Here is a 72,089-nt window from a genome sequence, read left to right as displayed (position 1 = left end):
GCTGACAAAGCCCTATGGCATCTGCTGCCTCCTTCCCACCACCCATGCTCCCCGCCTCCATCTATTCCAGCCACACTGGCCTCCTTGCTGTCCTTTCAATAGGCCAGGAAAACTCCTGCCTCAGGGCCTTTGTACTGGCTGTTCCCTCTGCCTGGAAGGCTCTTCTCTCAGATAGCAGCACGGTTGCTCCCTCCCCATCTTCACATCTTTCCCCAAATGTCACCTTCTCAGTGAGCCTTCCTAACCACCCAATTCAGATCTGTACACCCCACTCTCGTCCCAGATATCCACCCCACACTCCTGATCCCTCTTACCAGATTCATTTTTCTTTTATCTGGGATAAAAGACTCATCATTTTTTAATACCCTACCCAGCCCACTTACTCAGCATGGGCCTTAATCTGTAATTGGCAGGCCGAGAGACTAAGCTCTCCTAGCTCACGTGTGCTGCGATAATGTGCAAAGTGCCTTTTGTGCCTTTTTCCCTCTTCCAAGACACTTTTTTTGGCAAAGAAATCAGCACATTGTGTATTTAGCCTCACATTTGTCTGTGTATTTATTACAACCGGACATGTAAAGGTACATCATACAGGTCATTGTATATGATTTAGGTCTCTACAATTCTGTTTGAGCCATTGTTGAATACATTTTCTAAATGGCCCTAATATAAAGACATACTTTATTTCACTAAAATTTATATTCATATGTTTTTTGAATGGCTAGTATATGCACACGGCTCAATAGCCCAACGACAGAAAAGGACACAGTGAAAAATGTCATTTGTCTCCCTGTCTTCCAGTTATTCAGTGCTCCTCCCCAGTGACTTCTGTATCCTTAGAGAGATATTTTATCCCTACCAAAGAACAGAATCCCCTTTTTCACCCAAATGGTAGCATACTATACACACCATTCTGTTCCTTGCTTTCCTTCTCAGTATGTCTAGGAGATCATGCCAAATCAGCACATAAAGATCTCCCTAGCCTTTTGCTAGTGGCATATTATTCCATAGTGTGCATGCATCAGCATTTAGTTAGCTATATCGGTGTATGTCTGGATGTCTGCATTGTTTCCAATCTCTTGCCGTCATAAACAATGCTTGTATATGAGTCATTTTGCACATATGCAACTCTATCTGTAGAATCCATTCCTAGAAGTCTGTCATCTTGTGCATTTACAACATTGCCACATACCTTATTTTTGGATATGAGGACACAAGATTATAAAGATGTCATCCTCCATAAATTAATGTAAGATTTCAATGCGATCCCAGCCAAAATCCCTTTGGCACCAAGTTTTGGAATTTTAAGTCAGCTCATGACGCACCTTTGCTCAATATGCTCCGCTGGCTCCCCACCTTGCTCAGAGAAACAGCCCAAATCTTTTCATCTGCCTACAAGGCCCTCCTGGATCACTCCCTGTTACTTCTCTGACCTCATCTCCTTCTCTCTCACATTCACTTTGCTCTAGGTGTACTGGCCTCCTACCTCACAGCCTTTGCACAGGTTGCTCCTGCTTGTCTGTGCGGTTCGTTCCCTCACCTCAACCGCCATGTTCTCAATGAGGCCTGCCCGGACCACCTGCTTTTGCACTTCCCCTGCTTCCTATTTTCCTTCCCTAGTTTGTCTTTCTCCACCTCACTTGCCACCCTCTGACACTGTAGGTATTTGGCTGATGTACTTTGTTTGCGTGTGTGTCTCTCTCTCAGCTAGAATGTAAGCCCCATGTGGGCAGAGATTTTCCCTGTTCTGTTCACTGCCGCATCCCTAGTGCTTAGACCACTGCCTGGTGCTTAGCACGTGCTCAGTTAACATTTATTGACTGAAATAAACATGTGAGAATGGCTAGGACAACTCTGGGAGGTTATTAGCTTTACCAAATAGTAAAATATTTTATAAAGCAAAAATAATTAAAACATTTTGGTTTCTGGATGAAGAATAGATTAAGCAGAAGAACAGAACAGAGAGTTCAGATAGACCCAAATCCGTATGAGAATTTAAAATATGATGAAAATCACATATGAAATCAGAACAAGAAAGGATGGATTATTCAATAAATGGTTTTGGAATACCTGTCTAGTCACTTGGAGAAAATAAGATGAAGTCTCTATGTCTCCTCTGACACCAGACGGACCCAAGACATACATGTAAAAAATAAATCACAAAAAAGTCCAACACTAAAATTTGGGGGAATTAATTTGTAATCGTGGGGACAGCCTTTCTATGCAGGACACAACACTAAGAAGATACGTAGGAAATGATTAATACATTTCACTAAAAATATAAAAGCTCCTGCAGGGAAAACTACCATAAACAGTTAAAAGACAATACATACTTGTGAGAACTTTTCAAGATAGATGACTTATGACTAATTTCCTGAAGTTACAAAAAGCTCTTATAAATCAATAAGAAAAAGATAAAGAACTTAACAGAAAAATAAGACAGGACATGAATAAGTAGTTCTCAGAACAAGAAATCCCAATGGCCAATAAATAGTGACAAAATGCTTACTTTCATTAATAATTTTTAAAATGCAAATTAAAATATCAAGAAAATACATTTTTTTCAATATCAGATTGGCAAAGATCCAACAATTTAATAGCTCCTCCTGGCAAGAAGAGAAACAGGCACTCCCACCCACGGTTGGGGGGGGGCAATTTGGAGCGATCTCTTTGCAGAGCACATTGGCAATATCAGTGAAAATTAAAGCTGGACATGCTCTCTGATCCAGCAATTCCACATCTAGGCATTTGTACTTTAGAGACAAGTGAAAAAAGATGTACACTCAAAGATATACATTGCAGCACTGTTTGCTTTAAAAAATAAAAACCTAATTGTCCAGTAATAAGGAAACACTGGTTAAATAAACCATTTTGCGTCCATACCAAGGACTACTCTTTAGCCATTTAATAAATGACCTGGGATCTTATATGTGATTATGTGATACAAGATATAGTAAATGCAAACAACATGTATAGTGTATTTCCACTTGTCATAGAATGGATATCCATATATATTATTGTATATGTATAAAAAATTTTCTGGAAAGATCCATAATGTACCTCTGGGTAGTGGGACTTGAGTCTGTGTGGGGGGAGGGAAAACTTTGCCTCTCATTTTATAGCCCCTTTCTGGTCCTCATTTCTTACAATGTGCATGTGTTACATGTATTATAACAATACAAAAACAGGTTAAATTACACTCTAAAAATTGTTCTACTTGTAGAGCACTGAGGTTCAGCTATGGAAGGTAGTTTACTCCTCATTGATATTCTTCGTTAGCACTAACAAAAAGACCTTTGCAGAGGCTGGAAGCTGGAATCAAAAGAGAATCTGCGAAATAAAGACCTGACTTAAGTTCGTGAGGTCAGATGAGGATATCTTCATCTCCCAACCCAACGAAAGTAACATTCCCACTTTCCAATCAAAAGACAGGGCTGATTAGCACCAAGCATACTGTAGACCGACAGAGCTAGGTTTGTGTCTCAATCTACTACTACAGGGTGACCTAGGAAAAGTTATTTAATCCTTCTCCATCAGTTATTAAGCTGTATATAAGGCAAATCCTAAATAACAGTGGCTTAGAAGAGATAGAGGTACTTTTTTCTCTCACAAAAGGTAATTCCAGGGTTGTACACTCCAGGGCTGGTATGGTGGCTCCATGATCATCAGGCCCTTGTACTTTCTTGCTCCATCTTTCTAGCAAGTGGCTTCCATCTCAAGGTTACCTCATGATTTAAGGTGATATCTGGAGCTCCTGCCATCATGCCTGAATGCCAAATACCAGGAAGGTGTAAGGAAGAAAGGACAAAAAGGGTAACTCTTGATTGATTTAGCTTTCTTTAAGCAGTCTCACAAGAAGTCCCACACAACACTTCTGCTTAGCTGCTATTGGCCAAAACTTGGTCACGTGATCACACCCAGCTGCAAGGAAGACTGGGAAATGTGGTCTTTTACCTGATCACATTTTTACCCTGAATAAATCTAGTATTCTGTTACTCAGCAAGAAGGGGAGAAACAGATATTAGGTGACAATTTGCAGCCTTTTTCCACCTTCCAAGCTTAGTTTCATCTTCAAAAGAGGACTAATAACAGGCTCTTCAGGGTTGATGTCAGGCTTAAAAGAAATAATGGATGTAATGCATAGCACATAGTAGGTGCTTTATTAATACTTGGTTCCTTTCTCTCCCCTTTCCTTATTGACTTTCCCAGTCATTGTTTCATCTGAGAAAGCAAGAAAGAGGAAGGAAATATTGGTTATATCATTTTTCCAACCTGAGTCTTGAGTTTTCACTTACATTTGGCATAGTTGATTGATTCTAGTTAAAGAAAAAGTTTGCCTGCAACCCCCTTTGCATGAATATTGTTTAACTTTTTTTTTTTTTTTTTAAGATTTAAAGATTACTTGGGCAGATCTTAAGTGTTAAGAAATCTATGCAGCATGACAGTGTCTGAATTAGATGGGTCGTGTTGGGTGTGTGGGGAATTGTATGAAAATTCTCAGAGGTAAGGCAGTATGAAAAAGTGTTAAGAACATGAGCCGTGGAGTCAGGATTCTGGTTTCGACTCTTACCTCACTCCATACTAGCTCTGTCACTCTGGGGAACTTACCAATCTAAAATGGGATAAAAATAGGACCTGCCTCATAGAGTTGCTGTAAGGATGAAATGATACAATACAGGCAAATTGTTTAGTCCAATGCCTGGCACACAGTAGGTGCTCAATAGATGTAGGTGTTGTTTGTTTTATGGAGGGGGGAGGCACTTGTTCTCCCCTCCTCATATTTCCAGAAGGGGAGAGAATTTCCTTTCCATTTTCAAAGGATGTGGTAGGCAGAATTCTAAGATTTCCACCTCCTGGTGTACATGCCTTATATAATCCCCCCCCCATCAAGTTCAGGTAGAACTTGTGAATGTGATAGAATATCTCTTCTGTGATTAGGTTGCATTATATGGCAAAGGTAAGGGAATTTTGCAGATGTAATTAAGGTCCCTAATCAGTTGACTTTGAGTTCATCAAAAAGGAGATTATCCTGGGAGGGCCTGACCTAATCAAACGAGCCCTTTAAAAGAAGAATTCTCTTTCTGGCCTTAAAGAAGAAATCTGCGATATTGTGGAGACGGCCATGTGGCAGGGAGTGGTGGGCAACCTCTAGGAGGTGAAAATGGTCCCTGGCTCACAGACAGCAAGAAAACTCAGACTTCAGTTCCACAGCTGCAAGGAACTGAATTCTGCCAACTAGTGAGCTTGGAAGAGGACTCCAAGCCTGACATGAGAATGCAGCCCAGCCAACGCCTTGATTTCAGCCTCTTGAGACCCTGAATGAAGAACCCAGTTACACTGTGCCTGGAGTGCTGACCCATGGAAACTGTGAGATCATAAATTTGTATTGTTTTAAGCTGCTAAGTTAGTTTGTGGTAATTTGTTACATGGCTCTAGAGAACTAATATGGGGGATGATTTAGCTTGATTCTTCTAGATCAGGGGTCAGCAAACTACGGCCTATCCCACATCCCAAATCCAGCCCACTGCCCAATTTGGTACATAAAAGGTTTTCTTGGCACATAGCCCTGGCCATTTGTTCATCATATTGTCTATGTACCTGTGTCTGCTTTTGCGCTGCAATGCTAGAGTTGAGTAGTTGCAATGCCTAAAATATTTACTATCTGGTTCTTTATAGAAAAAGGTTTGCTGACCCTTGCTCTAGAAGAAGACCTTAAGATAAATATTTGAGAACAAGTAGTTTACTTGGGTGGTGATCCCTGGAAACACTAGGGAGTGGGGAGGTGAGACAGGTCAGGAAGGCAGCCCATAAAGAGTGTGTTATTGGACTGGCTATCATTGTGGGTGACTGGGGCTTAACCCCACCAGAAAGCTCTGAGAAGCAGCATAGAACACGCATCTCAGAGTTATCTATGTGATAGGCAAGGGAGCTGGGGTATTATTTATCAACCCCCGTAAGTCATTGGGTGCAGACTGCTGCTTCCGTGGCTTGCACAGGAAGTGCCATTTACCCCAGGAAGTGGAAGGAGCCATAGACAAGGGAACAATAATGCCTTTTCTTTTCAGAAACTTGATTCTTGTATGCCTTTGCTTTTCACTTCATGCATGGTTATAATGAGAGTCTCTGCTACTTGTGTTGTTTCTATTTGGTAACTACTTCTATTTCTACTGTACTTCTTAAAAAAAGCTTGAAACATCTCATGAAATGGTCCTAACAGAAAATAAAGAGAAAAATGACTACATGTAGGGAAATAGAAAAGTCAGACAAAGCAAGTTATTATAAATGTGATAAAGGTGGGCAGAGGATGTGCATCGGCAATGGGAGGAAGTTGCCATGGCTGTCCTCCATCTAGAATAGTCGAGATCCTGACTGTCCTGACGTGGGGCTTTCTCACAGTATGGCTGGTGGCTGCATGTATCAGAAAGTATTAGGTGCAGCTGTAGGTAACAAAGACTAAATTATAGTAGCTCAAGAAGGTAGAAATTGACTTCTTTCATGTACAAGTCAGGACAGGGCAGTCCAGAGCTGTGGTGGCTGTTGTGCTTCATGAAGTCCTCAAGGACCCAGACTCCTTTCATCTCACTGCTCCCCAATCCCCAGGGTGTGACCTTCCATCTGTGGTCTAAGATGAAGGTCAGGACCCCAGCCACCACAGAATTCTGGGCAGCAAGCGAAGGAAGAGATGAAGAAAACTGCACAATGGCACGTGCCAGCTGTATTTTATAGGAGGTGACTGGCAGTAGCCATGGACCTTTTTTTTGTTCACACCTCTTCAGCCAGAACATAGTCACATGGCCACACCTAACTGTAAGGGAGGCTAGGACATGTAGTCTTTCTATGTGTCCAGCTAAAAATCAGGGTTTCTGTTACTATGGAAGAAGGAACATTGGATATAGGGGGACAACTGGCAGTCTCTGCCACAATGGGCCGGAAATTGATCACTGGGATGTGTCCTCCATGTGTTGTTCCTGTTGGGGAAGAGGGAGAATCCCCCTCCGCCCTTTCACTTAAGGTTCTTATGGCTGGCCAAATAATTAAAAGACAGGTTAGCAGGAGAAAATAATACCAAGTTTAATAACATGTATACATGGGAGAAACCAGGACACTGCGTTTCTCAACAAAATGGCAGAGATTCTCATCTTAAATACTATCTTCAGCTATAGACAAAGGAGGATATTGGGGGTGGGGGAGTCAGTTATGGGAGACTACCAGAAAAGCACAGTAAACAAGAGTAAGGTTATTATGCAGATTTAAGGCCTCACCTTCCACATTGATAAGTTTTTAGAGAAGAGGTCATCCCCCCTCTTCCCAGTACAGAGAGGGAGATACCTTTACAAATGGAGATTTCCCTTATAAATGTAAATGTTTGTCTGACAACCCTTTGGAGGGCCACCTAGAGAATGTGGCCTGGGAAAGACAGAATTTTTGATAAGATGGGCTTGTTGGTGCCTTTCCTATTGTAACATCTATTTTACATTATATTACAGCCATCATATGATAGTGGCTCCTTCCTGAAACAGTCTTCTATGTTAAATTTTTAAGGCAGTTTGGGGGAGGTCCAATGTCCGTCAGAGAAAATAATCAAGGTAAAGAGACATATTTCAGGGTGGCCAATATCATCTCCCACATTCCCAAATGCTGGTCCTTAGAACCAATGCCAACCCACAACAAAGTATTCACTGGGCTCTATTGAAATGTAAACAAATTTGTGCAATGTGGTTTTTTCAATAGTTTTATTTAAGGGACTGTCTATGGGAACTTCTGTGGCACTCCCTAAGACACTTTCTGCTTCTGCCACCCTCAGACACATGGGAATACCCTGTTATGCCCATGCCTGGCTGCCTGAGACCCCTTTGCCAGAGACCATGGGGTCATATTTTCTCTAGGGTCTTGCTCCCGTCATGGGGTTCTACCCAGGAGGCAAGATACAAACCTCCTCTAGGATTCCTGTGTGGGGTCTGTATTAATTAGAAGGTTTTTGGCTGCAAGTCAAGTGGCTTAAAAGTATGGATTGAATCATCTCTTATGACAAGAAGGTTGGAAGTAGACAGGCTAATTCTCTACCATTCTCTTGGTTTCCCTCTCTTAGTCATAAAATACTTGCTGTGGCATGAAGTATCACATTCTTTCATGACCACATCCAAAGCAGGAGGGAGAGGTCTTTTGCTTGCTCTCAAGGAGGAAAAATCTTTCCAGAATCTTCTTCTTAACAACTCATTGGGCAGCACTAGGTCACATGGCACTCCCTAAACCACCTACTGGCAAAGGGCAGGATTACCATGGCTGGTTTAGAACAATCATGATTCATTCCCTGGAGCTCAGCATATTGTCATCCAATATCTGAACAGTATCAGGGTTCAGGATAACCAGTAGTATCTGCCACAGCTTCTTTCTGTCCTTTCCTGTCCCAGGCTCTTCTGGGGGAGAGGGTATAGGACCCAAAATATATCTTTGCACATATAACTAACTGCCCCTCTGACAAGTGTCTCCCCCAGGGCATCATTATCTGGTGGGGAGGAGTGGCTGAGAGAGGGTGACAAAGCATTTTTTAAATTTATCTCATATTCTCCAATATCTGTGGTATTTGTGCATAGGGGTTCCATTTATCGCTCCTGATTGTGAGGCTTTTGGAACTCAAAAGGCCAAAGGTGACTCTTATTTTCTCTGTTTCTGGATCTCATCCCTTCCCTGAATCAATGAATAACTGAGTGCTCATCTCTATCCCCAGGTAGACTGCAGCTCCTTGAGGGCAGAAGCTTGGTCTTGTATCCCCAGCACCCGACACTCAGTGAGCGCTCAAGCAATACAGCCTGGAAGGATAAAGGACCTCTCCCAGGGGCAGGAGAGGGAGCTGTCAAATCAGTCAACAAATTCCAACATTAACCTTTGCATCACAAGTCAAGAGAGATGGCATTTCAGGTCCCCAAAAGTTTCTGACTTTCCTGAAAGGGAATATTTAGATCAGGAAAATAAGGCACACTAGCTTAAGCTGAGATAACTAGAATATTATTTGAGTCACTACAGGATTAATAAGCTATGTCTGTTTCACAGAAAGGGCATGGAAAGAAAGTGTAAAAGTTGAAAAGTGTTCAAGATGGAAGAGATTGTCTCCAACACTATGATGCCCAACAGAAAAATGGTGGAACTGGGTTACAGAACCCCCTGAATTCGTGAAAATTGTTACACCCTGAGTAAGAGCAGCTTGAGACTTCAAGCTTACCTACAAACAGCAAAGCTCTTAACACAGAGGATTGGGAGGCTATTGTCTATATTTGGTAGAAACTTAGAAAAAGTGCTGAGATGTTCAAAGATTAGAGTTGCAGAGATTTAGTGTAAAATTTCCTTCTCACTGTAGATAAGACCTTCTTTGTATTTCTTAGCATTTTTTAACAGCTTTATTGAGATATAATTCACATGCCATACAATTCACCCATCTAAAATGTACCATTTAATGGTTTTTAGTATATTCGGAGTTGTGCAACCATCACCACAATCAATTTTTGAGCATTTTCATCACGCTGAATAGAAATCCCATACTCATTAACCTTCCCTTTCCACCTCAATCTCTTCAGCCCCTGGCAACCACCAGTCTACTCTCTGTCTCTATGGATTTGTGTATTCTGGACATTTCATATAGATAGTATCATACAATATTCAGATACTGTATGCAGCCATGAATTTCATCATCCTCATAAGTAGTATTGCTACAGTTAAACAGACTAGAGAGACCCATATTTGTCATTAAATGGGCATAATCACATAACCAGGCCGTTGTCCAGTCATATATAAAAAAACAGATGGGAAAGCCGTTAATTCCCTTAGTAGAATATCTGAGCTATTTGAAAATTCATACTAATATGGTAAGACCATATTTTTGACTTGTAGTATTATTAATGTTTTTTTTAAAATTGTTGTTCCCGGTATTTCTTTCATCCTTTGACCCTTCTGTCAACTTACAGATTCAAGCCCTGCCATTCTGTCTGTGCTTATTACCAAGGGAAGGGTTGAAATGCAGAGAGTAGAGCAATGAAGAACCTCTTCCTGGCTTTTAAATTTCAAAAGCCTAGCCCATCGGCCAGATTTGTGCAGAGTTGTTAGGTGGGCCCTGCTGGGCGGCACTGCTGAGGTCCAGTGTGTGCTGGCATGGGGCTGCGTCCATCAGGAGGGCAGGGCACTTTGGTCTTATCTGCATAAAGATGCCATAAGGGCCAGCAGCAGCCTTCCCCTTAGCTGAGAATGGAAAGGGTTATGGTTTAGGCAATAGATTAAGGAGAATACTTGAGTCACTCACGCTTCCCACAGACCCCACACATAGATATCAGAGGCCCTCACAGAGGTGAGACCATATCCTTTCCCCCCTTAAAAACACCTGCTTGCTTCTTGATGCATATGGCACAAATCTACAGTCATTTCCTCCAATGCTGACTGCAAACCAGTACTGTCCAACAGAACTTTGTGTGACGATGGAAGTGTTCCATTCTGTGCCATCCACGTGGCTGCTGGGCACCTGAAATGTGACTAGTGTGACTGAGGAACTGCATTTTTAATTTTAAGTAATTTAAATGTAAATGCCACACGTGGCTAGCGGCTACCATATTGGACAGTGTAGACATTGAAGAAATTCCTATCAGACAACATTGTTCCTCCAGAAACCAGCCCTGAGACAGGTGTGGAATTTATTTGGAAGGGTAAGGGAGTGGGAAAGTGAGACAGGAGAGGAAGGCAGCCAGAAAGGAGCGTGTCAGCACTGTGGGCACCTGGAGCTGAGTGAGGCCGGGGACCCTGGGAGCCGGTGTAGAGCACACACGGATGATCTCAGCATTATCCTGCCCAAGAGGTCAAGGACTTGGTGTATTTCCCACCAATTCCCATCAGTCGTTGATTGAGGGTTGCTCCCAGGGGGTGTTAATTCTCAAGCACCTCCACCTGCTCAGAGCGTGGGCTGAGAAGGCTCTGTGGCCAGAGGGAGCCTTCAGGCCAAGTCACAGAGGGCAGTGGTTGGGGTTGGCAGGGTCTGAGTGCTTGGGGCACTGACAGTGCCCACCCCCTCCCACTCCTGATCCCCAGTCTGCTCTCCAGAAACAACCACAACGTTTCACGCCTATCCTTAGAGACATTTTTGCATATATATAAATATAAATACAGGTAAATACGTAAATATATATTTATTTGTTGTTCTTCTATTTACAAATGGGATCATTCCATACATAACTCTTCCACACCCTGCTTTTTGCACTTCATAGGCTATCCTGGAGATATTTCGTTGTAGTCTTTTCTTTAATTTCCTTTGCTTGGCTGTCTTTATCATGAAAAAGTTCAGACTTCAAGAGAAAAAGAGCTGCAATGGTTTGGCTGAAACAATGCAAAGAGATTTGTGTTTAGCTTATGGATTTAAAAGGCAAGCTGTTTGTTGAGACTGCAGAGTTTGGTTCAAGGCATTTCAGGATGGCGTGATTTTCCTGTTAAAAACAAATGGGAATTTGCTTGGTGATAAACTCAGGCAGTGTGTGGGCTGATTCGACAATAGAGTATGCAATCAATGGATTAACCTCCTAGGATGACTGCAGAGGCAGAAGGCAGCTGTCTCCAAGGTAGGGCATCCACAGCCTGCCCTGCACAGAGGCATCGGGAGCTCCGCCAAGGGGAGTCCAGGCCCCAGCTCTGCCATTGACTTGCTGTGTCATTGTTGGAACCTCTTGACCTCTCAGGGCCTGTGTTTTCTTGTCTATTAGGTGAGAATGGTAATGGTTATACTACTTCCTCTCAATGGGTTTGATGCATGGACCACCAGGGGTTGCAAACCCAAATGCCTCCAGGGGCTACGCAGGCAAGTACATGAGTCACGTGAGGTTGTTGTAAGTAATAGGGAGTAGTGGGGACTATAGCTAAGAGGGGAATAAATCACAAACATACCCCATATCCCAGGTTTAAACATTTAAACAAATACTATCCTGGCCAAACAAAGCATTTCTGTGGGCTACTTGCAACCCTTTGGCAAGAGTGCAGTGTGAGGTATGATTTCACGTAGAGGAGATGGCACTGCTGTGACTGTTTACTAAGCCTTATTCCTATTGACTCTTTCACAAACCGCACCTCCCACTTCAGTGGTCCCTCTCTGCACCAGTCAGGAGAAGGTAGGTTGGGCTGTGGGAACAACTCTAAAATGTCAGTGGCTTTAAATAGCAAAGGTTTCTTTCTAGCTTATACTACCGGGTTCCTTGTGGGACTACACTACCATGTGGGTAGCTGGATGCTGCCTTCCACATCCTCACACATGCAGCCTGATGGGGCTCACCATTCAGGGCTTCACATCATCCAAACGCTGACATTGCTGGGCCCTGGGAAAAACAAGGAAAAATTGTGCACCGGCTCTTAAAGTCTTCTGCTCGCATTTCATTGGCCAAAGCAAGTCACGTGGCTTGGATACCCTCAAGTGCAGTCCTACACTGTCTGGAAGGAGGACTGGAAATATCTGTGCACAGCACTGATGAGGCACACACTCCTTCAGACATCCACGTGCATTCCTTTCTTCTATTTCTACACTGCATTGGACGTGGACATTCTGCATCTGGCTTAGCTCTTCATCTCACAGTTTTGTAAGCATGAAGGTTGACACTCACTGAACCTCCAGGCTGTTTCTTCCTCCTTGTTTCCATGACACACAATGCCTGAGCTCTTTACAGCCAGAGCAGTGGCATAGTGGTGGATTGTCCCTTTTCCAGCTTCTGCTGGAACCAAGGGTCCTTAGTTTGGGGTCCATTCTCTGGCTGTTTTTTCTTAAGACCTTATTATTTTTAGAGCAGTTTTAGGTTTACAATAAAATTGAGAGGAAGGTACAGAGATTTCCCATATAGCCCCTGCCCCACACATGCAGAGCTTCGCTGATTATCAATATCACTCCCCAGAATGGTACATTTTTTATCAAGGATGAACCTACATTGACACATCATAATCACCCAAAGTCCAGAGTTTACTTTAGGGCTCACTCTTGGTGGTGTACAATCTATGGGTTTGGAAAAATTTATAATGACATATATCCACCATTATAATATCATACAGAATGTTTTCACTGTCCTAAAAATCCTCTGTGCCTCTATTCATCTACCTCTCACCCCCAGCAATCACTGATCTTTCTATTGTCGCCATAGTTTTGCCTTTTCCAGAGTGTCGTATAGTTGGAATCACACAGTATGTGGCTTTTCAGATTGGCTTCTTTCACCTAGTAATGTGCATTTAAGGTTTCTCCATGTGTTTTCATGCCTTGATAATTCATTTCACTTTAGTGCTAAATAATATTCCATTGTCTGGATGTACCACAGTTTATCCATTCACCTACTGAGGGACATCTTGGCTGCTTCCAAGTTTTGGCAATCATGAATAAAGCTGCTGTAAACATCTATGTGCAGGTTTTTATGTGGACATAAGTTTTAAACTCCTTTGGGTAAATACTAAGGAGCACAATTGCTGGATTGTATGGTATGGTAGGTTTAGTTTTATAAGAAACTGCCAAACTGTGTTCCAAAGTGGTTGTACCATTTTGCATTCCCACCAGCAATGAATGAGAGTTCCTGTTGCTCCACATCCTCTCCAGCATTTGGTGGTGTTGCTGTTCTGGGTTTTGGCCACTCTCTAATATATGTGTAGTGGCATCACATAATTGTTTTAATTTGTATTTCCCTGATGACATATGATGTGGAGTATCTTTCCATATGCTTATTTGCCGTCTGTATATATTCTTTGTTGAGGATTTTTGCATCTATGTTCATGAGAGATATTGGTCTGTAGTTTTCTTTTCTTGTAATATTTTTGTCTGGTTTTGGTATTAGGGTAATGCCAGTCTTATGGAATGAGTTAGGAAGTATTCCCTCTGCTTCTATCCTCTGAAAGAGATTGTAAAGACTTGGTATAATTTCTTCCTTAAATGTTTGGTAGAATTCACTGGTGATCCCATCTGGACCTGATGCTTTCTGTTTTGAAAGGTTATTAATTATTGATTCAATTTCTTTAACAGATATAGGCCTGTTCAGATCATCTATTTCTTCTTGTGTGGGTTTTGACGGATTGTGTCTTTCAAAGAATTGGTCAATTTCATCTTGGTTATCAAATTTATGGTCATAGAGTTGTTTGTAGTATTCCTTTACTATCCGTTTAGTTTATATAGAATCTGTAGGGATGTCCTCTCTTTCATTTCTGATATTATCAATTTGTCTCTCTCTCTTTTTTTCTTATTGTTCTTTGTTCCTATTTTTATCTTCCACTCTTTTTCTGCCTTTTGTGGTTTTAACTGAGCATTTTATATGATTCCATTTTTCTCTCCTTTCTTAGCATACCAGTTATACTTCTTTTTTTACTTCTTTTAGTGGTTGCCCTAGAGTTTGCAATATACATTTACAACTAATCCAAGTCCATTTTCAAATAACATTATATCACTTCACAGGTAGTGTAAGTACCTTACAATAATCCTAATTCCTCCCACCAGTCCCCTGTGTCATTGCTGTTATTCATTTCTCCTATATATAAGCATACATAAGCATATATATGTATATATACATACACATAAGATGTATACACAAGCATACATAATTGAATATAATGTTGCTATTATTACTTTGAATAAACTATCTGTTAGATCAATTAAGAATAAGAAAAATAAAAAGTAAAAGTAAAATAATCTTACACCATACACAAAATCAACTCAAAATGGATTAAAGATTTGGATGTAAGACCTGAAACCATAAAACTCCTAGAAGAAAACACAGAGGGTAAGCTCCTTGACATTGGTCTTAGAGATGATATTTTGGATTTGAAACCAAAAGCACAGGCAACGAAAGCAAAAATCAACAAGTGGGACTATGTCAAACTAAAAAGCTCTGCACAGCAAAAGAAACAATCAACAAAATGAAAAGTCAACCTATGGAATGAGAGAAAATGTTTGCAAACCATCTATGTGATAAGGGGTTAATATCCAAAATACATAAGGAACCCATACAACTCAATAGCAAAAAAAGTAATAATAATCTGATTAAAAAGTGGGTAGAGGACTTGAATAGTCATTTTTCCAAAGAAGACATACAAATGGCCAACAGGTACATGAAAAGATGCTCAACATCACTAATCATCAGGGAAATGCAAATCAAAACACAGAGATGTCACCTTGCTATTATCAAAAAGACAAGAGATGACAAGTGTTGGTAAGGATGTGGAGAAAAGGGAACACTTGTGCACTGTTGGTGGGAATGTAAATTGGAGCAGCCACCATAGAAAACAGTATGGAGGTTTCTCAAAGAATTAAAAATAGAACCACCATATGATCCTGCAGTCCCACTTCTGGGTATTTATCTGAAGAAAATGAAATCATTATTTCAAAAAGATATCTGCATCCCCATGTTCATTGCAGCATTATTTACAATAGCCAAGACATGGAAACAACCTAAGTGTCCGTTGAAGGATGAATGGATAAAGAAAATGTGGTGTGTATACACACACACACACACACACACACACACACACACACACAATGGAATATTATTCAGCCATAAAAAAGAAGGAAATCTTGCCCATTTGTGACAACATGGATGGATCTTAAGGGCTTTATGTTAAATGAAATAAGCCAGACAGAGAAAGATAAATACTGTATGATCTCACTTACATGTGGAATCTAAAAAAACCCAAAACCAAACTCATAGATACAGAGAACAGATTGGTGGTTGCCAGAGACAAGGGGTGGGGGGTGGGGAAAACGGGTGAAGATGGTCAAAAGATATAAACTTCCAGTCATCAGATAAATAAGTCCTGGGGATATAATATACAGCATGGTGACTATAGTTAATAATAATATATTGTATATTTGAAAGATCTAAGAGAATAGATCTTAAAAGTTCTCATCACAAGAAAAAAAATTTGTAACTGTGTGTGGTGATGGATGTTAACTAGACATTGTGGTAATCACTTCACAACATATATATATATATATAAAATCATTATGTTGTACATCTAAAACTAATATGGTGTTATATGTCAATTATGTCTCAATAAAAATTTTTTAAAAAATTTAAAAAAGTAAAAAGAAAAATTAAAGTAAGACTTGTGTTGGAATTTAGCTTCCAAAAGAGGTAGCTGGATAGGTTAACAAGACCTACTGTTAAATGATGGGTTTTGTTTTCTACTTTATAATTAGCCAAAGTTTTCAAACGATCACATTTCAGAATTGTTTTTTAGCCTATGATTGGGCCTCATCCACTTTGACCTAAATGTCTTACATGTTACTTGTTAATACAGCAACTGTATCATAACCCCCATCCATTTTTGTGGGATGCACTGTGGCATTTCCCAAAGAACCTTACCTGTAACTTTGCAAAAAAATGTACTCAGATATTCTCAATTTTTACTTACGGCAGAGCAACTCTGTAAGTCCTCCTTGGACTTATATATACAGATATCTGAAAGCAAGAGTGGGAATGTAAAGCATAACCTTATTCTCTTTCCTACAGAGATCCTATTTGATTTAAAATCTATTTTTACACTAGTTAGAACCCTGCTTTTTTGGCCAAGTACTTGTCTTGCATGTCTGACCTTGCAGAAGCTGGGGTGGATCGCAGCATACTAATGAAGAGAATTAGAAGTCGTTTACAAAGCTTGCTCACTCCTCATTTCTCCACAATCACCTCCATCGAGCAGCCCTACTACCAGCTGGGAGAACTGAGATTTTTGATTCAGGTGGGATAAACGCTCTGAAAGGCTGGGCCCAGAGGAATGACCCAATAGGCAAATGTTCCCAAACTACTTGAAGGTTTAAAAAAATGTTCCGGAACAAAAATCTTATCAAGATATGTAAAGAAGGGGCTGGCCCAGTGGCGTAGTGGTTAAGTTCGTATGCTCTGCTTCAGCAGCATCAGGTTCACAGGTTCGGATCCTGCATGTGGACCTATGTACCGCTTATCAAGCCATGCTGTGGTGGCGTCCCACATATAAAGTAGAGGAAGATGGGCACGGTTGTTAGCCCAGGGCCAATCTTCCTCACCAAAAAGAGGAGGATTGCAACAGATGTTAGCTTGGGGCTAATCTTCCTCACCAAAAACAAAACAAAACAAAAAAAAGATATGTAAAGAAAATGTTTTTTTTTTTAAAAAATGGCCAAAGAGTCTTGTTTGAATTTGACAAAATTACATAAGATAGAAGCTGTTTGTGTTTTCTTCAGGATGGAAATGAACCACTTAACATATCCATACTACCTTGAACAATGAAATTGCATTAAAATAACTAAACTTTGAAATGAGAAAGAAAAAGAATAAGAAAAATGGAAGTTTTTATTTTACCTTCACTTATTTCTTCTCCAGTGCTCTTCCTTTCTTCATGCAGATCCGAGTTTCTGACCCATATTATTTCCCTTCTCTCTAAAGTACTTCTGTTAACATTTCTTGCAAGGCAAGTCTATTGGCAACAAATTCCTTCAATTTTTGTTTGTCTGAGAAAGTTTTTATTTCTCCTTCATGTTTGAAGGATAATTTCGCCAAGTACAGAATTTAAGTTGGTGGGGTTTTCTCTCAACACTTCAAATATTTCACTTCACTCTCTTCTTGCTTGCATGGTTTCTGAGAGAATTTGGATGTAATTCTTATTTTTGTTCCTCTATAGGTAAGGTGTTTTTTCCTCTGGCTTCTTTCAGGATTTTTTCTTTATCTCTGATTTTCTGTAATTTGAAAATGACATGCTGGGGCTGGCCCGGTGACGCAATGGTTGAGTTTGCACACTCTGCTTCAGTGGCCCGGAGGTCACACGTTCGGATCCTGGGTGCAGACACACACACCATGAAGCCATGTTGTGATGGCATCCCACATACAAAATAGAGGAAGATGGGCACAGATCTTAGCTCAGGGCCAATCTTCCTCCCCCCCCCCCAAAAAAAAAGGAAAGAAAAGAAAATGATATGCCTAGGCGTAGTTTTTTTTTTTGGCATTTATCCTGCTTGGTGTTCTCTGAGCTTCCTGGATCTAGTGGTTTGGTGTCTGACATTAATTTGGGGAAATTCTCAGTCATTATTGTTTCAAATATTTCTTCTGTTCCTTTCTCTCTTTCTTTTCCTTCTGATATTCCCATTATGTGTATGTTATACCTTTTGTAATTGTCCCACAGTCCTTGGATATTTTGTTCTTTTTTTTTTTTTCAATCTTTGCTTTCTGCTTTTTGGTGTTGGAGGGTTCTATTGATGTATCCCCTAGCTCAGAGATGTTTTTCCTTAGCTGTGTCTAGTCTACTAATAGGCCCATCAAAGGCATTCTTCATTTCTATTACAGTGTTTTTGATCTCTAGCATTTCTTTTTGGTTCTTTTTAGGATTTCCTTCTCTCTGCTCACATTGCCCATCTGTTCTTGCATGCTGTCTACTTTTTCCATTAGATCCCTTAGCATATTAATCAGAGTTGTTTTAAATTTCCCATTTGATAATTCCAACATCCCTGCCATGTCTGGTTCTGATGGTTGCTCTGTCTCTTCAAATTGTGTTTTTTGCCTTTTGGTATGCCTTATAATTTTTTCTTGATAGCCAGACATAATGTATGGGGTAAAAGGAACTGACATAACTAGGTCTGGTATAATGTGGTGGTGAGGAGTAGAGGGAGGGGAAGCGTTCTATGGTCCTGTGATTAGGTCTCTGTCCTTTAGTGAGCCTGTGTCTCTGGACTGTGAACATCACAAGTGCTTCTCAGTTTTGTTCTCCCCCCTTAGGTGGCACAGGATGGCTGGAGTTGGATATTTCCCACCCTCAGGTCAGTTAAACTCTGATAATACTCCAGCAGTTTATGCTCTGGTTAACCAGTTTCCCCTGAGGACAGGCCTTGTTAAAAACAGAGTGCTCAGTCTTATTTCAAAATGGTTCCTTTTCCTCTCCCCTGCTGGAAGGAAACCCAAGGGGATGGTTCTCCAGTATTTACTGTGGGAACCTGGTCAAGCTCCTGGAGATAAATCTCACAATATTGTGGGGGCCCCCCTATGACTGAGACCCTTGGAGTTTTTAACTCTCAGAGTTGACCACACCGAGCCCCCAGCAATTCCTCAGTTCCGGTTCAGGTTTCCCTACCCGGCACTGGTTCCCACAGAGGTTTCTGCCAGAGAGTCTCTGCTCTGGTAAGCCACAACTCCTTGTAGTCACCTGTCTCTCCAATCTTGGGGGCAGCGGTTTGCTCTGTGTCCTCCCCTTTCTTACGGATCCTAGAAGACTTGTTGATTTTCAGTCTGTTCAAATGCTTTTTACACGTTAGGATCGAGTGGCGACTCCCAAGCTCCTTACATGTGGAACCAGACTCTCTGCCAGTTTTAAATCTCAACAAAAAAACAAATGGAAGGTACATAATTTAAAAGTCAAATAATCCTGCAAGATTTAGACTCAAAAAAGTAGTAGTCCCGTACCCCATCATTCCACACCTGATTCCTCTCCCCTGAGGCCACCATTTTTAGGTGGTGATAAGTGCTATGGAGGAAATAAACACCACAGAGGGGTTAAGGAGTGCCTTCCTGGTGGAGGGGGTTGCAGTTTTAAATAGGACATCGTGAAGGTCACGTATGAATAAAGGAAGAAGGGAGTGATTTATGTGGATACTTAGAGGGAAAGCTGTCCAGGTAGAGAAATGACAAATGCACAGTCCTGGGGCAGGAGTGTGCCAGGCTGTTCTGGATCACTGCTTCCCACATTGATATGTAGAGAAATACCCTGGGGTTAAAATGTGCAATTGTTAAAATGCAGATTATGCTTCAGTAGGTCTGGGGTGGACTTGAGACAGTGCATTTCTAATGAGCTCCTAATTTAATAATTTTTATTTATTTTTTCCCCCAAAGCCCCAGTAGATAATTGTATGTCATAGTTGCACATCCTTCTAGTTGCTGTATGTGGGACGCGGCCTCAGCGTGGCCGGAGAAGCGGTGCATCGGTGCGCGCCCGGGATCCGAACCCGGGCCGCCAGCAGCAGAGCGCGTGCACTTAACCGCTAAGCCACGGGGTTGGCCCTAATGAGCTCCCAGTTGATGCTGATGCTGCTGGTCCAGGGACCACACTCTGAGTAGCAAGGTCTGAGAAAGAGTTAGGAGATCAGTGGGGCTGGAGCAAAATGAGAGGGTGGGCAAGGAAATTGAACAGGGGACCAGATCTTGCCATGCCTTAAAGGCCACTGTAAGGACTAGAGCTGTTATTGTACATGAGATGGAAGCAGAGAAGTGATGTGATCTGGCTTATGTTTTAGAAGCATCTCTGTAGGAGCTGTGTTGAGAATGGATTGTAGGAGGGCAAAGGCGGTTAGGCAGCCATTTAAGAGTGGCTTTTAGGACATTCACTGTGTTGTGTAACCAACACCTCTATCTAGTTCCTAAACATTTCTATTACCTCGAAAGGAAACCCTGCACTCATTAGCAGTCACTCCTCATTTCCACCCAACCCCCAGCCATCAGGCATATTATTTCTTCTTACTTTGAATCAATTTTTTCATCAGAAAATTGGGGATCATGCTTCATTAGGTTGTCAAGAGAAACAAGGAAGGTAATGTGTGTAAACTGTCCAGCACTATACACGTAGGTACCTAACAAAGGTTGGATCCTTCCTTCCCTTTCCCTTCAGTCTTGTCATTCCGGTGTCCGAGGTGTCAGATTCCACAGCACTCAAAACAAGAAAAAAGGCTTTGTAAAATCTGTCTTTGGAAAAATAAAAATGTATCTTCCCTTTTGAAAGGTGGAATGAGAGTAACTGATATAAATACAATTAGCAAAAATCAATCTTAGATTTCTATTTTTATTTTAAAACTCTTTATTTTGGAATTATTTTAGATTTATAGAAAAGTTGGAAAGATCATACAGAGTTCCTATATACCTTCACCTAGTTTCCTGTATTGTTAACACTTTACATAATTATGGTACATTTGTCAAAACTAAGAAATTAACATTGGCACATTCCTATTAAATAAAACTACAGACTTTATCTGGATTTCCCCAGTTGTTCCACTAATACCCTTGTTCTGTTCTGGGATCCAATCTAGGATCCCATATTGCAATGAGTTGTCATGTCTCCTTATAGTTTCTTCTGTGACAGTTTCTGTCTTTCCTTGCTTTTCACGACCTTGAGGGTTTTGAAGAGTACTGGTCAGGTATTTTGTAGACTGTCCCACAATTTGGGTTTATCTGGTGATTTCTCATGATTAGACTGGGGTTATGGGTTTGAGACCACCGTAGAGGTGAAGTGGCCTTCTCATTACATCAGGTAGCACATGGTATCCACAGGACTTATCCCTGGGGATGTTAACCTTGAGCTCTTTGATAATGTGGTGTCTGCCAGGTTTCTCCACTGAAAGTTGTTCTTTTCCTCTTTCTACATTCTGTTCTTTGGAAGTAAGTCACTAGGTTAGCCCTACTCAATGGGGGAGGGAGAATAAGGTCCACCTCCTAGAGGGGGCAGTATCTATAGATGTTATTCGTAATTCTTCTGTAAGGAAGACTTGTCTCTTCTCCCCATTCATTATTCTAATCATTTATCAGTATGGACTTGTGTGTCCTTCTTTTCTACTTTGCGTTACAATCGATGTTATATATTTTGTTGCTCAAATTGTTCCAGTTTGACCCCAGGGAGTTCTTTCAGATTGGCTCCCATGTCCCTTTGACATGCCCCAATCCTTTTTTTTTTTTTTTCCAGTATATTATCTTTTGATGTAAAATTTGGTTTTCTTCCCCATCTATCCACTGAAATTGCTTTAAAGTCTTTAGATTACAATGGTTTCTAGATGTCAGGCCAAAGTCTACTTTTCTCTTCTTAGTTTACCAGACCTTTCTGTGACAAGGCTATTAATCTCTTTCCTTCAAATTCCATTTCATTTTCTAAAAATTTACTATGGAATTTTCAATCATAAACAAAGCTAGAGAAAAGAGCATAATGAATCTCCATGTATCCATTACCCAGCTTCAAGAATTCTCAACATTTTGCTGATCTTGTTTTAACTGTCACCTCTCCCATGCTCTGCCACTGGAATACTTTAAAAGAAATCCAGACATCATATGAGTTCAACGGTAAAGAGTTCAGTGTCTTTAACAGAAAGGAACTTTTTTTTAAAAACATAACCACAAAACAATTATTACACCATCCAAAATTAATAATTCTTTAATATCCTCTAACGCTCCTCCATATTCAAATTTCCCAAATTTTAATAATTAATTTGTTCAAATTAGGATCCATACAAAGTTCACACATTACATCTTATAACAGTCCCTCCCCACTGCCATCTCCCCTTCTCCAACACACACCTTTTAAAAGTCCATTTATTGAAGAAACTGGGTTTTTCTATCCTATCAAATTTCCCACATTCTGGATTTGGCTGATTGTATCTTCACAGTCTTTTAACATGTTAGTCTATTCCTTGAACTTCCTGTAAATTGGTAATTAAATGTAGAGTCTTAATTAGATTTTGTTTTGGTGTATATATATATTTGCAAAAATATTTGCAATACATTCAAGATATATAAATCTCAATATCTATCTATATCTATTAATATATATATTTGCAAAAATACTTCATTGGTGGTGAAGTCAACTTCCTAATGCATCACAGTGGAAACCATATTGTCTGGTTGTCCACTTATAATTTTCCCTTTTGAGACACCTCTAGCTCCTGGTTTTCCTCCTCTTCGTCATCGCCATTTCTTCTTAGCTCCCCTCACAGACTCTTTACCGATGTTTTAAAGCCATTGTCCTTTAGGGCCCCACTGTCACCGGTCTATTCCTCCTGTCTATACATGGTCCCCTTTTCCATCTTCCTAATGCTGAGGACTCAAAAGTCTGTATTTTTGACACAGATCCTCTCTACTGAGTTCCAAACCCAAATATCCAGTGACTGACAGGATGTCACTGGATGTCCTGTGAGCTATTCAAACTCACTAGGTCCCAAACAGAATTAATTGTCCTTCTTCCCAAACCTGTTTTTCATTGTTTCCTTTACCTCAATGACTAGAACCACCAACCAAGACAGAAACTCAAGCCATCCTAGACTTTTCCTCACCGGCTCCAAATCGCCAAGCCATGGATCGTCTATTTCCTCAATATCTCAAGTGTGTCCCCTCTTCTTCTTGCTGCTATAGCCTCAGTTCTAAAATCCAAAGAGTGTAAATGCATGATCCAGAGTCACACATTCTCAAGCAGAGCTAGGACTAGAACCTAACCCTTGCTCCAGCATGGAATACACTGGAATCTTGCTGAGGGCATAATCAGCTCCAGATTCTTTGCTGCGCTTTGGAGACATTGTGCTTGATACATTTTGTGAATATGGTTGTAGAGGCCAAGCTCAGCAGGGTGAAGCAGCTAAAAGTGGGGAGTTTAGGAGTCTGAATATCTGGGTGTGACACCCACTTCCACCACTGAAAGTGAACTTGGTGAAGTTGGTTAATTTCTCTGTGCTTCAGTTTCTTCATCTGCAAAATGGGAATATTCCTTTACCACTTTTCTGAAATCCCCAAGGCTCTGGAAACTGGAAGTTGTGGGGTTTTTTTTGTTTTTTTAAAAAATAATGTTTGGCAGCCCAGTCTGACTTGATTGTAAGGATTTGATGACAAAACCTGATCTGAATGGAATTGAGGATATTTATGGTCTTTACTTATCCCACTTAGAATATTCTTCCATTTTACTGCACAACTGTCTTTGATGACAGGCTGCTGCCCCAGCCCATTGGGACAAGTTCTACAATATGCTGTTTTACTTTTCCAAAGTACTATGATGTCTAAATTCTGAAACACACCTGACCTAAGGGTTTTGGAAAACAGGTTGTGTACCTGTAATAGCTACTTCATAGGTTTGTCATAGGTTGATTGCTAAAGAAACTAATATTTATAAAGCAACTTGAAGAGTGTGTGGCCCATAGTAAGCCCAATATGTTTGATAAATAAACATTTCATATAACAGTTAACCCTAGAAATTAAGTAAAAGATAAACTATTTTGTGTCAGAATAGAGTTTGATGAATTTGGGGGCCTCCATCAAAGCTGGGTTCCTATCATAGCTTTTCTGTTATAAGGAAATTAAACATCAGAGAGACAGAAAAATCCCTTTTGAATGGCACTCTAATGCTCTCCCTGCTCAGAACCATTATTCTGCAGCTGGCGCGTATGAATTATTTCCATACAAGTTTCTCAATTTTAGTACATACATATGCATCCATAGTATGTAATTTTATAGAAAGAATGATCTGACCCAAAATGTCATTAGTGCTGAGGAGCCCTGTCCTCATCTCTCTCTCTGCTCTTGCAGCTCCCGCACACACCTCCAGGAGTGCACGTATTGCAATTATTATCACTGCACACCTATCTGCCCTGCTCCTAGAAGGCAGGTTCCCGAGGAAAGAGACTATGGTTTAGCTAACTGGAATGGAAAGGACTCAAATATTTGTTGAACAAATGGACAAGTCATGGGTTCCTCCTATCACAAATTATCCAGGAGACACCTGCAAAGGACAGGTGGGAATGAAGTGTCAAGAAGCCGACACATTCATTCCAAGAGTTGACAGGAAACAATTCTCCATATTTGGAAGAAGTTTTATACCCAGGACCTCCACTGGCACTCTTTCACAATTTTTAAAGACAGGGAAGTAATAAGTATTGAGTATTTACCGTGTGGCCAGCACTGTGTGTTTCACAGGCACTAACTCAATGCGGTCCTCACAAAGACCGCAAGAGGAGGAATCATTAACACCCACTTCAGGAGCCAGGAACAGGAGCAGGAGAGGTGAAAGAAACTCGATGCGGTCACAAAGCCAGCAGGGGTAGGACCCGCATGCTGGTTTCTCTGGGGGAAGAGATGAGAGTCCTTTGTAAAGAGAAACATTTGTCTCTCAAATAGCTAAGAGCCTGCTGCAATGACAGGCTTTGGTTTGTATTTGTGTCTGAGTCACATTTATTTTCTATTTAGGTGGATGGGCTTAAAAAAAATAAATACTAAAGATTTGAAATTTTAGTCGTGTCACCTCAGGGGAAGTTAATTCTGATTTTTGTCTGTAATACCCACGCACAAATTGCAACTCGAGGAATAAAACGAGAGCTTGGAAAAATAAGCACCTGGGGCTGATGAAAATAATGCATTTGTCTCAGGGCAGGGGCTGAAATGTGGACCTAAGTGTTCTTAGGGAGAAACATGTCAATACGAAATCTTTTCACCAACCTTTGATGGATGTGCTAATCTTCTCAGGTCAACACGGGCTCACCCTGGCAACACACTGTAATAACTTATTTAAAAGGCAGCTGGCTTTTATAATGGAATGTTCCATCAATTTTTAGATTTTCGTTTTCAGAAATGTATTCTTTTATCAAAACAATATTTGATATACATAGTAAGGGTTCAATTATACTTTTTCTACAACAGAGAAGGCTGCAGAGGTGAGCAGGTTTGGGAATTATTGTTCTTTGTTCTCAATTCTGTATGACATTCAAGCTCTGTAGAGATAACAAGAATGTCAGACAGGTATTTTCATTCCCTTAGAGCAGCGGTGGGCAAACCATCACCCGGAAGCCAAATCTGGTTCACAGCCAGTTTTTAGAAATAAACTTTTATTGGAACACAGCCATACCCATCTGTTTACTTAACCCTCTATGGCTGCTTTCACACTGCAAGGGCAGAAGCAAGCAGTCACGACACAGAGCGTGTGGCTTACAGAAAATACGAACTCTCTGGCCCTTTAGAGAACATGCACTGCAGAGAGGCGGTGTGTGTCTCGCTGCATGCGTGCATCATTTTCAGCGGGGGCTAAAGGAAAATGAGGAGAGGCCAGCTGACTCACTTAAGGCATTTGCGTAGCTCAGGTGGGTTAAACAGAGAAGAAAATAGAAAAAGGCAAAAAACTAGGCAGTATCTTCAAGAACTTTAATGAATGAACATTATTCTTGACATCAAAAACCAGCATGACTTATGTGGAATTCTCACTTTACGTCAAAAGAAACTCTCTCAGGTTGGAACAGTACACGTCCTGCCAACTTCCAAGTGGCTGACATGCTCCCCCCCACCCCTCCGAGGGGCCCACCGGGACTTTGGTGGACGTACTCATGTCTCTTTCCTGAGAAAATGCACAGAAGGAGAGAAGAGAGGGAATCCAAAAGGCAAGGGGTGATGGCTGGGGCCCGGGGTTCAGAACTTGAGCGGAATGACCGGCCAGTATTTGGGCTGCTTCCTGTCACAGTGCTTGTCAAAGCTCAGCTGCACAGCCGCCTCCATGGCCTGGATCTTGGCGGCGCTGTCGCCGTAGAGCCGCTGCATCTCGGCCTGGCGCCGCTCGCCGGGCCGCTCGGCCGGGGGCTCCCCGGAGCGGCGCGGGTTGTAGCACAGGTCGTGGTCGGCGTTCACGTAGTCGGCCAGGCGCGCCGCCTCCAGCTGCTGCTGCCGCCCTGCGAAGGAGCCAACGCGCGGGGGAGGAGCACCGTGAACTTGGGGGATGCGCAGCTGCCCCGCGGGCAGCAGGCGGCCCCCCGAGTTCCCTCGGCTTCCCCTTCCAAACTGGGAAGTCGGGCCCAGCTGTGCCAGCTGAGATGTTCACGAGACTCTAAGGCACGACCTGCATATTATCATTATCTACGAAGCGCACTGTGCACTTATCACGGAGTCATACACTGAGAGAAAAGGCAAAAAGCCGCAAGGAAACGTCACCCCAAACTATCAAACCTCTGCCATGAGCCCTGAAAATACAGGGGAAGATGAAACCACCTGCGTTCCTCTCTTCTCTTCCATCTGCACGGCCGCCCACGACCTGCCGGGCTAGCAACGGCTGGTGGCACTCACTTGGTTTTAAACAGTGCACCAGGCCAGAAGGGAAATGAAACGCTTCCTGCAAAGGCCAGGGTTGCAAGAAGTAGTACTTCCCACCCCAAATGAAGTGGTGGGGGGAAAAAGTCAGCCCTTTGGAAGAGGTACTGATTTTAGGTATTCTGGCCGAGAGCAAGAGCTAGTCACTAGAGAACTGCAGCCAGGAGCGATGGTCCGGCCACACGTTAAAACACAAGCCAGACCAGGCCGCAGAGGGTGAAATGATACAGCACTTGCTGAAGGGAAAAGGGCCGAGAAAGGGCAATTCTGCAAAGGGAAGGAAGGCCTCCGACTTCAGTCTTCCTGCTATATTAACAAATGCACACCAGTGTGCTGATTCCCGCCTTATGGGAGCTGACTCTCCACTTCACTTCACAGGTTAGCTTAGGCTAAATTTCAAGTGATACCTGCTTTTAAACCTACTAATTTAAATGGATCCTTGTAAAGCGAGAAATATTTATTCAATTTATTCTCCCCTCTATACTTTTTACTCTAACAAGTCCTAATATCATAACTTTTATTCTTATGTAAATGGAAACAACATAAAAATATCAACAAACCAATGCTTCATAAGGTAAAATTTAGCCAACTTAGATTCTTGTAAGCGACTGTCAAGAAGAGAGAAATTGACTAGTAGAATGCACACATCTGTAGCTACTATTGCTACCAAGAGAAATACTACTAAATAAGGAGTGAAGATGGTTGTAGGGGAATAAAACAATGATATAAATCATTCTTTCCTTGTTAAAAAAAAAAGTAGCAGAATGAAAGCTTAGTATGGAAGGGAACACAAAAGTGAGCAAATCAAGCGTGAACAGAGAGATATTTATGTGCCTCTGCATAGTCACTGTCATAAATTCCGTTCTTTATAAATAACACCTTGGACCTGGAGGGAAGGGGTTTTATAAACTTGGAAACATTATTAACAACATATATGGCCATTTCTGTCTTAGCACATCTGCAGTTTACTTTGACATAAGGAAGTAATATACGGATATGCCAAATGACTGTCACACAAAACAAATGCAATCTAAACTGTTACCTTATCCATGCAAGAGAGATATAAGTGACTTACTGTGAAGTGCAGAACTAAACCAAAATATTGGCCTTTAATAGGCAAATGAATGGGAGGTCAACAGCATTTGTTTCTCATTTTTGGTCTTTCCACCAAGTTAGAAACATCAGGATATAAGTTGTTCAGTTCTCATGGGTGTTTAAATTCTATGTTGTCCTCCCTGCCGCCCCCAGCAAGACTACTCTTCTGAAGGCTTGGCATTTCCACATTAGCCAGAGACAACAGATTCCCTCTGCCACCTATGAGAGCCTTGGACACGTTACCAATCCTTGGGCTCTGGTTTCTTCGTCGGCTCGGAGGAAACAATCCGATGTGTAAGGCTGCTGGGGCCTCAGAGCCTCTGCATCTAGAGGACAGAGGGTCCCAGGCCACAATGCTTTTACTCTCAAATTTGTCCCAAGACTATAATTAGCCTTATGACAGATTTAGTGACCCAACAGATGTTGAACTTCCTGTCTAAATCTGAGTCTCTGAGTTTAGAAGTTTTAATAAACACTGGAATCTTCACTTAGTAAGTGTTGCTCTCTGCCGTTAGGATATGTGAATATAACCTTTTTACTTGTGCATCTTTCTTTTCCTTATAATTTAACGTGGTTATAATTATGCTTCAATTGACAGATGGCAAATTAGACTTGGGGTGGTGAACACAACGCAGTCTTCAGAGAAACTGAAATATAATGATGTACATCTGAAATTTATATAATGTTATAAACCAATGTTACCTCAATAAAAAAAAATTACACTTCTTTCTGCTATCCTTCTGACAAAAACTATCTTACAGGTATTAAATCGGTATAACAATTCTATGTTGAGAGACATTTTCTCTTACTGTCGACATCTGCGGATGAAACGCTATGTTAATACAAAGCAACCCCAGCCGGCAGTCAATGAAGCCTGTGCAATTTTTCAAGTTCGCACTCAGCATGAGCTCATGGGTTACCATCACAGGGTTTAGTTAATAAAGTTCATACAGTGTAAGAATAAAAGAATAAAAGACACAGCCCTCTGCTCTCAATTCTCTGCTTGGATCTCCTTCCCATCCAGGCCTCCTCATGACAATTTAAGGCCCAAACCTTGTCTCTTCCCTGCCTCACAAGACGTTTCGAGGTCTCCTGGTTCCCTGCGTAGTGGGCAGGTGCCCTAAAACATAGTAAGGGGTGGGAAGCCTGTCTCCCACAATGACAGCCTGGCTAGCGCCAGGACCCCCCTGTGGGAGTCATCTATGGGGGAGGGGCACTGTCGCCTGTACTCACTCCTACCCCCAGCCCGGGGAGGATGCAATGCCTGACACAAAGCAGGTGCTCAGGAAATGACTGTTGAGAGAAAGCTCGGACAAAGGCAATACATTATTTTTTGTAAACAATTGTTTCTTCCAGATGCTGTTAAAGAAAAATGATGACAACCCAGGGATAGAGAAACAGATGCTCAGATCTCAAAAGGTGCTGGGTAGAGCTCCCTTCCAGTAGGTTCCTCAGAGCCTCTGTGGTGGAGAGGCTGGGTGGGGAAGAAGGAGGGGAGGGGCACCAATGGGTTGGGGTCTGATCTTGTTCCCTTACATCTGAATTACTTTGCCTCTACTTACACAATTAGAAAAAAACAAGTTCTAAGGCTAGACTACAAATTTGAAAACCAGTCAGCTTAAAACCAAATACCCTCAGACTGGCTGGGCACTGGAGGCTAAGCTAGCATCTGAAAGTACGTAGTGTATACTGACTTAGGGGACACGCAAACCTTAGAATGGAATATACTTGTTTGAAGGCATCCACTCATTCTGTTTTCTATTTATTGCTTCCTTCCTCCCAATGAAAGAAAGGATTCTCAATAACTGGCAGTTTTTCTCCTGTCAAAACAAGATGAGGGCTGAGCCAACCAGATGGAGGATCATCTGATTGAGGTAGAGGAGAACATCACCCTTCAGACGTAACTGAACAGGGGCCTTGTCATGGACAGGTTGGTCATTTTGACTGAAAACAACAGTGGGACTCAATGTTACCAAGTGCTTTTTTCTTGTAGGGTATTTGATCATGGGAATTTTTTTTAATAAAAATCAGAATATCTTTATAGATTCCACCTTTAAAACAGGCTTGTAGTGGGTTGAATAGTGTCCCCCCAAAATTCACATCTACCTGGAACCTCAGAATGTGACCTTATTTGGAAATAGGGTCTTTGCAGCTGTAATTAAGGGAAGGATCAAAATGAGATCATAGTGGATTAGGGTGGACCCTAAATCCAATGAGTGTCCTAATGTGAGACAGAAAAGGCCACATAAAGACAGAGGGGAGAACACGTCAACCCAGAGGCAGGGACTGGAGCTGCGCTGCCACAAGCCAATGAACGCCAGGAGCCCCCAGAAGCTGGAAGAAGCAAGGCACTAGAGCCTTTGGAGGGAGTGTGGTCCTGCCAATGCCTTGATTTCAGACTTCTGGCCTCCAGAACTGTGAGAGAATAAATTTCTGTTGTTTTAAGCCACCCAGTTTGTGGTAATTTCTTACAGCAGTCCTAGGAAACTAATAGACGGGTTAATATGCATCTAGGGTTAAAATAAGAAAAACAGTATTATGCTATTAAGGAGAAACTTTACTGGATTCCATCTGGGTTCAGGATAAATAACCCTGATATTTTTCACCTCAGTCTACACACTTCATGATGTTACCAATGTAGACAGTCCATAAAGGAAAAAACAAATCCTGAGAAGTGACTTGGACTTCAGAGAACCTGACATAGCAGGAAAACTCTCATTCAGTATTCCACAGACAATTAGCCCAAAGGTAGAACATCTTGGAGGACAAAGCACTAAGACAACTGAGTGTTAAAGAATGTTATTTTTCCTAGGATTAGCATATCTTTCTGATTATATTCTCTGCTCTGTTGCCAGAATTAATGATCTGAGCACAACCGAGTGAAAGCACAGACTTGACTGATATCATGAATGCTGCATTTCTGGCTTGTCAGCGACACACCCAGAACACAGGTACTGGCCAGCAGACCTGGAGCCACTTCTGATGGGTCTTCCGTCCTCACCCCACGTCCCTCGCTCCGTGACAAAGGTAATCCTGAAGTCAGTGGACAATCACCATTTTCACTTTTAGAATAAAGTGCATGTCCATCATTCCCTTCCACTTTCCTATGTGCCTTGTGCACATATTTTCTCACTGATTGGCTTTGTGCACTTCCGAACATCTGAGTGAGACGAAACAAACACACATGGCGGAACTGTGCTCCATCAGTATGGTTCCACACTTGAATCGCACTGACTAAACCGAAATGGCTCACTAAATACTGGGCCATAAGCTTCACCTTATCCTCTAGGTTTTCCATAGACGGTGGATGCAAGCAAAACAGATGGGGTTCCAGCCAACTGACTGAAGGTTCACTATGAAAACTAGAGTCTGAAACCTTCCTACTCCAGTGGACACAACACACTGGAGCAGATGTCTCCCATCAAATGGATAAACACACATCTGGGCCCTGTGGCAAGAACAGCACTTTGAGTGCTAAGTGAGGAGTGGACTTAACCCCTTTCTTTCTCTCTCCTTCCCAATTGACCCATCCCTCAAAGCCTAGAGCACACTCCATTTCTCAACAACCAGCCCGTGGGCTCCTCCTCTGACTGCAAGTTCACTGGCTCTACCCTCATTTGCAAAAGCACCAATGGACCACACCACAGACAGCTCTTCTAGATAACATTTTTAATTTGATTTTGTCTCCTCTTCCCAACTGGGTTTAAGCTCTTTGTGAATATGTCCTTGTTTTGACCCAAGAGATATCCCCCAAACAGAGATGATAATTATCTGATTGGGTCAAGCCTGAGGCAACAGTGGCAGTGTTTGTTTCAGAGGGCCTTCTTCTCTATTGGGAATGATAACTTGCACTCATTTTCCCTCTAAGTATTAGGACTATGACCTTGTAGTCTCGACTGATGGTTACTTATGACTAAAAAAATGATACTTTTCTTAACCTAACAATAAACATTTTTCCTGAGAAATAATTGAAAACACAGCTGACCTTTAAAACTTCACAACTGTCTACTTTCCCACAAGCAATGTTACCACTGAAGCTTTAAATAATGGAAATACCTCATTAGGAAATGATGACATATAACATCATCAAAAGCATGCCTGTTTCCACTGCACAAAAGGAATTCTTTATTTATCCTACTTAATTTTTTTATCATTGAAATATGTTAAATTAGAGAGTATCTGGAAGAGTAGTGATCACAAATAAGAACATGCTATTCAGTCTGAAGGATTTTATCCTAAGAAAATATTAAATAAGACTCAGATGACAATGAATTGAATAACATATATGTTCCTGTGGAAGTGAATAACACTGAAAAACTAAATCTTTCAAGTTTAGGTACGTTTTCCCTTGCTAGTAATATTTTATAAAATTCTGTGTTCTCTAAATAATTCACATTCAAAGCTGAATTTGCCCTTATTGAATAAGTAGCTTCTAGTGGTTCAAAGAGCAAAACAAAACAACTTTAACCAAGTATTCACACTGCTCAGGTCCCTTATCACTATTACGACATTTCCCAACTGTGTATGTAACTAAGTCTCCATGAACATTTCTAGTGAAGGTAATGGATTGGAAAGCACCACGGGCATTCAAATTACTTGCAGCTGAATTCCATCATTCATTACTGCTCGAAGGAACACGAATTCGTCCTATACACCACCAAGAGTGCTAGTGAAAAGAAAGAATGCTGGTAAACCGCTGCCCATTGTTTGTGGTGGGGCAGGGTCAGGCCCCAGCAGCTTCTTCTAGTAAAGACCAAGTCTGTAGCAGCAAGATTAGACTCTGACACCACAGCCTGTTCTCGCCCTCACCAGACAATTCTCCCATCTCCCAGGGACCTGATAATGCTTTCAGGGCAGAATGCAGGACACAAAAGCATCGCAGAGACTCTAGGACAAGTAGTTTTCAATGATGCTACAACTACACATTCTAAAAGCAAAAGCAGCAGAAGCTCGATGTGTTTAATGCTGTTGTTAGGAATACGGAAGTGGGTTCATTCTTCCATGTATTTCACTATATTAAGCTATATCAAGCAAGAATGTCCTTGAAACAGAACTAAAAGTTGTGTTCATGACTATTTTGACGAAATTGTGTTAATAACTAAATTTGACACAACCAACACTTTAATCTGTTACATTTTAAATATTCTAAATCAGTTTAAGAGTTTGAAAAGTGCAGAGCAGAAATATATGACTTTTTTTTGAAGCCACAGAACATCTTTTTATTAAAAATATGCAGAATCTCAGAGCATCAGAGCAAAACCAGTTTATGGTTAATAACCCATATTAAAGGATGAGTTATTAGCAACTAACCACAACAACTAACATTTCTTGAGCACTGACTTTGTACCGAGCACTGTTCTACAACTTTTCTCTTATCATCTCATTTAATCGCATAACTACCACTCCATTAATTAGGATCCCCGTGTCACAGGTGAGGAGACTGAGGCATAGAACAGGGTAGGTGGCCCACAGGAGGACAAGAACCTCTAGCTAGTCGGTGGTGGAGCTAGGCTAGAACCCTGTCATATGAGTGGTTCTGCCACAGCTGTCTCTGTATAATGTTACTAACAATAATGTAAATAATAGGGAGCAAGGTTAAAGATGTAGGTTGTACGGGTTTTCATAAAATTTCCTTTTTTGTTGGTTTGCTATCTAGATCACAGTAAAACAAATACATACCACATTTTCTTCACAGTGATGGCAAGATCTATGTGGTTCACTGTATGTCCCACTCACAGACTGCACTTGGGAACAAAGAAAATTCTCGCAGGGTGATTGTATTAGTTTCCTAGGGCTGCCATAACAAAGCACCACAAACTAGGAGGCTTAGAACAACAGAAATTTATTGTCTTCTGGAGGCCAGAAGCCTGAGATCAAGATGTCAGCAGGGCTGTGCCTCCTCTGAAGGCACTAGGGAAGGGTCTGTTCCAGGCCTCTCTCCTAGCTTCTGGTAGTTCCTTGGCTTGTGGCAGCAGAACTCCACTCTTCACATGGCTTTCTCCCTGGGAGCATGTCTATCTCTGTGTCCAAACTTTTCCCTTTTTATAAGGACACCAGCCATATTGGATTAGGACCCACCCTCATTTTAGCTTGATTACCTCTGTAAAGACCCTATCTCCAAATAAGGTCCCATCCTGAGGTTGGGGGGGTTAGGACTCCCAACAAATCTATTTTTAGGGGACACAATTCAACCCAGTAATAGCAATGATAATAGTGTAATTTGAAGCCCTGAAGTAAACTAAGCAGATTTAGGAATAATATCAAACAAAATATGCAGTTCATCAAGTTTATAAAGCATTCAAAGCCTAACTCACTTTGTAAAATGCCCCTCAGAACCAAAGCAGGTTTAGCACTTTGTGGGATCTTTGGAAACCTCTGATTTAAGCCTCATAATTAATATTGAAATACTTCATTCAGTCATTCAAAATAATATTAAGTGCCAGGCACACCTTAGCAGGTAATTTTCATGACTTTTCTTTTTTTTACCTACCTAGAATTCTACCTGACAAAAGTAAGAGGAGGAACTGGGATGGTTCTTAACCATATCTGTAACTGAACTGCTTACACTGGAAGGACTCATTTCATTATTTTCATTTCATTCACATCTATTTTTTATTGAATAACTATACCAAGTTTATTTTAAATTAGCAGATAATTCAAAATGGCCTTTTGGATGACTGGGATTTGCTCCCATCCTTAATTAAAACTTCTATCATAAAAGCATCAATCTCTGGTGGGAAAAACACGTTATTCTACCTTCTGGTAAGGACAACAGAAATGAGCCTTATCTCTATCATATTTTCTTTTTCAAAAGCTGTAACAAACAGCATTCTAACCAAATGTGGACATGCTTCAATGCTTACTTTCCCTCATTCGTTGCATACTTTTAAATTAGACTAATGATTATTTCCTATGTATCTTGAAAAAAGGTAAAGTTTATTTCTGGAGATCAAGGAAAGAAATATACTCTATGTGTAACAGAACAACTATTTTAAAAATACTCATTTGGATATACTTTCTAATATGCATCAAAGAAGTCAACAGTGTAATCAGAAGAAGGGAAGTAAAAAAGAAACAATCTGAATGAGTAGTTTAGTGAAGAATCACAGGCAAAGACACTAAAGGGCACGATACTTTATACAAAGCCCATGGCTCAGTTCCTGGCAGCCAGTGGGGATCAATAAATGCTAGCCCATCATTAGGAAAATACAGATCATTCAGGATGGAAATGAAACTTGCCCATTCCCAGGCTTGTATGTTTCTGTTTATTAGGAAATTCTAGGTAAAATATCATAAAGTTAGAACTCAACAAAAATAGTATGGAGACTAGATACTGGTTATAAGGAGAAAAGCATATCTGTTAGAGCCACTGACAATGTAAAGGGGCTGGTGCATCTTAATAGTAAGGAGAGCATACAAAGTAGTTCTAACTCTTCACAGCAAATTAGTAAGAAATTACAAACAAAACTGCTTTTGCATTGAAGATAGAGGACCATTCTCACAATTCTCTACATCCAGGGACAGACACCTTCAATGCAGGATCAAACTGGAAATGTTTAAATACCAGGCATTTGTTATTCTGTTTAGGTTCACACTGATCTCTACTCGGAAGGGAGCCTGATATTTACGATCTGGTAGCTCTAGAGTGCCAGGGAAGTCTCCGAGCTGTGGACCAGTGAGTTGGCAGCAGGATTTTAGGAACTTAGCAGTCTTAGGGACAAAACCTAATCCCTGAGTTTGTGTTAGAGGAACAAGCACAGGCACTGGAGTCAGACAGACCTTTGTCTGAATCCTAACAGGAAATTACTAGTAGTGCACCACAGAACAAGTCAATCAACCTTAAGGCTCACTTTCCTCATCTGTAAAATGGGTTTAATACCTCGAGGGACTGTTGTGTAGATTAGGGAACACACACACATAACACACACATACACCCCATCTGGTGGTGTCTAACCTTCAATAAATGACAGAGGCCCTATTAGGATAAGCTTTGTTCTAGAACTAACAAAAGTCCTATATTAAAACAACTCTGGAAACTAATATAACTGAGGTACAATATCACCATAGCTTTTCCAGGCTTAGGATTGGATCTGGAACATTACTGAAGAGTTATAAAATAACTTGAGAGATCAGGGAAGAAATAAGGCAGAAGGCAGGGCAAGGAAAGGAAGCACGAGGAGACAGAGGCCTGCACTTACGTCGCTCTTCCCTGTGCCTCTCGGTCTCTGCAAAGTACTGGCGGAGCTCCTCGGTGATCTCCATGTTGCTCACGTCGCATTCTACGCCCCCATCTGACTCGGTCTCCATCTCCTCCTCTGCGGACCAAGCCTGGTCTTCTCTTGTGCTGTCATATAGATGCTGCCCAGATCTTCCAGCATGCAAATAACCGCAGCAGGAGTCCTGAGAGGCCGAATGATGGTCATAGAAGGACTGAGGAGATCCACTCTCGTTAGCATAAGAGCTTTGGGCAAGAGCTGCGGGAGGGGAGTACCACGGGGTACTGAAATAAGATTCTACTGCCTTCCTATAGGCGTTCTGGTGGCTTCGCATCCAAGCCATTGCTTGATGATAATGTTGCCAGTATCTTGCATATACTGGATGAGAAGACCAAGGCTCGGTAGCTCTCGATGATGCCGCCTACAAAATAAAGGGAGGTGTAGGCTAGATACCACACAGTTCATTCTCAAGAGAAATTCTCAAATGTCTAATCAACTAATCAACATGTATTGACTGAGTATCTACTAAACACCTACTCTACATTAGGGTGCTACTGGGCCAAAAAGGATATAGGACAGGTCCTTGCCCACAATGGATACCAAGTATATGCACACTTGCTCTGAAGTACGTGTACACGAGGTATTCACAGGACAATTAGTTTAAGATTATGTCCCTTATAAAGTGGGGACAGAGGCTAATAATGATCATTTTTAGATAAGGTGCTGTTGGAGGTCATTGAGAGGACGTGACTACCAGCTGACCCGAGAACTGGACTTGGGCAATCGGAGCTCCTCACCCCTTCCCCTGTGCATGGAACGTACGCTCTCCCCACTGTTCCCACAGTGGGAGCCATTTTCAAGGATACAGCCTTGAAAGAGCAATGTGTTGTTGAGACCATCTGGACGGTACACATGACTGAATCCAGTTAAGGCCTCTATATAAACTTTTAAGATTTGGCAGGTGGGTGCGGAGATCTACTTGTCTTGCAGATGCCCAAGACAGGCCTCGTAAGTTCCCTTGCTTATTAAACCTGCCACCTACCAATCTGGAGTGGCCTGCCTCTTTTTTCAGTCTCTCCTTGCCCTCTGTGTACGGGGGCCAGTTTGCAAACTAACAGATGCAGGGAGAGATAAGGACCTGACGGCTATCATCTTGGCCCTCTCTACGCACTGTAATTAAGTGACTAGTTCCAAGTTAGAAATGGCCTGCCAAGAACCACATGGACTAATGAGCAGGATGTTCCCTGGTCCCTCCCTCTCCGCCCCCTAAACACCTGCTGGCTTGGCCCACTCCTCAGTGCCTGGGACAAAAGATGTCTAGCAGCACACCCAATGTTGCTTTTACTTTTAGTTTTCTGATATATTTCCTTGGTCTTCTCCACCCTAGAATGAGAACACCACAACTGTAATGACTAAAATTTACATTTTTCTCTTATGAGTTAAAAAAAAAAACTTACCTTTGCTGCCATCTCTGTGAAAGTCCAAATGGGCACCGCAACTAGGAAAGAACAACCACAGTGCAAACGCCTGGTCAGTACAGGTGGGCGAGAGTCGTGGCTATTTTGCAGTTTGCAAAGCAGCTCCTCAGGCTGCTTCTTCCCAGTACTGTGCCTGGTCTTCAGGCAACATCCCACCACAGGACCCTGGCACCTGGGCTATGACCTTGTGGGTCCCCTTAGGTATGATTAAGTAGCTCAAAGGACACTGTATTTTTCGAGTACTTGTTTCCCTATTGAAAGTAAAGTCTACGAAAAGAACCACAGAATTAGTTAGTAGCTAGTATATATCTAAAAAATAATATACAGAACACGAACTAAAAATGTACAACTATGACTTTACTTACTAATTCTTAACTCATGCCGATGCCTATTTAAATTAACCCTGGATGTCCTCAAGCCTTGAACAGAACAGAATACATCTTGCTAACTCCCTGGAAACCTTTGTTGGGTCTTGCCTCAGGTCTGGGACTTGCAGCAGCCTCTCTAAACAAGACATTTATCCAGCCTGGGTTGTCCCCTGGGCTTTAAGCCCCCAAAGCCTTGTTTTGGTTTTGATTGCAATAAGCATCTCTCAGCCAGCGTGTGGCACCACACTCTCCCTACCTAACCACTCCTTGTCTTTGCAGGAGGAGAAACTGTTCCGTGGACACTCTCCACCAAGCGACCATGTGGACTGCCTTTGCCCAGCAGCCTTGCTCTGCCAGGATTTACTCCTTCCTCCCCACCTACCTGTTTGTGATTTACTGATATGGCAGGAAATATCTAAGGTAAAGTTTATCTGCAGCTGTATCTTTTACAACCTATTTAAAAGAGACTTTTTTTTCCTTCCCATTCAGGAGTTCAGAGCCACTAAAATGCCAGCCTACAACAGAATGTACTTTAAAAAGGTTAAACAACAGTAATATCCTAAAACGCAAGAGAATTTAAGCATCTGTGAGATGAAACCACTAACAATGTGATGCTGAGCAAAGAGCTACCAGGGTTTCGAAACTTTGGAAATCAGATACTGAAAGAGTTCAATTTTTCCCACTTCACTCAATTATAGGGTAGAATTAAAAAATCTCCAAGCCTTAAGAAATAAACTTGACTTATTTTGTAACCTCTATCAGATGTTTTGCTATGGTTAATGTGGAAAACTGAGATGTTAAATTGACCATATCTTTTAAGATTTAGCCTAAAGAGAATCATTCACTTTCTTTTTAAGAATAATAAGCTTTCAAATAGGGTATTTCCAAGAGGGTTGCCATGATCTTCTGTAAATTTATCTTATACATAGTCCACACTTCCTGTTCTCTGTTCTCAATTCAGGAATACACACACATGCAGTAAATGTAAACTAGAAAAAAGCTAACAAATGCAGTGAAAATATGTGTAAATTAAGTTCACTTATTTTAAAACTATAAAGTTTTAAAACATGAGCAATTATCTGAAAACCTGGCTAACTGCTATGTGCTTTACAAGCTACTAAAGAAATATAAAACAGTCAACACCGTTAAGGGGCTCACCACTCAGAGGAGTAAAACTAACACAAATGAAATGATGGTAGAAATCAGTACACACTTGAGTGCTAAACGGTCAGATGCAGCCTTTAAGTGGCTAATTCACTCCAGCCAGGTTTCATATTTCTACCACTGAAATCTGAATAGCTTTCTGAGAGCCTGCAGCACATAATAACATTAAAGTGAACTCCATGTGTGTCCTAATCAGTTTGTTTTAGAGATTAACAGGTAGCATAGGAATTAAATTAGAAAAGTCTAGGAGACATCAGCGTGTCTTCTGGAAATTAAGAGTTGTGAATCCAGACTTCTATGCCTTATAAAACATACTTAGAATCAGATCAATGTAAATATTAATTATTTTGAGCTGGGAGGTCTGACAGCCTCAAATATGTAATAAACATTATTGTGACTGAACACTGCTGTAGACCTCGGAAAATTCTGTTTTTATTTATAACTGGGAAAATCCAGCCTGGCATTAAAAGTAGTAGTACCAATATTCTGAAAATGCACAAGATGGCTTATGAGAGGCTCCACGCTGCAGAGCTGGAAGTTTAGGCATGCGCGATAAAGTAGACAACTGTTTAAGTGGTGCAAGTGTAATCCATCATGTTCGCCAGGCTGCTCAAATGCCCATGGCTGTGATTAAAAAGGGGGAAGGAGTGCTAATCGGAGGAGAGTTTACTTATTTATGTCTTTGATTTGACAAATAATTTGATAGAAGGGCTGTCATTTACACTGCCTCAGAGATCACGCAAGGCACACTCTGAGCACTTCTGCAGGAAAGCAGCCAGGACAACGAGCTGAGATGACTGAAGAAAGCCAATTCCAGCATTTGGACCCGAAGCAGCTCAGCTTCAGCCCAGTGTGCCGACTATCTATAAAGGATATCAACTAACCAGCGAAGGCGCTGGACTCTTTTAAGCCCCAGGCTAGAAAAGAAAGACAAATTTATATTAATGATGAAATACAGGCAACTTTGTCATTGATTTTATTCTGATTATGCTTTCCTCATTGTTTTGGCCACTGGGACACTTATAACCAAATCTGCTGCCCTCCTCCAGCAAGTTGAGAGTCCTGGGGCTGTATGTTGAATATGCTCATTTCAACCTTGCCTTTCTTACTTTCCCTCCCCAAATTCCAAAACCTATGCATCATATTCTTTTACATTTTAAGTATTTTTAATATTCCTAAAATCCTACAGATATTCAATTAAAAATAGTTTCTGAGAACGAATGACAATTAATCTCTCAGAAATCAAGTAAGGTACAGAAAAATACATCTACAGGAATAGCTGCTTGCATGGAGCTTTATAATTATTACTAGCTCGCTATAGCCAGTATCACTCTTGGTATTTTATGCCAGCAATTTTTTTCTATAAAGGGCCAAATAATAAATATTTTGGGCTTGTGGGCCACATACGGTCTCTGTCACATATTCTTCATATTTTTCTTTTTTTTAAATTTAAAAAACGTTTAAAAATGTAAACATCATTCTTAGCTCCTGGGCAGTATAAAAAACAAGCTATGGGCCATCATTTGCCCACCCCTGTTTTATGTTAACACATTCTTAAGCTGGATAGACTCTGCCCTCGATATGTTGAGCACCCTAATCGGTCCTCACTTTCTACTTGGAAATCAGCAGAGGAACTTCACGATTCTCACATGTCTCATACATTATTGGGCTTGGAATGAGACTAGTGGAAGCAAGACAACTGTGATTATGACCAACAGCAATCTTAGTGACCAGTTCCTAACATTTGGGACAAAAGAATTGTCTCCATGACTAAATAAGGAAATTGGACCACTTCTTAAAGATCTACATAGACATTTAAAGACTTAATTAAAAAAAACCAAACTCCAGCAAAACTATCAATCAACAGGGCTCAGAAGGCATGTAGCGCCATGATTTCTGACGGAGACCCTGCTAGCTGCCATGTGCTAGACAGTAACCCAAGGATGGGAAGCAGGAGAGAGTTCTGGGTGTCTAGTCCCTGCAAGAAGGAATATGTACCCTTCCCTGCTAATGGCATCAGTCAGCTAGCTCCCAGGGGAAGGTGAGACCCTCCTCTAGGAATGCGTCCTGTTAACTTTTTAAAGCTGGTTACCCTTTCCACACAGAGTGCTTAAGGACCTACTAAAACTTCCTGGGTGCCCGAAAAGCCAACATGAAAATAATTCTAGACATTATAGCAACACTTCCAGACACCACCATCATCTCAAAGAAAAGAAAGTTTCCGGTTGCAGTAGATTTCGATGCCTTTTCAATGGTCTTGAACTTTATCTTTCATTCCTCACCTCCCTGAGAGTGTCTCCTACTCTTTTATGGCATACGTCTTCATGGACTGAACAGCAACTTTTCTCCTAATGGGATGGTGGAGCTGAAAGAAAAGAGATGGGCAATGTCAGGGCAGGCCGGGATCCACAGCACTACCAAGCGGGCAGCCCTCCCCAGTGAGCACAATGGCATCACAGTCACTACCCAGCTGAGCCCAGGCGAGCACAGAGACAGTATTCATTGTCTGTCCTCAACCACCAGAGAAGGAAGGAAAAAACCAGCACTGAGGTCATTCACAAAACACTGCCGAGCCCACAGGCAAGACAGTGTCTCTGAGTCTTGAACCATATATTTTCCCATACAGCCTTTCTTAAAAAATGGACTCATTCTTCAATGAATCTGCTTATCTTGGGAGATGTATTTTTAAATGCATAAATATACATGAAGAATAACAGACAAGAGCTTTGTAATTTTCAACGGATAAAATGTGACTATTTCCATCAAATTATTAAAAAATTCCACAAATAAGTAATGTGGCTTTGCTGAAAGGTAGTGACATCGTATATATTCTTTTTACTGCATATTTATATTCTTATAAATGTAGGATCTAGGATGTGTCATAGCACCCAGATCAATAAAATAAAAACACAAATTCCCCTCAAAATGATAATGTATACTCTGTAACTGGATTTTCCTGTCTTCCTTTTCCACTAGAATTCTGAAAATCAAATACATGAAAACTCACTTGCTTTGATTTTTGCATAGACACACACTAAAAGTCAATCATTAAATAAGTTATGCTGGCTAAATCCCTGAAAGTCAAACCCTTCTAATAAGGCTCCCACCGATATGGATCTCTGAGCCAACCAGATAATTTGGGGGGATCTAGTTAGGCCTTCAGTACCCACTGTTTCAAGGTAGAAGGAAAGGGGTCTGCTGCAGATTGCTTAAAATAAATGAACGTATGGTGAGAACTCTGATTATATAAATTGAGTCATATGCAGTTCTAAGGAATTTCTGTATATGCAGTAATAAGCCCATCAGAGATGTTGTCCAATAACACACACACCCGTAGGAACTTCCTCAACTAAGATAAATAATAAAATGAGGTTTTTTGAGAGCATGGCTTCCTACCCCCTCCCCCAGCAGCTTGACGGCAAATTCATCTGCCTTGATGCCCTCATTCCCTCCTGTGGCTTGGCATGGTCCCTGCTTAGTGATTTGGACAAGAAAGATGGCTCAAGTCTGAATGGCCTTCCACCCTCAGGAGGCCAAGCTCCATCTTTGCGCCAGACACAGGCCTCCTACAAGTGCACATGCTACTGTGTTCAGAAAGCCTACACCTCTCCAGCTATAGCAGCCACCCTTAAAATGGACGGGCAAGGGAGCCAAAAATCAGTTTTATTTCCTTTTCATTCCCTCAACCCCAAACCCCAATTTACTCCCTTCTAGATGTTGCAATAAGAAGTAATGTCACAAAGAAAGCATAGCATGTGGAAGGAGAAAGACTGAAAGGATGTACTAACCGTTCTTCTTTTTTTACACAAATGACATTCCACCCACAGAATGGCATTGTTTAATTTGTCAGCAAGGGTGACGGAATTGCGAATGGATTTATTCGCAAGCTCACCAAATCCCTATGTGACTAAAGTCAGAATCAGAAGTGAAATATGAGGCCACTCAAAAACCAAGTTACCCTCTGACTCATGAACACAACATGCAAAGGAATCGCTGAAAACTGGGATAACTGAGAAAGACATAACAATAATACAACTCAAAAGAGGAAAGAGGTAAGTTGGTTTCACTGCAAGTACATCCCTCATACAGCAAAACCTGGCGTGACCATAAAGGAATAAGGGTTGAACAGGCAGCTAATGCAAGTTAAGCGCATATGAGCAAAAACCATGACTAGTTTAAAGTGGTTAAGACCACCAGTAGATTTCGGGAGGCTTATTCCAAGTTTTACTTCTAAAGACTCACACAGGGTAATTCCATGTTAATCTCTCTCTTTTCTCAATTTATCCGGTATTCACTATGTCCCAGTCATTTGGACATTTAATCAGTTACTTGTAGGCATGGATTCTGGAATCTATTTCTTTTAAATTTCCTATTTTCCTTCCAGCACGAAAATCATAGCTAATATTTCCTGCCCTTGGATGCTGCTGAGATTCTTGTTTCCGGATAACACTCTCCTCCTACCTCTACCCTTCCTAAAATCACTGAGTAGCTACTCACTCAAATAACTCTGACTATAAACTCCAAATCTTTTCAGGAAGCAGATGTTTAAATACATTAATGTTTTGAAAGATATTTTCAATTCATCTGACCTTTGATCAACTACAGTTATGCTCTTTTTTCACTTGTCCAACTGTTTTCTGGCTGGATTTCCTACTGCAGAGAAGTAGTTCCAAGAGTTCTGCACCTACTTTGCTATCTCTCCAACCTCCACTCTAGCCTGAATTGTTCTATTTCTCCCCCATCCTTTTTATCTCACCCTATTCTTAAATGTTAGATCCTAAACAACAAAATAATTCTTCACCATCTGTAAAACAGTTTTAGAATGAAAATTTCTCTCTAGAGCTTTAGTTTGTATCCTTTCCCAGCACAGCAATGAACACACAGAGGGGACTTGTATCCCTTACTGTGAATTTGCCTTCACTTAGCCTATCCAAAGTTACTAACAATCGTTTATAGTTTCTGTTCGCATTGCCATCCCAAAGGGACTATTACTCTTACAAACTATATTAGTATACATTGTGTTTTTAAAGGTTATCCTCACCCCACAATTCATGGGAACCCTGAGAGTAAATAACCCCAGAAGTGTTGTGTTACTAATCTTTAGACTTTCAAGTAATGTTGTTCTGACTTAGGTGCAAAACAGCTGAATACAGAACCTAGCTTGTGAAACAACTTTAAAAATCATTCCTGAAAAAAATAAAATTGTTCAGAACCATCTGATCTGTACTAAGGGATTCTTAGGATTTCAAAGCTAAAAGGTCCTTCATTGGCCACTGGTTCAACTCCACTTAATTACTGAGGAAGAAAAGCGGGCAAACACATTCTCCACCTCCACAGGTAATGTGCGTAAAAGACCACAGGTGCCAAATATTCTCCGATAACTTCCACCAAAACCTCTGACCTCCCACAGAGGTTACAGTGCGAGGGAAAAGAAAGAAAACCCCAATTTTTGAGTAGACGGGTCAGTATCCTAGACATCCCTCCACGGCTCAGGCTGCCCCGGGCGATCTTCTGTTGGGACTGGGCTGGATGAGCCAAGTCCGAATGCACCTTCCCGACCTAGCTTAACACAGCGTTACTGGGCACATCAGAATCACATGGCGCGCTTTAATAAAAATACCGATGCCTGGGCCCCACTTCTAGAGATTCGAATTTAACTAGTCTGGAATGGGGGCCCGGGCATCAGAATTCTTAGAAGTCATCCAGTGATTGTGATGCACGGCAGAGCTGAGATCCTCTGGAACCAGTCCCCTCTCACAGTTAACCAGCAATGACTGAGGAATCTCATGGGCGTCTGGCCGCACCTATTGCCACAGGATGATGATAACTACGACAACGTTCCAGCCAAGCCCTCGGCTCTCCTGGCCTCAGAGGAAGCCAGGCTCCGGGGCCTCCAGGCTCCTCCCTCACTCCCCAAAGAAAATCCAGTCGTCCCCTGAGTCACCTCGTGGGCGCGCGGCTTGCAGATCCCGGGCGCTGGGCGAGCAGGAGCCTACTTCCGGTGGGGAGACTGAGAGGGCGTGAGTGGGAGGAGCTGTTGCCGGGGCGACTAGACGTGGGCTTCCGGTACGGGCACGTGACCGCGGTGCGCCAGAAGTCCCGCCTGCGCTTCGGCTGACGTCATGTCCGCGCCGCTGTCTGCATCACGCTGGGGCACTGGCGCGGGATGAGGATCCGCCTCTCGAGGCGGAGCGTGGAGGGTGGCGGGCTGGGAGGTCGCGTGCAGCGCCTGGGTAGGGGTACTGGGCGGGCGCCCCCCCCCCCCCCCCCCCCGCCCCGGTCGAGCTGCGACTTGTGCGCCGATGGGTGTGGCGGGGCGGGAAGACGTGGGTCGTTTGTGCATGGCCCCGGTTCCCGCAGCAGTTTCTTGGCCTTTGACTTTTCGCCCTTCTCTCAACTCTTTCATCTTCCTTCCCTTGTCTTTAGTTAGCTTTTTTTTAAATTTTTTAACTGAAACGGAGGGTGGTCGTAGCCCAGGGGGAAACGCCCAGGCTTTGGAAACATACTCACCCCAGATCTGAATTTGAATGTGATTCCAGCGCTTAGTTTATTAACCTCCCCGAGCCTCCGGTTCTCTCCCGTCAGAGGTAGATGATACCTAGTGCGCAGTGCGTGGAGCAGACAAAAACCAGTACCTAGTAACATTAGATTTATCATCACAGTCATTATCAGCAATACTTGCCCTGTTGGCCTCGAAGAGGTTTCATTAATAACCAAGCATAAACCACTTGAAGTCTAAGTGGCGTATCTTTTCTGGGGTAATTTGGCAAAATGCGGCAACAGCCCTACAAGGGGACATACTTTTCTCTTAGAATTTTCACTTCTGGGAATTTATTCCAAGGAAAAACATGTAAACTGGATGTTCGTTGCAGAATTATTTTAAACAGTGAAAACTGAAAACAACTTAAATGCTTAATAAGAGATGGCTAAGTCAATTAGGCTATATCAATGGTGTGGACGTTATTACCATGCTATTCCTATGCTATAGAAGAATCAAATAGTATAGAAGAATATTAACTTTAACAAAGATGTACTGGATGCCTCCTATGTACCAATTATTATTCTGTATCTGTACTGTCCATTGTAACCACTAGCCACATTGTGGCTGTTGGGAGCTTGAAATATATGGTAGTCTGAACTGAGATGTGCTGTAAGCGTAGACTACACAGTGGATTTTGAAGAATTAGTATGAGAAAAAGAATGTAAAATATCTCATTTTTTAATAGTGATAACAGAAGGACTATTTAGGTTAAATAAGATATAAGATTAAAGTTAATTTCACTTTTATCTTTTTACTTTATTAACATGGCTGCTAGAGCATCATTTTATGTCACGCGCATTATATATTTATATATTTCTATAGGACAGTGGTATTCTACTTACTGGATATACAGTGGTGAACAAGGCAGTTTTTGACCTCATAAAATTAACACTGTTGAGTAGAGCATAGACAATGAATAATATGTACATCGTGGTAAGTTATCTGAAGAAAAGAAAGCAGGGTAAGGGCTAGAAGGTGTGTGTATATTGAGGCTGGGTTATTTTAGACAAGATTCTTCCTCACCTGTTCAGAAAATGGATGTGGGAGGGAATGAGATCTCTCTGGATAGAATGGGGAGCGGGTGGTAGGAGTGTGGTGTCTTCTAGGAAAAGTCAGGTATGGATTGAGGCTGATAAATCAATTGGGGCCTGGTGGAATCTCTGCCTCAGGGAAGAAACCACATCAGGAGAGGAAGGAAAGAGAGAAGAGGGGTAAGGTACCAGGGAAAAAGAGCTCGGGGGGCCCTTGGGAAAGACAGAACAAACAGGCCCGGCATGGGTATGTTTCAGGTAGAGCAGTTACTAGAGTACTATTAGTATATACACTATAGTACTCTGAGTGTGTATGTAGCTATATAATGAGTATGCTATGGTATTAGGATATTATTTCAGCTGCTCTCAGACCCAGGAGAAGAGTGGCTCAAACCATTGAGAAATATATTTCTGTCTCTGGGCGTAAGGCGTCCAGAGTGGTAAGGTAGATCCACAGAGCCAGGGACTCAAATTCCACCTATCTTTTAGCTCCACACTCCCTGGTTTGTTACCTTGGCCCACATGGTCCAAGATGATGCTCCAATGCACCTTCCCTCCAGCTAGTGCAAAGGGGGAAAGGGGAACCTGGGGTTTTAGAAGTAGGGTTTTTCCACCTCAGCACAATTCGTATTTGGGGTTGGATAATTCTGTGTTCTGGGGGCTCTCTTGTGCACTGTAGGATGTTCAGCAGTATCCCTGGCCTCTAACCACTAGATGTCAGTAGCATCCCCCAGTTATGACAACCAAAAATGTCTCCAGACACTGCCAAATGTCCCACGGAGGGCAAAGTCACGCCCAGTTGAGAACCCCTGCTTTAAGGGTACTACCCGTAAGGTACCCACAACACTTCTGCTCAAAACCCACTAATGGCCAGAAATTCATCTCTCAGCCATCCCGAGGGTAAAGGAGTCTTGAAATTGTCTGCTGGCCAGGTACCCAGCTAGAAGTTAGCTAAGGAAGGCGGCAAGAGGAGAGCAGATTCTCTCACACCCTTGTTGCTACAGGGAATGGAAACTCCGTAGCTGATTGAGGAGGTGGTCCTGTTCTTTCCATCTTCTGGGCTGAGTTTTAGTTATTATTAAATTTAATTCACTTGCATAAAAACATTGGTGATGGGGAACACTGAGCATCTAAAAAGTGACAATCCCGTTTGAAAGGGATGATCATCGTTACTCCAGAGGGTGGACCAGGGCGAGAAACTGGATTCTCAAGTGACGGCTGCAGGTTGGATTTTCACTTGTGTTTTATCGCCATCTGGTGGAAATTTATAAATCCTACCATTCCTCACCCTCGTGTTTGGTATTTTATTTGTCTCAGGTATAAACCTCAAATTACAAGTAACCCTTAAATGGATTTTAGCAAAACCTTAATGGGTCGTTTCAGATGAGGAGCTCTTTAAAGCAGGGTTTCTCACCCTCGGCACTATTGACATTTGGGGCCGGATAATTCTTTGTTGTAGTGGGGCTGTCCTGTGCACTGTAGGATATTTAGCAGCCTCCCTGGCCTCTACCCACTGGATGCCAGTAGCAACCCTGTTCCTCCCCTCTCCATTTGTGACAACCCAAATTGCCAAATCTCCTTTGGGGGGCAAAATCGTCCCCAGTTGAGAACCATTCCTTTAAACAGAGCATCTAAAAGTCCATGTTTTATTAAGGCCATATGCCACAGCAGTTTTGCATCAGTGTATCCTGAGAGTGGGAGAGGCACGTCTGCAAGGGACGGGAAGACAGTACTGGGAGAAAACGAGGCTCCAGAGGCAGCATGATGTGTCCTCTTTTTTTACACTCTCGGGAGCTCTGCTACTGCTTGTCCCAATGGGTGGAGATGAGATTGACGGAGGGATCCCAAAAAGCCTGGTGAGAGGATGTAGACTTTCTTTAAATCCCCCAGGGCAAGGAAATCTACAGAGGTGATTACCTAAAGGAGGAAGGAGCACAGAATAATCCCAGACTGTGGTACCGGGGCCCCCAAGTTCCCCTCAGGGATGTACAGCTATGGATGATCCTGCCAGGTGTGGGAAGCCATAGCTAATCTTATGGGGCTTCCTGGTCCCCCCAACCTTGGTACCCCTCTGTGGCCTGAGTGTTGTGGAGAAACTGGTTAGGAGCCAGTCCCCTTGCCTGGGTCAAGTAAGTGGTGCTAAACCACCTGCAAACAGTCCTGAGTTCTTACTTGGAAGCTGCGTAAAGGAAAGGTCAATTTCCCAGGAGCATCCCCTAGCGGGCCTGGCTTCATGCCCCTCTGAAGTTCTCTCCTACAATTTCCCTTTGATTTCATCTTCTTTGCAAGCCCCTGCCCCCCACCCCCGACTCTCCCTTTGAGCCGATGACCTCACCTCCTACTGACAAAATGAAGATGACCAGGGGCATTTTATTACTTGGAAACGTATGGCCATCTGAACTCTGCACTCACCGTGCCTCTTGTTTTAGAGGAAGAGGTATCTTGGCTTCTGCCTAGGTGAATCCGTTCTGGTGTTCTCTGGATCCAATCCCATGTCCTCACAGGCACCTTGCTCCCTCAGTTATGCACTTCTCTCTCACATCAGCACCTTTCTCTTTTTTGGCCCCTTCCCCATCAGCATCAGCCTTGCTCAGGCTCTCTGATCTTTACAATAGTTTTGGTTGATCTCTCGCTCCTTACTGCTGTTTCTATTTCTCTTTTTTGTCCTACTTCTGTAAAAAGTGGGCCACCTTGATTCTCTTGCCTTCTTTCCACTCAGCCCACTGCCATTTCTCTTCCAGCACGTCCATTACAGTGTGGCTGTCTCGCCAAGGCTCTCTGTGGACTGTCTCCTATCTGCTCTCTACTATTATTTGGCCTCTCGGCAGTGTTTGATGCAATTGACTATGTCCTCTTTCTTTGCAATTACCACATTTTCCCTCCTAAACTGCAAGAGTAACATGTGCTTAATGCACAAAACACAAGAAGAAAACAAACACAAGAGCAAAATAAATCTCAGAAAACATAGGCGCTGAAGCAGAAAGGAAAACAACAAGGCTCTCATTCCTACTTTCAAATAACTATTTTAGTGTATGTCCTCCCTATACTAATACATTTAAACACGTACATACCTCTCTCTTATACACACACACACGTATAAAACCAAATGGTTTCTTGTCATAGATCCTATTATGTAACTCTTCCCCAGAAAGCTGACTCTGTGATGGAGTTTAGGGTGCAGGATGTTTATTAAGGAATGACCTTTGGACCAACACTTATGAAAGGGAAACGAAGGAAGCAGGATTGGGTAGAATATGGTTTCTCAACTGTGGCGTATTGACCTTCTGGACAGGGTAATACTTTGTTGTGGAGCTGTCCTGTGTATTGTGGAATGTTTAGCAGCAGCCCTGGCCTCTACCCTCCAGATGCCAGTAGCATACAACCCCCCCCCGCCCCCCCAGTAATGACCAAAAATATCTCTAGACATTGCCAAGTATCCCTGGTGGTGGTGGTGGCGGAGGTGGGGGGGTTGGGGGGGGTGGGCAAAATGGCCCCCAGTTGAGAACCACTGAGGTAGAGAGAAGAGCTGAACTTGGATGTGGCCTAATAGCAGTCTTTTTTTTTTTTTTTTAAATCTGCATTATTTAAAGTTTACTTTACTTATCTGCTTATTTATACACAACCTTGTTCCAGAAAGGGTTTAAGGTGGCTTAAAAGAATCCATAAAATACACCAAGAAATTAGTAACGGAAGAATCAGGAATGAAGCTTATACAAAAACGCTTATACAATTCTACTCATTTACACTGGGTGGACCACATATTTGGCTCTAAGCTTTCTAGCAGGCAGTCAAAAAAGGAAACTTAATTAGTTACATCATTTATGGTGTCCATAAAACAAAAGCAAGCCAATTACCCAAGTGAAGCACTGTTATTCCTAATATTAAGACCAGAAAGAAATTTCTCGAGAGGATTCATAAAGAGGTCAGTGTACGAGGTTATAATCACTGTTCTCAGTCACAACCTAATGGGAGACACAAAGATGAATTTCACAGGGCTCTTTCTTGTTGTATTTGATATAGGCAGACGGCATCGCACCAACTTGAAAATCAGGAAAAGCAATTTTATCATGAGTTTGGGGGTTGGGGGGGGCAGACAATATGATATGGTCAAGATACTCAGCTCTCTGCTCTGCTAGGCAAAACCAAAGATAAATTTTAGAACAATAGAGTTTAATCCAGTACCCAGAATGGCTTCAGAGAAATTATGAAACTCCTAAAATTGAATGAAACATTTTATGAATACGCATGTTTTTCTTGACAGAGAAAACATAGTTTATTAGATTCTTAATGTACCCAGGCGATTCACAAAAGTTGGGAATAATTTCTTTAGAAAATCTAGAGAATTAAACAGACTACAAATCCTTCATGCTATTCTGCATACTTGTTTTACCCCTCACAGCCTCTGCAAAAGAATCTTTTTTCCCCTCTGCAAAAAGAACCTTTCTTTGTTTCCATTTGGTCCCACGGCTTGGGCGACGGTTTCAGGGTGGTTAAAAAGTTGCCTCCTGGCTGGAGAAAGAGGCTCAGGCAGAAATCCCGATGCTAGGGCAATGCAGAGGAGTCGCTCAAAGGCTGCTGGGCTCCGGAACCTCCTAGTTGTGCTTGTGGCTGAGACTTTGGAAGAGATATTCGCCCAGCCCGGCCTCGGCGCCGGCCAGCCTGCGGAGATTGGTCAGGTAGTCGCCCATCTTCTTAATGACTTTCATCTCCTCCTGGAGGAAGTGGCTTTTCAGAAAGGCACAGAGATGTGGCTCTGTGTTGGCACAACCCAGAGCATGCAGATCCAAAATGGCCTCGTTCAGGTCCTTCTCCAGGGCTATGGCGGCTTCCATGGCATCCACGCTGCCACTCCACTCATCTTGGGACAGCTTCTGCCCGTCCTGGACGAGGGCGCAGCCGCTCCACTGGTTTTGAAACTTCAAGAGCCGCTGGGCGCCCTCACGCTTCTCCTCAGCCAACTCGCGGAAGAAATGGCCCACATCCTCTACAGCCACATCGTCGCCTTCGAAATAAGAGCCCAGAGAGAGGTAGGTAGAGGAGGCCCGCAGATGCAGGTTAACTAGGCGGTTGACGGCGGCCTCCACCTTGGCAGCGTAAGTCTGGCGGATCCTGGTGCCCATGGCTGGTCAGCAGTGAGGCGTTCACCACAAAATATGGCGCCTTAGCTGGTCCCTCCCGGAAGCAGGGGAAAGCCGGAAAGATAGCACCGGAAGTTGCCTAACAATAGTCTCTCTGGACCCCACGGGCATCTCGGGAGCTAGAATGGCCCTTATGAGTTGTCAGAAATCGGGCCAAGATGGCCAGGCCTTTATTCTCTCACAGTCACTGGACATGGGCACTGGGTGAGGGGGCTCTCTGTGGCCCGAGCAACAAGTCCTTCACTGAAGGGGGATCTGGGCCATCCCAGTGTTCACGACATGTGTTACTCTACAACTGCTAATTTACTTCTCAGAATTTTTCTACTCAATGATAAAACTCCTGAGAATTGGGGCCATGCCTTGTTTGGTTCTGTGTCATCAAAACCTAGCATACTACATGGGAATAAATACTGGTTAAATGAAATAATGAAATGAAATGGGACAAGAATTGTGGCTATTCGGATATTTGCAAACTTAAATACTATAATGAAAGGCTTCATTATGCATTTTCTTGAGATGTGGGAAACACCCAAAAGATTAATCCATATTTACATTATTTTATTTAATTATGAGTACTTTTTTGAGAAGTAACAAGAGTCACTATCAACTGATAATACTAAACAGTACTGGGCTAATCTTTGACAGTGTTTTGGATCTTTGGCAGATGAAGTTTTTTATCAGTAATTTATACAGAGGATTAGGGGACTGGGGTGGGACAGAGCCAACTAATTTATGAAATATTATTCAGAATTCAAGTACTGAAAATTTTTGCTTAAATAGATATGAGTATAAAGCACTATGTCTATAGCACCACAAAATAGTACCCATCTCCATCCAGCAGAGGGCACAGCTGTACATGGTTATTGATGGAGAAATACTTTTAAAAGTTAACAGAAAGTGTGTTAATCTCACCGCCAGGGCTGGCCCCGTGGCTTAGTGGTTAAGTGCACACGCATTGCCAACTCTATTCTTTCACATTAGTTTTTAAGTTATTATGTCTTCAACAAGCTCAGGATTAGGTTAATCTCTAAATAATACTGTTAATTTCAACTGGCTAAAATCATTTGAGCCCAACAAGGTGTAAGGGTTTTTTGGAGCATAATTCCACCTCTGGTGTTTTTTCTGTTCTCACAGGATATTTTATAAGTCATGACACAGAAGTAAAGCACAGCTACATTTACTGTGCAATATCCCCCTGATAGATTGAGAAAAAATCAGGTTAATAGTGGCCACCTCCAATATTTTCAGATTTTGCTTGGAGTGGATATTGTAAATGATGAGCTCATGTGGTGAAATGGACAAAGGCCTGTTCTAGGGGATGGAAGATCTGGCTTTGTCCCTTACTGGTTGTTTGACCTTGGTCAAGTCATTACTTCTCAGAGCCTCTCTATCTTCATCTGTTAAAAGAGGAACAGTGATGCCCACTGGGCCCTCTTCACAGATGGGCCGTGTGTGCTCATGATGTAACAGCCATGGACGTCTGCTTCTCAGATGCATGGGGTCATCTGTGTCATAGTACAGGAGTAACTGAAGCAGTGGCAGCAGTCATGAAGTGTCCACCAGATGGTGGTCAGATGGTGGACAGTTTTCTCTCTGTGAAGAATTTGACTGAATAAATCTCCAGGTCCTTAGGCAATTCAGAGCAGTGGAAGGAAGCAGGCTTCAACGGAGAGGTTAGATTTCTGCTCATCTGGGGAGGAGGGCTTTGATTTGTGTTATGACCTTATTTTTACCACAACCTCATAAAGCAGGTCACTCTTCAGATGTGTTTCTTACTTTACTTTAGATATATTTCTAATTTCATTTTGGGGAATTTATCCTTTGATAGTAATTCAAAACTATAAAAGAGTATAATAGCTATATATGTATAGATGTTTATTATAGTGTTGTTTATGGATAATTAGTGAAATTGGAAGCAATTTTGGAACATGGAATATTAGGCAGCCATCAAAATGAAAATTACGAATATTGTATAGGTGCATGGAAAGTAAGTCTGATTAATGATAAGTAAAGTAAATGCAAATAAATTATGTGTCATGTTAATAACTATGTCAAAATTGAGAGCATATGTGGCTGGGGATAAAATGGCAAGAAAGATGAAATAGTAGTAACTCAACATGTCAGAGAGTTAGTAGTCTCTCTCCTTCTGTATCTGTCTGTCTCTGTGTGTCTCTCTCTCCTTCCTAAATCACGTTATTGCTGTTATAGTGATATTTGCAGAACACAACACTTATAAAGAGATTTTAATGCTTTATTTGAAATACAGCAATGCCTAATGTATCCCGTGTGTTAAGTGGCATGTTTAAATGACTTATGAATCTGATTTTTTCTGTTAAAAGTTTTTTAACTGATCAAAAGATTAAAAATTAAAAGATCATTTTTTCCTGATCCTTACTCATTTAAGCACAAAAAAAAAAACAACAGCAAAACCATTTTGGCTAGAAATCTTTCTAAAATGTCTTGCATACTTTCCTGCCTTCTTCAGCAGTTTCCTGAACTTATCTTATTCTTTTCTTTATATCTCAGGCTTACCATGATGAATGTCAATTTCTCTCCCACACTTGAGTACAATGATGTTCCCATGTGCAGTTCAAGTATAGGGTTATTTGCCTCTACATGGCATGATCAAATCTCCTCTGAGTTTTGATTCCTTGATTCTTGTCTTTACAGGTTTTCTTTTTTTGCTGTTTAGTCTTTTTCTCGCTTGCAGTCTATCAGATGTCATTTTCGTGGTTACCAGTGTCCTAGCCTTTGGCAGCCTTCCTTTCCTAACCTCCCAACACATTTGCTGCTTCTAACATGCATTGTTGAAAAATCACACAATTGAGTTTACTAGAATTATGTGCAGAGTTCCAAAGGGTTTTCCATTTTGTGTAAGTGTTTGGACAATGGAGACATGGCCATGTCTACTTTAGTTGCTCAGAGGTATTTTGGCTTATCTCTTAGCTCTTGGCTATTTCCTGGATACATTGAGGTCTCAGGGAAATGACCTATGCACAAGGGATGTGCTGCTGCAGGGAAAGTAAAATACTGGCTCTCAGAAACAAAGCATAGTAGTAGTAAATCCAGTCAACACCAACAAATCAATGGAAACTGAAAGCAGAGTCAAACAATCAATAGGTATCAAAAAACCCACAGTTTCATCTGCTCCATTCTTTTTCCATGTCACTTCATCCTTTTCATTCATAGAAATGAGCAATGGAATGAGGAAAAGCAGAAATTATACAAAATAAATTAGAGAATAATAATTTATGTGATTCAAGGATCTTTTCCCTTGGCCAACCAATAAATAGCACCTATTTTGAACATAAAAAGCGTATTTTTAACATATAAAGCTGGTTGTTAGATGCCATGGAGACTCAAAAGAAGTAGGCATTTATGCTTCCTATCCTCATTTTTTTTTTTTTTGCAAAAGAAGTAACTGTAGGAGTGGACCATTTGTGCAATTAAAATTGAATTAAATGTAATTAAATTAAATTAGATATAACTCTCTGGGAATATAGGTGTTATATAAATTCAGATATTTCTGATACCCAGAGTCAGTGCTATTTTCTTTTAGTTCTGGTGTCTAAAGTAAAAATACAATTCAATGTTAGTCATTATGGATGTGTAGGCACTCTTTTGAAGAGAGTTTCTACCATAATTTATTGAATTCCATCCCACTCTTAAAGGTATTTATGCACTTCCAGAGCTTGGGAAAACTTATTACACTTCCAAGCCTTCTGTTGATTCTGAAAAATACCCAATAAAATTGGCAATAACCACAAAATAAAATAAGCAAACGCACCTCCTAATCTTAAGAGTAGTAATTGAAAGGTAACTTGTAATGGGACATGATTTTTGGTTCTTTTGCTTAATTCTGAAGAACCTTTCAGATTCTGTGGATCAGTGTGTGAGAAGTGACCTACACTTAGATCAATGTATGAGAAGTGACCATCTTCTAAGAATCAATGCAAATTGCTGGACAAATTTTTGTGCAGTGTGATTAGAAATGATCATCAATACTGGAGAAATGATCAGAAAGTCCATACTTTTTTATTGCTTACCATGCACAGGTCTAGACTGCCCAGAGAATGATAGGGAGTATATTTGGAGTGAATAGCAGTGTTGTGTCTACATTAGACAAGACTTGCTGGTCATTGTGATGGGAAGCTAGTTGAGAAAATGGTTATCTTTTCCATAGTTTGAAGGCTATATTAGTGAAATCCTACAATGTCTTGTTGTCATCCTAATAAATCACGTATTAGAAACTGGTGCATCTGTTGAATTCTGGATCATTCATGGTAGTAGGGGCAAGGTTAACTTTTAGAAAAATCACCAAATCAAACAAATTGGAGTAATCCAAAATAAAGTGTTTAGAGCCCTGAAACCATTCCAAACCACATTTTACTCAATAATTAAAAAAAAATCTTCCATTACATTTTTACAATATTATGAAAAATTTTGAGATAACCAATATCCTTTCCATCTTTTTTTGCTCATTTTCTATTGGAAACGATGATGGGAGACAAGATGGCCAAAAGGTTAGAAACTAGAGAATACTTTTCTTTCTGGCTATAGAATGCTGTGAACATTTACAAATGTTCGGTAGCTCAATGAAATGTTGAGAATAATGTATGTATTCAATTTATTAGGGAACCATTTGTTTTTCTATTAAGCTAAACAAATGCAATCAATTTAATATGCATAATTGATAAGACCCATAGAAATAAAGTACTAGTTTAATCATTTATAGCAGTGGGTCTTAGTTTTGGATTCATACTAGCAGCACTTGGAGAGCTTTTAAAAACCCCAAACCCAGGCCATATCCTAGACCAATTAAACTAGAATCTCTTGGGGCTGGAACTCAGATATCAGTATTTTTAAAGCTCACTAGGCGATTCTAATATGTAGCCAAGTTTGGGAAAGACTGTTTTATAGAATATCCCTCCTTACTCTTAGTTAAGCTTAAGTACATTAGGGACTCTTTCTTTAACAATCTTTAACAGTCTGTTTCTTTAACAGTCTTTAGGGACCGTTTCTGTTTCTTTTGCTTTAAACAAAAGCAAATCACTCCAAAAGAAGAATCTTATTTGTTTTCTTTTATTCCTTCTTTCCTTTTCTTTGCTCTTGGTTTTTCTGCCATATTGATCAATGTGGCATAACGGCATATGGTGTCAGGTCATCCTAGGTTTGAATACAGGTTGGGTTATTCACTAGTTATCACAGATTGGCAATTTATTTAATCTCTAAACTAGTTTTTTTTTTCTTTTCCCCCATCTATAGCAGCGGTTCTCAACTGGAGGTAATTTTGCCCCCTAGGAGACATTTGGCAATGTTGGAGACATTTTTGATAGTCACCACTGGGAGGGCACTTTTGACATCTAGTGGGTAGAGGCCAGCTATGTTGCTAAACATCCTACGATGCACAGGACAGCCTTCACAGCACAGTATTATCTGGCCCCAAATGTCACTAGTGCCAAGGTGAAGGAACCCTGATCTACAGAGTGAGGTTCTGGAGTCTGACTGCATGTATTCAAATTCTCGTTCCTCCATTTCCTAGCTGTGTAACCTTGAGCAACTTACTATTCCTGCCTGAATCCATCTGAAAATGTATTATTAGCACACACCTTGGAGTTGATGTGAAGTTTAAATGACTTAATGCGAGTGGAGCATTAACACAGTGCCAGGTAGCTAATTATCACCAAAATATACTCCTCCTATTCTGGGGCATTTATGGCCTCTTGTCAGGGTCCTTGAGATCATTTGTTTGATGCCACTCTTGACAGTCTCAGTGTTAATATTTCATGATTCTGTGGTAGGAGGGGGAGAGGGGTTGCAGGGTGGAATTGTCTCTGAACATGCACTTGCTTTGGATTCCAAGTGGAAATTCAGAGAAGACAGTCCTACAGACACTGTTAATTTCCTTCCCTCTCCTTTCACATTTCTCTCTCACCTTACCACTAGCTTGACATTTGTATTGAGCTAGAGTGTTGAAATAAACAAGCTTGCATTGGGTCAAATAAAAAGTCAAAGAGGGCCGGCCCCGTGGTTTAGCGGTTAAGTGCGCGTGCTCTGCTACTGGCGGCCCGGGTTCGGATCTCGGGCACGCACCCATGCACCGCTTGTCCGGCCATGCTGAGGCCGCGTCCCACATACAGGAACTAGAAGGATGTGCAACTATGACATACAACTATCTAGTGGGTCTTTGGGGAAAAAAAAAGGAGGAGGATTGGCAATAGACGTTAGCTCAGAGCCTGTCTTCCTCAGTAAAAAGAGGAGGATTAGCATGGATGTTAGCTCAGGGTTGATCTTCCTCACACACACACACAAAAAGTCAAAGATATTCTTACAAGTGCTGATTCTAAGGGAAGAGGGTTAATAGCAATGAACACAGTTTATTAAATAAACTTTATATTTATTATTAACAAGAGGCAGATAGCTACAGGAGTCTGAAACTCAGGAAAGAGCTCCATGCTGGAAATAGATTTGGGAATCATTACTACACAGGGAGTCAGAGTTACAGGAGAGAATGAAACTGAAAGCAAGGGTGTAGGGAGAAGAGAGAAGGGGCTCAGGATATAATTCAAGAAATATCTGCTCAGCTAATATTTATTGCAGACCTACTGTGTGCTTGCCAGTCACCTTTCTAACCTATTAGACTACATTTGACTTTTAAGGAGAGTCACCTCCTACTCCCTCAGTCTTTGCCCCAAGTGTTTGTGAGTCTGGCTTGAAACTGATAAAATGAATCTTTACTGAAGACAAGGTGGGATGCTCACAAAACTAGCTTGGAAATCCCTGCACTGATTGCCCCCTGTTAATTGGATTCACTTTTTATTTTTGTCATTATAATTATATAATCATATTACAATATATTTTAAAATTTGAATTTTTTCTCCACGCATATGCTTTTCTCTAGTCATAGTGTGCATATAACTAGGTGTTTTTTTTTGTGAGGAAGATTAGCCCTGAGCTAACATCTGTTGCCAATCCTCTTTTTGCTGAGGAAGATTGGCCCTGGGCTAACATCCGTGCCTTTCTTCCTCTACTTTATATGTGGGACGCCTGCCACAGCATGGCTTGATAAGTGGTGCGTAGATCTGCACCTGGGATCTGAACCTGTGAACCCCGGGCTGTCGAAGTGGAGCATATGAACTTAACCACTATGCCACTGGGCCGGCCCCGCTAGGTGTGTTTTTATAACAACTTTACTGAGACACAATTCACATACCATATAATTCACCCACTCAATGTATACAATTCAATGGTTTCTAGTATATTCGTAGAGTTGTGCTATCATTGTCACAATCAATCTTAGAACATTTCCATCACCCCAAAAGAAACCCATACCCATTAGCAGTCACTCCCCATTTCCCCCCAACCTCCTGGCCCTAGAGATTTTCTGTCACTATAGATTTGCCTACTCTGCACATTTCATATAAATGGATTAATTCAATATGTGGTCTTTTGTGACTGGCTTCTTTCACTCAGCATAATGTTTTCAAGGTTTATCCATATTGTAGCATGCATCAGTACTTCATTACTTTTTATGGCTGAATAACATTCCATTGTATGGTTATAGCACACTTTGTTTATCCCTTCATCAGATGATGGATTTTTGGGTTGTTTCTACCTTTTGGCTTCTGTGAATAGTGCTGCTATGAACATTCGTGTAGAAGTATTTGTTTGAACACCTCTTTTCAATTCTTTTGGGTATATATCTAGGAGTGGAATTGTTGGGCCATGTGGTAACTCTATGCTTATCCTTTTGAGGAAGTGCTAGAACACTTTCCAAAGCAGCTGTACCATTTTACATCCCCATGAGCAATGTATGAGTATTCATATTTCTCCACATCCTCACCAACACTTGTTATTTAATTTTTTAACACTTGTCTTTTTAATTATTAACTTTTTAAATTATTTAACACTTGTCTTTTTAATTCTAGCCCTCCTAGTGGGTATGAAGTGGCATATCATGGTGTTGATTCTATATTGTTTTTAAAAAATGTTATTTGATATGCATTTCCAGGTCACTATCCTTCATAATAAACATTTAAAATGGGTTCAAAATATTCTTTCAAATGGCTATATTATAATTTTCTAGATGATTCTTCTATCTGGAAACGTTTATTTCCAAATTTTTACCATTATAGATAGATTTTCCTGCATATATATTTTCTGTTTAGATTATTTTCTTAAGCTACTTGCAAGGTGCATTTTCAAGTCTTTCCTTATCCATAAAGAATGCATAAAGGAATACACAACTGGAAAATTTTGTGTGGTGGAGAAAATATTCTATCATGGAGTAATATTTATCATCAAAAGTTTAAACTGGCAGAAAGCTCCCAATAAAGGGAAGGATCCTAACCAAGTAGTGAACACCTAACACCTAACAAGTTTGGCCACCTAATCCATCTTTGAACAGAGATGGAAAGGTCCTCTCTAATTTCCACTTGCATAAAAACAGAATTCCCAATGTTCACTATGGAACTGGTACACTTAAATTTATTATAACCTGAAAATAGATTTTTGTTGTATAAAAAACAGGAAATATAAGCAAAAGGAAGGAAGGAAAAATCCCCCTCCCTAGGATTAATCATTGCCTCTTTCTACAGGGTCCCTGGATGAGCATCTCTGAATCATTAGCAGGTCTGAACTACCTCCAGTGGTTGAGCCTGAGAAAAACCACCTACAGGCAGTTCTAATAAATGCCTGGGGCCCCTGAGCTCTGAAATTGCTGGGGTTTCTTCAAGGAAATCCCCTTGGAGAAAAGTAACATTCGTTTCTATTTTCTTTGGTCTTCTGGTTAGTTTATATGTATTTAAGAGCAAAATTCAACAAACGTTGAAGAAAGTTTGAGTGGGCTCTTCCACTTCCTTCAGAAAATTGATTTAAAATTGGAGTGACATTAATTCCCAATGCATTAATTAGACAGCTTGCAGAGTCCATTTCTGCTAATTTAAATAATTTCCCTAAGTTCTCTTTACCACTTTTGTATGCAAAGATGTGCCACTGAACTAATTTGATTGTCACAAAAGGGATTTTTTTGACTATAAAAAAACAGGCCTTTAAAAAAAATCTTTGACTGTCAAATTATGAATACAGGAATATTTCTACACATTTATCATTCACATCCAAACATTTATTGAGCACCTACAGTGTGTAAGGCAAGAGGCTGGGACCACGGACTCAATTATAAAATGGGTTGAGTGCTAGGGAGAAAGACAAATTTTGAGACAGAAAAGTTGTATTAGGAATGGAAAAGGGTCCATTACATAGGGATTCTCTAACTGAGGACTTTCTAGACGCCAACTTTATTTCAGTTTCCCTTTTCAGAAAGCCGAGATAAAACCCAAATGCGATGGAGGCAGGGAGGGGCCCTGGGGGTGTTTGAGAAGCATGACAGCAGGTGTGGAGCTGTGGTGTCTGCAGTGCTGGGGAGGAGCATGATGCCTGTCAGAGGGCCCAAAGTGCAGGAGAGAGAGGCAAATTTATCTCACTGTACAATTTTGCCCTGGTCCCTGTAGGGCGCTAATTGTCCCTAGGCAAGTGTTTACAAAACTGTCTTCCTGTGGAATCTCTTGTGCCTCTTTAGAAAAATACAAATAGCTTGACCCCAAGTCCCAAGACTGTGACTCAGTTGGTGGCTGAGGAGCCTGGAAATCTGTATTTTCACAAAGCTTCCTGGGGCAGTGCTCATCCACAGCCAGGTTTGGGAACCTCTACAGGGGAGTCATTCCACGTAAGCCAGTGGTGCCGGATGACCAGGCTGCACATCAGAATCATCTGGGGACTGTTAAAAATGCTGATGCCCAGGTCCCATCCCTAGAGATTCTGATGTCATTGGTCTTCGGTGGGCCTGAGCATCAGGATTTTTCCAAGCTCCCCAGGTGATCACAATGGGCAACCAAGTTGAGAACCACTAGCTTAAAGGCATTCAATCCTGATGAACCATCCCTCTTGCTATCAGAGCTCAAAATGAAGAAATGGTGGCAGTTTGAATAACTGAATCAGAGAATTCAAGAGAATCGAGAGAACAGAAGCAAGGATTCAGAGCGGATTGTTTTAGAGGGAGTGGATAGGCACATCATTATCAATGCAACACCATTAAGAGCACTGTCTCTCAGAGACAGTTGTACTTTCTCATTTAAGGGGGTAGGGGGAGCAGGAAACACAACCACTCCTTAAAAGACCTGCTGCTTCTGTAAGGTTCATAAAGCAGGCAGTGCCTTGATTATGAAATGAGACCCCTGTTTCCAGAGGATAAGCAGTCTCAGCAGTCCTCCAGGGCCAGGAGAAACATTGGAAGAGCAGTCTGGGGATTTCTTCACCTAAAGGCAGGACACCTGTGCAGAGTGAGAGGCAGCCTTCACACAGATGACAGAGAGACTAGGCTGAGTTTTTCAGACTCCATACTTGTAGCTATGCATCGTATTTCTTCGCATTTATAAATGGCACAGCAGATGGCAGTCCAACATAAAAAGAAAGAGATGAATCTGTGACCATCTCCAACGGTGGCATCTAGGCAAAGGTAGCAGAGTCTGGGAACTGTACAGCATCTGCAGAAGCAGATGAACTTTCTGGAAGGATGGAACTGTTCTATATCCATGCTGTCCAGTACAATAGCCACCAGCCACATGAGCTCTTGAACATTTGAAATATGGCTAGTGAGTGAGGAACTGAAATCTTAATTTTATTTAACTTTAATTAAGTACAATTTAAATTTAAGTAGCTAGTGGCTTCTGTATTGACCAATGCACCTCTAGAGAATGAATCTTGACTCTGTCACTTACTACCCGCTTACCCTGGGGAAAATTTCTAAACTTCTTCAAGCTTTGGTTCCCTCATCTATATTTCTTATTTGCTGGTACCAGAATTCCTCTTAGGGACATAACTCTCTTTGTTTGGGAAAATACCTTGATGGATAATTTGGCTATGAAAATATAGGCTTCAGAGAAGGGTCTGGAAAGGAAATGTGGAATATGGGAAGGGCCAGTCATTTTCTATAAGAACATGGGAGAAATTATTAATTTATTGTTGGCCCTGATGAGAAGGAGTCGGGAAGGGGAAAGAGGAGCCAGTAAGAAAGGTTGCGGCTACATGGAATGTTGGGGTGGCCGAAAGGATTCTGGGAACAGAGAGTGCTAATATTAGCTCAAAGTTACTTCTGATACTGTGTTGTAGACCTACTTTGTCTTTCTAAATCTTTGGTAAAATTTGCTGTAAACACAAATAGCTTAGTTGGATTTGTGTGTGTGTTTATGTGTGTGTGTGAATTAAGTAAAGGTAATGAGCTGAATGTTTAGAGTAGAACTGAATGAAAAAGGGAAAAGATGGAATGATCAGACAGTTACTAAGCTAAACTCATTCAGTGAAAGCAGGAGCTCAGAGGCAGGGGAAACCATAAGAAAGAAAGCTCCTAAGGAAGTGTTAGAAACCATGGGGCTAGCATTGGTTTTTCATGAAATGGAGGGTCACACCAAGCTTATATAGATCTCAAAAGGAAGGGTCATCCCAGCTAATACTTGTATTATATGTAAACTGGGGATAATAATACCTACTTGAAGGGTTCTTGTGAGGATAAAATGAGATAATGCTTGTAAAATGCTTAGTTCAGTGCATTGCATATAGTAGGAGCTTAATAAACGATAGCCAACCTTCAGTTTCATATTTTAAAAATGAATAGAATACATTTTTTTTTCAGAAAATTAAGTGAAATACCATGTAAGGCTCCTGGTTCACAGTAAGCATTCCTTAAATGCCACATTCTTTCCTTTTTAGGAAGGGAATCTTCTTCCAGACCCTTATTTGATAGCTATATCATTTTACATTGTAGACCCACACAGGCTCCAGAAACTTCTTGGGAACAAATGACGTCTTTCCTTCTGTCCCTTCTCTCAATTACATATGGGTATGACTTTTAGGAACAGTGAACTGCTGCAAACTATTTTGTGGCAGTACAGCACTCATATTGGGCTACTGTCTGATGTCCAGGCTTGTCCTTCATCTTTATCCACAACCATCTCAGATTTTTTTTCTCTTTTATAACTCACGTGTGATTATTGCCTTACATTGATGAACCCAACTTTCATCGATTTTTTTTACCGATTTGGGGGTCTTGTTTATCCAATCAGTTGTCCTTGCCTCTTCTATAGTAGCCTTCATTTTCAATCGTATTTTAAACTCCTGCTTTTTAAAAAAATTATTTTATTGAGGCCATATTGGCTTATAACATTGTGTAAATTTCAGGTATACATTATTATGTATCAGTTTCTGTATAGACTGCATCGTGCTCACCACCAATAGTCTAGTTTTTATCTGTCACCATACATATGTGTCCCTTTACCCATTTTGCCCTCTCCTGCCTCCTATTACTCCTGCTTTGTAAACTAATTCACTAATTGTTTATTCAGTACATTCTGCCTTTGGCTAAAATGTTATTTGCACCTTTTTTCATCTCTCTTATTTATTTCAGCTTGCTTTTTGTTGCTGAGTGAGTACTTACGGATCATTCTTGTACATAAGAATCAAACTTCTTCCTGAGAGCAGGCTGGAAAATTCTGAGAATTATGGGGCTTTGACTACAGCTTCTGAAAAATTCAGAGAGTACAGGCTACTCTAGTGGTCACCAGACAGATGTCTGAATTTCCTCATGGATAACATGAAAACTTCAAGTTTGAAGATTCAAATTAAAAGTGTTTTATTCATTCCTAAACAAAACAAAACAAAACAAAACAAAACAAAACAAAACAAATTATCACCTCACCTGCAATTCAGCTCCATTACCTCTGGGTGGGGATGTGTTTAGTCCAAGCCACTCATCAGCATATGTGGCTAACTGAAAGAGGATTGATCGAAATAAAGGTAAACATGCTTTTGTCCTTCAAAATATATTTCTTATTAAAACAGCTTAGTGTAAGTACCATGGCATAATTTATCAAATTTATTACTTGAATTTTCAGGCAGCATTTCTATCCAAGCGATAGACAACTGCAGTGGGATCCTTGCAGATTCTGGTGCTGAGTATTTAATGATTTGAGGCCTGAGGAATCTTGTATTTTCCAGTATGCTTAGATTGTTAATGCAGGGGCTCAGGTGTCCTGAGTAAAGACAATTGCCACTCCACTTCTGAAACCACGATATTAGAATGATAATCCAAGAAAAGCTGTGTTCCACATTCTGATGACTAAAGAGAGACCTCATTTTGTAGTCATTTTATTTCAGCTGTTTGCTCTCCATGGTGAATAATAAACACAGGCATAAACTGTAAAGAGATATTTTCTTTTACAGGAGATGGAATTGCCTAGAAAACTCTGGAATTAAAAAAAACCCCGAATATAAATCTTGTCAGACTTGATAACTTATGTTTGAAATTTTTATCTACTTTAAGTGGTGAGAGCTGCCAAAGAGTGTATTAAGAAAAGGACCCCAGTTTGTCTCTGATAGATAGGGTGTTTATCAGTCAGTATTATATATGAAGAGTTCCCCACAGGCTTAGCACATCCTGTTCGGCTCTCTTGTTTTACTGTGTTTGTAAATCATAGAGGATGTTTGAAATATAAAGTAATGGTGACCTCTGATGTGGGGTAAAGAGTTGCCATTAGTGTCAATTTTTTCTTCCTACACCTTTACCTAAAGCTCCCATGAGGAAAACACTAGTGGGTAAAGGGAGTAAGTACTGAGGAACGGAAAATATCTGAAAAGTGCATCAACCATTTATTTTTTTTTTGAGGAAAGGTTCCTTTTAGAACCCGAGTCACAGTTTTTGAATATCCCTAAGGTTGGTATATCAGTTAAGGTACAGCCAGAAGAGAGAAATCCCACAAGTTATTTGAACTTTCAGTGGAATAGTTTGTGAAGTTCTGCATTTTCACAAAAGGTTACCTAATATTTTCTCACCGTCTCCATGGTGCTCCAAACCAGACTCTCATTGTAATCTTATGAGAAAACTAAAGTTATGTATTTCAGCAGTTTCCATGATTCAGACACAGATGTCGTGAGGTTTATTTGAAAAAATTATGCTTGAATCTGAAAAATCATATTGTAGAAGAAAATCCTAACTATAAAGGAAAATGTTCAAGCTAAATTGTTAGGTGAACAAAACAAGTTATCAAACAGTATGTAGAGAGGATTTCCAGTTTTAGTGATGGCAGGGTAGCTTGGATTGGACTAACCCTCCTATGTACGTAAATTGTAAATGTTTGACAAAATATTAACAAAATAACTATTTGAAGGCACTAGGAAAGTGATAAAAAGGCTGCAGAAATTGGATTTGACTCTTGAAAGAAGGGAACTGCACTGGGTAAGATCCAAGTTTATATAGCTTTTTCTCTGAAGGCATTCTCCAGTCTATGCTAAAACTCAAGCAGAAAGATGACATCATATTGGCTAGAGGTGTCAGAAGATTGAATTGAGATGCAAGAGTGGCTGGAATTTGAGTGGTAAACCTCTAGAAAGGAGGGAGTCACAGGGGTGGCTGTATATAATCTCCCCTTAAGTCCTATATATGCATCTCATATATGCATACAAATATGAGTATAATGTCCCCTTAGATCCTAGGCTGATCCCTGAATTGAACTTGCACCAAGGAGCACCTAAGGATATTAGTGGAAGGCAACAGCTGGAAAGCTGAGAAATGTGGGCAGAGATTTAAGCTCCTGCCCACAACAGTGGAGACAGAGTTTGGAGTTTGAGTCCTGCCCAGTTATATAGATTTGGCAAGTACTTTGGGATTTCCACTGAAATTCCAGAAGGGCCATGCCTAGGGTGCTAAAACTTTGTCACAGAACTAAGAGATTAATCCTAAGACTAAGGACAAATCAAAACAGGTCCACTCTGACAGTGTAAAACCAAGCCTCCACAGGTTCAAGGTTATCAGCCAGTAATTTAACTACCTGGTAAAACAAAAATCAACAGTATTTCATAGGGGATAACAGAGTCCAGATTCTCTAAAGCACACCATCCATTATATCCAATATCCAATAAAAATTACAAGATATACAAAAAGGCAGAAACGTGTGCCCTAAGGTCAGGAAAGAAAGGAGTGAATAAAACAGATGAAAATTTGCAGACAGGAACTTTGAAGAAGCTATTATAATCAGGTCCAAGAACTTAAATGAAAAAAAATTATTATGAGTGAACAGACGGGGAACCAAAGTAGAAAAATAAACACTACCAAAAAGAACCAAATGAGATTCTAACACTGTAAAATACAATAACAGAAATGAAAAATTCACTGGATGGGCTTAACAGCAGCTTGGAATTGGCAGAAGAAAGGATCAATGAATTTTAAAGACAAATCAATAGAAATTATCCAAATCGAAGAATAAGGAGAAAAGAAGATTGAAAAAAACAAGCAGTCTTCAACGACACGTGGGACAATACCAAATGATCTTACATATGTGTAATTGATGTCTGAAAAGGATTGGAAAGAAAGGAGCAGGAAAAAATGTTTGAAGAAATAATGGCTGAAAAGTTCTCAATGGTGAAAATCACCACTTTATAGGTCTAAGAAGCACAGTGAAGATCAAGTAGGAAAACTGCAGAGAAAACTACACCCAGGCACATCATAGTCAAACTGCTGAGAACCAAAGGTAAAGAGAAAATCTTACAAGCAGCTTGTGGGGAGGAAGACACATCAGAAAACAATGGTATGAATTATGGGTGACTTCTCATCAGATATATTAGAGACCCGGAGACAATGAAATGACATTTTAAAAGTACATAAAGAAAAAATTCAACCAGAATTTTATATCTAGTAAAAAAAATAAAGTAAAATAAAATTAAAAAACCAACACAGAAATCTATATCCAGAGAAAGTATTTTTTAAAAATAAAAGGAAAAAAATTAAAAATATATTTCAAGAACAAAAGCTGAAGGAATTTGTTCTAAGCAGAATTGAACTGCAAGAAATGAAAAAGAAATTTGTTTAGGCTGAAGGGAAATGGCATCAAATGGTATCTCAAATACAAAAGAAAGAATAAAGAGCACTGGAAATGATACATATTTGCACAAATGTAAAAGACTCTTTTTGTTTTTAATCTTAATTTCTTTAAAATACACTGACTCTTTAAAGCAAAAATAATATTTTATTTGGCATTAATAATATATATAGGTGTAATATATCTAACAACCATAACAGGGAGGGATTAGTAGAATTATACTGTTACAAAGTTGTTACATTTTATGTGAAGTGGTATAATGTTAAATCTTCATAGTTTCTGATAAGTTCAGGATGCATATTATAATATTTAGAATAACTACTAAATGTAATACAAAGAGGTATAGATAAAAAATCAATAAAGGAATTAAAATGGAATAGTAGAACAAAATTTGAATACATACAAAGCAAGGAAGTAGAAACAGAGAACAACAAAAAATGGGACAAATAAAACAAATAGTATTCTAAAATTTATCTAGAAGAATAAACAAATGGAGAATAACCAAGAAAATAATAAAAAAAGAAAAACTTGTTCTACCTGATATAAAAATGACCTATAAAACTATAGTAATTAAAACATTGTGATACTAGTGTAGGAAAAGAAAGCTCAATGGAAATAGGCTCATGAATATAGAGGAATTTGGTATTTAATAAGGACGGTATTTCAATTCGGTGGTGGTGGTGGGGAAACCTACAGCTAAAATACTCATTGGTGAAAGACCGAATGATTCCCCCAAAGATTGGAAAGAAGGCAAAGATATCTGCTCTCACAACTTCTATTCAACGTTATATTGTCTTTATTTGCAGATGACATGATCACGTCAAGGTAATTCAATGGAGGAAAGGATAATCTTTTCAACAAAGGTTTCTCAAACTGGATATCCATATGGAAAAAGATTAACCTCAGCCCCAGATCGATCCAGAGTGTCCACACAATTCCAATCCAAATCCCAACAGGCTTTTTGGTAGAAATGGACAAGCTCATTCTAATGTTTACATGACCTAGAATTATAAAAAGACATAGAATTATCAAAACCATCTGGAAACAGAACAAAATTGGAGGACTTGACCTTACTTCAAAACTTGCTTGTTGTGGGTCAGATTCCATGATGAAATGGTTCTGAGACTGTGACATTTGCATGCAGAAGCTTTATCGGAGACTGCTCTCGGGAACAACACTTGTGAGGGGTGAAGGAAGTATGGTTAAGCAGAGGGAGAAACTGAATGCTGAAGGAGCTGCAATGAATGCTTCAGTCATCTCTCAGGGAACCCTGCGATTGAGATAGCCCTTCAAAGCTGCCCGGATTTGAGGTAAGGGAGGCCTGGCTTTTATACCCTCAATTTGACCACTCAAATTGGCTGCTGGCTTCCCTCAGGGAGGGACTATAACCTTGGGAGAGGCAACATTCTTCCGCTGAGAGCCATCAGCCACGAGCACTTCCGGCAGTTGGGGAAATGAGTGCTTCAGTCCTTAAAGGGGATCTGGCTGGTGCCCCAGAGCACCCTACAACCCACCCTTTATGCCCCTTGGCACAAAGTTCTAATCTTATAATAAGTTCTAAGAATAGCTTCTCTACAAGTCTGGGTAGTCTCTTTTCCTGCAAAAAATTTTATGAGAAAAGTTAGTGAGTACTACAGCCTTCATCTCTGCAGCTGTTCTAGAGGCCACAACTGATAATTATCAGCTCCCTACTGCCAATTCTATGTTCTACTCACCCTTGGCTATCAGTAGGCTGTAGAGTAAACAAAATATGGTATGGCTGTCCAATGGGATATTAGTATATTCATATGGCAGAAAATGGCTCAGCAATAAAAATGAGTTAACTGCTTATACAGGCAACAACATAAATGAATCTCAAGAATGTTATGTTGTGTGATTCCATTTTTTTGAAATTGAAGAACAGGCAAAACTAATCTACAGTGACAGAAATCAGAACAGTGGTTGCCTATGGTAGGTGGGGATTGACTGGAAGGAGTCATAAGGGAACCTTCTGAGTGAGATGGAAATGTCCTACTTCTTGATTCAAGTGGAGGCTACATGGGTGTACATATTCATCATAATTCATCCAATTGTACATATGACATGAACCAAAATGTTACCATGTTGGAATTGAGTGATTTTGTTTTCTTATTTGCTATATCTGTGTTTTCCAAGTTTTCCCCAATGAACACGTATTTCTTTAGTAACTAGTATTTATTTTTAAGAAATAAATTGTTTTATTGTTTGAGCTGGTGAGCTAATTTTCTAATTTAGCCATTTACAAATTTGTGTCTATACAAGGTCACATTTTCCCTTGATGTATTTAATGCTATAACATTTGTATTAGCATATTGCCTACAGAGGATTTCAAAGTTCTGATGGATCATAGATTTTGTATGGCTGGAAAGTAACTTGAAAAATCAGCTGGTCCAGAAGATTAACATCCATAGCACTCAGGAGAGGTGGTTATTTATTTCCTTCTGGTTTATCTCCAGGTATAGAGCCTCCACTGCTTCCTTTAGCTAGCCTCTTTCAATACTTTATCTTCTTGATGGATGATTACTTAGAAGATCCCCTTGAGGAAGGTAAAGGCCAGATAAAACACTATTATAGTGAGGACAAAGTAAGGTTAATGATTTCTAGAATGTTTTCCACCACCTGATCCTATTGCTCCATCATTGATACTTTTATAGGGTGATTTTTCTATTATCTGTGAAGAAATTAAAGAGCTGTTTGTATGTGTGAAACTCATTTTTCTTTAAGGACAACTTCCTTTTATTATTTAAGAAATTTTAAGCATGGAAGCACCTCAGTTCCATAATGATGCTTTGCTTTAGTTCAGATTAAAGGCATTGTACCCATCCATGCCTTCTTCTATCTAGTAGATTCTCATTTATGTATTAAGAGAGGAAATGCCTTGTCAAGAAACTTGTATAAATTATCTCAAATTTGTATGAGGACCAGGGGTTCACAAATAGAGAGTCACAGCATTGTATCATATATGAGTCAATGGTTAGGGCTCCCTCCATTCCTTCATCTCTTTCTCTCTTTCCTTTATTCTCTCCCCTCCTAGTCCCTTTCTTCTCTCTTAATCTATTCTAGCATCTGAGAGGTAATTCCAAAGGAAATTTGGAGACGTTCAGAATGCTAACTGGGATTCAGAATTCCTTATTATGTTAAATCAGAAGAGAAAGAAGATACATGTTGGAATCCTTCAATGTGGACACCATTTGTTGCTAGTGTCATCCAACTCCTAGCGGCCCTGTGTCCTGCAGAGTAGAACCCTACCTTGCTTGGTCTTTTTGCGCCATCCTCTCAGCTTCGGGCACTATATCTGACAATGCTCTGCTGCTATTCATAGGGTTTTCGTGACAAATTTTTTTGGAAGTGTGTGGCCAGATCCTTCTTCCTAGTCTGTTTAGTCTGGAAGCTCCACTGAAACCCGTCCACCATGGGTGACCCTGCTGGTGTTTGAAATACCAGTAGCATAGCTTTCAGCATCACAGCAATAAGCAGCCACCACAGTATGACAACTGACAGACCAGTTGTGTGGTTCCCTGACTGAGAAATAAACCCAGGGTGTGGAGGTGAGAATACCAAGTCTTAACCAGTAGACCATCAGGGCTGGCATGAACACCATAGGACTAAATAATTTATCTTCCAAACCAGGACACTTTCGAGAGGGAAAAGGGTACTATTACTAATTTAGTTAGCACAAGAGCCATAAACGGGACTCTTGCAGGCCATCTAGACTAGAGCAAGTTCATCTAAGTTGCTTGTAGCCAACCTGTGAGTAACGGCTACAGTCGCATGTGTATTTATGCACTGGAGTGGAGTGAGGGAACAGTGTCTAAAGAGAGGGAGATTCCAGTTAAGGCAGGTTTTGTCTTTGTGAGTTTAGGTAAAGAAAAGTAGTCTGTGTTTCTGTTGAAGTCCACAGCTGTCATGAATATTGTTACAAATATAGATTTAATTACACTTTTGTGGTTCATGATGCTCCGAATATTGAGGAGGTTATGGTTTGGTGGGAAGCTCTTTTATTTTGGGGGGTGGCTTCTCTTCTCGTTTCTGATTTTTCTGTAGGCAATCATGTATCTGTTTATGAGAGACAATCTGTTTGCCTATTCATGAGAAAACTTCACTTTGATTCAGTTTTTGGCCTGCTCAGTGCTTCTCTGCATTACTGTTTTGCTTTACCCTAATCAAAATTGATAGCTGTCGACTGACTCTGACACCATTCTGATTTTATGAGTATTTTTGCACGCAAACTTCTCCTTGGTTATGTCTATAATTGTGGCTGCAGAATCATTTTTAGATTTAATTGGTTGTTTTCGACTTACTTTTAAGTAGTTTCTTAT

At 40.9% G+C, this 72,089-nt stretch overlaps 2 protein-coding genes across 3 annotated transcripts; both read right to left on the bottom strand.

Moving 5' to 3' along the window:
* Window positions 1–25,844: 25,844 nt before the first annotated feature.
* On the bottom strand, window positions 25,845–45,148 carry GEMIN8 (gem nuclear organelle associated protein 8). 2 transcript variants are annotated; one of them, XM_014791117.2, is made up of 5 exons: window positions 45,064–45,148; window positions 41,402–41,484; window positions 37,567–37,607; window positions 36,092–36,530; window positions 25,845–26,383 (listed from the first exon to the last, which is right to left on the bottom strand). In XM_014791117.2, the coding sequence occupies exons 3-5, from the start codon at window positions 37,576–37,578 to the stop codon at window positions 26,127–26,129; spliced, it is 708 nt and encodes a 235-aa protein (XP_014646603.1). In that variant the 5' UTR covers window positions 37,579–37,607; window positions 41,402–41,484; window positions 45,064–45,148; the 3' UTR covers window positions 25,845–26,126. The 2 variants fall into 2 exon arrangements, with proteins under 2 accessions (XP_014646603.1, XP_087282595.1); XM_087426469.1 differs by lacking the exon at window positions 45,064–45,148 and adding an exon at window positions 44,924–45,040.
* A 5,724-nt stretch (window positions 45,149–50,872) lies between these two features.
* On the bottom strand, window positions 50,873–51,813 carry LOC101391941 (ferritin light chain-like). The gene has a single exon (XM_087427320.1). It carries the CDS (start codon window positions 51,809–51,811, stop codon window positions 51,284–51,286), a length of 528 nt encoding a protein of 175 aa, XP_087283446.1. The 5' UTR covers window positions 51,812–51,813; the 3' UTR covers window positions 50,873–51,283.
* Between the last annotated feature and the right edge of the window lie 20,276 nt (window positions 51,814–72,089).

The sequence above is a fragment of the Ceratotherium simum genome, chromosome X (assembly GCF_057802395.1).
Source record: "Ceratotherium simum simum isolate JZ-2026a chromosome X, ASM5780239v1, whole genome shotgun sequence".
NCBI classification, from domain to species: Eukaryota; Metazoa; Chordata; class Mammalia; order Perissodactyla; family Rhinocerotidae; genus Ceratotherium; species Ceratotherium simum.
Note: the sequence above shows the minus strand (reverse complement) of the source record. Positions and strands in the feature narration are given on the sequence as shown.

Excerpts from the sequence above, each read along its gene's own strand:
- GEMIN8 (XM_014791117.2), bottom strand. Across the intron at positions 26,384-36,091 it reads GAGGCACAGGGAAGAGCGAC|GGCGGCAGCAGCAGCTGGAG; the intron begins GTAAGTGCAGGC and ends GCTCCTTCGCAG.
- LOC101391941 (XM_087427320.1), bottom strand. The coding sequence starts at position 51,811 with ATGGGCACCAGGATCCGCCAGACTTACGCTGCCAAGGTGGAGGCCGCC.